The sequence below is a fragment of the Aulonocara sp. 'chitande type north' Nkhata Bay genome, linkage group LG17 (genome assembly GCF_057382095.1).
Source record: "Aulonocara sp. 'chitande type north' Nkhata Bay isolate Kocher_YH1m ecotype deep benthic linkage group LG17, A_spYH_male_GT1.1, whole genome shotgun sequence".
NCBI classification, from domain to species: Eukaryota; Metazoa; Chordata; class Actinopteri; order Cichliformes; family Cichlidae; genus Aulonocara; species Aulonocara sp. 'chitande type north' Nkhata Bay.
This window is the reverse complement of record NC_141360.1, coordinates 6335259-6394619: the sequence shown is the minus strand read 5'-3', so window position 1 is coordinate 6394619 and position 59361 is coordinate 6335259. Positions and strand designations below refer to the sequence as shown.

The window sequence follows — 59361 nt, the reverse complement described above, 5'->3', positions numbered from 1 at the left end:
ATATGTTTTTTTTTTCTTTTTTGTCTTGCCAAGGATATCAAAATGAGTCGAGTGTGAAGGTGAGTGATTGCAAAAGCAGCTGAAGCAGTTTCCACCTTTCTGTGGAAGCCAAAATGGATTTCCATTCCATTGTTACTCAAATATGTTCACGTAGCCTTGAGTTTGTCGTGACACATTTCAGACGCCTCTGCTGACTTCACTGCCACTACACTGGGGACTCATGAGATCTTGTTTACAGGATATAACATATTCTGAATATTCAGAAAATAACATATAACAGGATGGTCAGGACGGATTTCATTCAAAAGTATAAAACAGTGGAAAATTACATTGTAAATTTTTACATTTGACAACTTCTTTTGTTGAGCGCCGGTGCAGAAAGATAGAAACTTACATGAAGGACAAAAACCACGTGAAAAAAAGTTACAGAACTACACAAAGATTTCAAAAATGTTATTAATCTTTTTGTTCTATCAAATCATAAACAAGAAAACTGAAAGTCACAAAGTAAACCTAGACTGAATGCTGAATGAGCTAAGGCAAAGACAAACTTTAACTCTGCTTTCTTTAAAAGTTAGATTTATGATAATGATTTGAGTTACAATTTGTCTGATCCCCCATCGTAAGGCCTTTGACCGTTTCTTGTTTTATTTATTGCAAATGTGTTTGATGAGTCAGAGATCTTTAAAACAGGGATTAAATTAAAAATATGCATGAATAAAACATATTGTTCTTGTCTTTAGATCATCAAAGCAAACCTCTTACCAGCTCTTTAAAAAAAAAGTCAAAACCAAATACCAGTTCACTTAGTCACACCAAACATAGTTAAACTCAATCAAATGCCTTTTTAAAGACAGAGCACACCAATGAAAAGCAACCCTGGCATGAAGCCATAACAGACTCTCATCTTTGCCTGTGGACTTAACTGGTGCAGGCTGCATGTTGATGACACTTGTGCTTTTCTTGCGAATTTTTAACTCACGGTGCATCTCACACCAAGAGCACCACACACAGAAACAGGAACTCATGATGTCCTTACAGATAGAACCCTGTAGAGAAATATTTGGTAATTATACACTTTTACCACTTTATCCAGTCATTAGTTACAGCTATAGCTCCTTCCTCCCATCACCCCAATCGGTTGTGGCAGATAGCTGCCCCTGCCTGAGCATGGATTTCTTTCTGTTCAAAATGAGTTTTTCCTTTCCACTGTTGCCAAATGCTTGCTCAAAGTGGGTCATTTGATTGTTGGCATTTTCTCTCTATTATTATAGGGTCTTTACCTTAAAAAATAAAGTGCCTTTAAAAAGATTGGATTGAATTAACTATTACTGAACTGAACTATTACTAATACTTGATTCTCTTTATTTCTGACTGTGGGAATGTAAAAAACAGCAGAAATTTTTAACAAGAATTTCTTTGACAAATTTAACTTGATGCCGTATTTATATCGAATCCCAACCTTAATGGTCAAGGCAGCAGGAGGTATAACATTTGGTATCCCAATGGCTGAGATCAGTTGTGCTGAACATGTCGCATAATGGGACACAGCGGTGGTCTCCCATCTGTCCTACAACTGTGCAGGTAAGGCAAGGGCAGCACCAGAAACCATAGCAGCCTGAAAACAACTGCAGTTTTACGTCGTAATACATGAGACAACACATACTGTAGCTGAAGAATTGCATAGAGAGTTGTTCATGCTTACAAGGGTGGTACTCTAGTTTGTCGATGATTGTGTTTCCATTGTTGTTGAATGTTAGTCACAGAATAAATTCAAATTACCTGTTGATACATAGGAATCAGTACCAAGCAACAGCACCTAAATAGCAAAATTGTCACTTTCAGCAGCAAATATTTGTTGTTGATTCAAATGCGGAACATTGATTTGGATGCTGAAATGCATAGTAACAACATTAAAACAGAAAAAACCCAACCTGCTATCTTCTACAGTTGAAATACATAAATGTCAATGTTAAGTTTTAAAGACAAAAACACTAAATCTACACACAATGCCAATAGACATCAGTTACAGGCCCTAAGCATGTTTTAAAAACTACTTCATGCTTTATGCTAGTACTATATACTGCTTTATGTCTTTCAATAACAATCACAATACATAACATTTCCTATGAAGAAACACGAAAAAAACAAAAACAACCAACAACAAAAAAAACTGTACCTGTCAAAGCTGGGTATGTTGTTGTGAAGTCAGGTAAATATGAAAGAACATGCCTTCTGTGCCTTTTGTATTATACAATCACTTGGCAAAAACAATGTTGTAGAACCAGAATTATTGCCAGAAAAAGGGTTAAAACAATAATGTACATTAGGAATCATGTGTCCATGGGTTTATATTTCTGTAGGTGTGCCAAATGTGTTGTTGACTCCACATTAAACAAATATGTAAGACTGCTTTCTTCCATTTGCGCAACATCTCTAAAATTAGAAATATCCTGTCTCAGAGTGACGCTGAAAAACTAGTTCATGCATTTATTACTTCCAGGCTGGACTACTGTAATTCATTATTATCAGGATGTCCTAAAAGCTCCCTGAAAAGCCTTCAGCTAATCCAAAATGCTGCAGCAAGAGTCCTGATAGGGACTAGAAAGAGAGAGCATATTTCTCCTGTTTTGGCTTCCCTTCATTGGCTTCCTGTTAAATCCAGAATTGAATTCAAAATCCTGCTCCTCACATACAAGGTCTTAAATAATCAGGCCCCATCTTATCTTAATGACCTTGTAGTACCATATCACCCTATTAGAGCACTTCGCTCTCACACTGCAGGCCAACTTGTTCTTCCTGGAGTATTTATAAGTAGAATGAGAGGGAGAGCCTTCAGTTTTCAGGCCCCTCTTCTGTGGAACCAGCCAAGGGTCAACCATACAATATAAAGCTCCTTGAGGCGACTGATTTGGTGCCATGTAAATAAAAGTGAATTGAATTAAATAAATTGAATTGAAGACACAAATATGTTCACGTGGACAAATATGTGGCACTAAGCTCACAACTCACTGAGCCATCCAAACAGCCAGTTATGCACTCATTCAGATAACCTCCATCCATCCATTCGCTTCCGCTTATCCTTTTCAGGGTTGTGGGGGGCGCTGGAGCCTATCCCAGCTGTCATAGGGCGAGAGGCAGGGTACACCCTGGACAGGTCGCCAGTCTGTCGCAGGGCTAACACACAGAGACAGACAACCATTCGCACTCACATTCACTCCCGCACACAATGTGTTACATTTTGTGTTACATTTTATATTTTTTACACACAATGTTTGCACATTGTGTGTAAACACACCTGAAAAGGGAGCTCCTGGTATTAGAATAGCTTGCTACTTGCTTGTTGGGCTCCCACAGATCGGCACATTAAGTAGTATAAAGTGAGGAATTATTGGATGAATTAAGAAATTTATTAATCTATTACTGTAACATATAATTTGATTTAAAAGATGTTCAGAAACTTCATTTATTTGAACAATGTTTTGCCCGTTTTTGAAAACTCACTTTGTGTTCTTTGTGAGTGTAAGTTATCCATCTCAGAATACCATCAAACATTTACATGGAAGCATGGATGCAAAGATAAACATCTTGCATCTTATTTTTATTTCACTTTGTCTTTGGCTCACAAAGACAAAGTGAAATAAAAATAACTGTGCTATGTTCCAAGAAAGCATACCATCAGATGTATGACAGCTTAGTTAAAAAAAAAACAACTGCTCTTAACCCTTCAACAACCTGCTTTTCCATTGTTTGTTTCTTGGTGTGGAGCAGAAACAGAATGTTAATGTGTGCCATTTTAGTTTAAACTACCTAGCTAGGAAACAGACCATTGCTGGTTATGAATTGTAGGGTAAATTTGTTGGTAATTTGTGTTGTGTTATTTATTTAACTGTCATTTATTGTGACATTATTCATGGTTTGGATGGTTACAAAGGAAATAATCTTTCACAAGTGAAGAAATTAGATTTATCATATTATTTTCCAAGCCATAGTCAGCAATATGTTTTTACAGTTTAGCAGAAACACTATATGTTCTGTGATCCTCATGATAATGATAACTGTTTCAGCATATGGATCTCCTGTCATGAAAAAGTACATAACATGGAACAGACGTTTTTGATATTTTTAGTCAATCACAGCTGTTCTTAAATACGTTAGGAACTAATATCATTAAAGCGAAATGATTAAAGTAGAGCTATACTGGACATGGACAAGAAGATATTCAACCCAAATGACAATGTAGGCAGGAACAGAACGTTAACAAAAGGTGAGCTGTTTATTCAAAACAGTACAAAATAAGAAAACCGAACTGAAATGAGGAACTACACAGAAAAGCTAAACTGGGGAAAATGGGAGAACCTGAGAAACATTGGACACACACAACCTGAGAGACACAGAGGAAGACAAACACATGCTCTGACAAATAGCAAGAGATAATATATACTCTGAGGGAACACAGAGGGAACACAATTGGAGATTAACAAGGCACGGGAAGCAAAACTGAACAAAATGCACATGAGACTAGGACTAACAAAATAAAAGAAGAAGTAGCACGAACACTGAGACTCAGGTAAGGACATGCGAGCTTGAAGCTAAGATGGGGATAAACAAACATGGAAACACACGACAGACTGGGGAGACACAAAGGATGAAACACAGAGAAGAACGTGGGAACAGTGACGAGACAGACCAAGTCAAGCCATGAAGCACAGAAGTTCCAAAAACAGTTCTGGAGGTCTACCTGACCGCTGGGGGAGACTGAGGCCTGCTGCAGGGACAGAGGCATCCTAGGGACTGGCCCAAGTACACGTTACAATCACCCAGAAAAGCAACAGCAAACAGCAAAATAACAGACCAAAAGTCAATGATTGAATTTTTGTATTTTGGAGGCGTATTCTATAAACAATACATTTCTCAGCTGTCATTAAGAATGTTTAAATGGTTTAACACAGTTATACAATTGTATTGAGAAAGATTTGTGGTACACAGATGTCCATTCATTCACAAACCAAATACATCTTTGTGTTTGACATGTCTCCAAAGAGCCTAGGAGCAGAAACACAGCTGATTTCAAATGGATTACAACCAGTACGTCTCTGCTGAGGCCACCTGAGATAACAGACTAATGGCAGTGACCAGCTCCTTGCTTTGGGTTTTGGCTTTAAGCCTGGGCCTGCGGAAACTGGATCCCAGGCCCAGGCTTGAAAATAAGTCTTGGCATACACCAATACAATATTTGTATTGGTGTATGCCAAGAAAGCACTGCGCTGTTAGGGTTGTAAGAGGCCTTGGTAACACTTCATAAAACAGCCCCCAACTTATGGTGTTTGTCCCATAAATTTAGCATGTAATTTTCTGTAACAAAAAAACTCATGGGTGGGTACAGTAGAAGAAGAAAGGAAAATTTTGAGGTTACAGAGAAAATAAAGCAAACTATATAGCAAAAACTTTTTAGGAACCTTTTTTCTTTTTTTTACTATTTTGTGAAAGAAATTTGTTTTGTATAACAAAGATGCTACCAAAACAAAACTAAAAAATTTGCTGTGCAGGCCTGCTAAAGCAGAACCAGACCAGACTGATGCTCCTGTGAAGAATCTGTTTAAAATCAACAAAATATTATGTGACAGCAACCCAACAGAGTCACACTGCAAGGATGAAAGTAAATGTCTGTCATTTATTTATGCACCCAAGTATGGCTCAGCTGGTTGAACATACTTACCTTGTTCCATCCTCTGTCAAACTCCACAAGCACAGATGTCTGAAGCTCTTCTCAGGAGAAAGGTGAACTGGAGCATCCAATTTCCAACTTCTTTTATAAGCCATAATGTAAATGGTAAAATGGTAAATGGCCTGTATTTGTATAGCGCTTTACTTAATCCCTATGGACCCCAAAGCGCTATACACTACATTCAGTCATCCACCAATTCACACACTGGTGATAGCAAGCTACATTGTAGCCACAGGTGCCCACTGACAGAGGCGAAGCTATCGGACACTGGCACCACCAGGCCCTCTGACCACCACCAGTAGGCAACAGGTGAAGCGTCTTGCCCGAGGACACAACGACCTAGACTGTAGGAGCCAGGGCTCGAACTGGCAACCTTCCGATTACAAGATGAACTGTCAGCTCTTGAGCCACTATCACCCCATGGCGATGTATAACAGATTTTGGAATAGCAATAAATAAAAAGATAAATAATGAAAAATCTGTCCAAGTGTTTACTTTGGTAATGTAAAAAAATACTAGCCAAGCAAGCTAAAACTACACATATTTGCTAAACTGTGCTAAAATATTTTCCTTATAAAACTAAACTCAGGATAATGCTTGGAAATAGAAGCACCATGTTTTTGGTTACTGAAAAACATTTTCAGTAGTAACCATTCAACACTATAATCAATGACAATCTTCTGTTGCTGAGAAAAACTAACTTACACTGTTACAAAGGCACAGTTATACCTGTTTATTTTTAAAGGCAGTATTTGTTTTACTTCAGCAGTCATACACCTGAAAGACATTTTTGAAACATAACACTCCTGAAAATTATTTTTCATTTTATTGTCCTTGAACTCAGGTTTTGCAGCATATCTGTGTCACAGACAAGGAGAGACAACATCAAAAATAAACACAGATTAACTTCCAGTGTAATGTTGTTTGATTGCATTGAAAATATTTCTTCACCACAAAAAAGAATGCATTTAAAGCAGCTGCAGGAGGCCACGATATGTTTTATGCAACAGCATCAGTTCCATTGCAATGGAACCCATAGCATGAGTTCCATTGCATCACGCGCAAGATGCAATATCATATAGTTTTAGTTTCCTTATATGGAAGCAGTTATGAGCAGAGATGGGCAGTAACGCGTTACTGTAATCCGATTACTTTTTTCAAGTAACGAGTAAAGTAAGGGATTACTATCGCAAAAACGGTAATTAGATTACTGTTACTTTTCCGTAGGAACGCTGCATTACTGCGTTACTAAAACCGTGATTTTTTTTGCGAGAATGTCTCATGACAGTGACATAAGCAAATTCACAGAGAAACTCGCGGATTCTTCAACTGACCGCTGCGGCTCACCTGCACCAGGGCAAACCTCCGCCTACCCCCGCTCCTGCTTTACAGGTGAAAATAGAGCAACAGGACCGCTAGTCTTTGATTTTATTTATTTTCTGCTGTGTTTTACTTGCATCTATTTGAAAGACTGAGTGTAAACACAAAAAAATATTTTATTTTATGTGCTGGAATGTGCAGAAAATAGGTTTAAATGTTAAACAAATTTCTTCCAGTCAGAGAATGTTGCATATAATTTAATTTTTGCTTGATGCATAAAGTTAAAAGATTAAACAAGTTTTAAAAAGAGACTTTTCCATTTGATTACATTTTGTATGATGGATTATACAGAAACAGTAGAACTGGGCTGAAAATTGCTTTATCACCTAATCAGGTTGTAAATCGTGTTTTTAAAAAGTAACGAAGTAACTAAATAACTAAGTAATTAATTACCTTTGAAAATAAGTAATCAGTAAAGTAACAGGATTACTTTTTTGGGGGGAAGTAATCAGTAATTAGTTACTGATTACTTTTTTCAAGTAACTTGACCTAACACTGGTTATGAGCTACCATAATTCTGCAATCAGTGTAAATCGATGAACTTGACAGAAGCAGTGAGAGGTTAGCAGAGTTTATAACTGCAGTTTAAACACCAGGGTGTGGAACGAGGGGGTGATGTGATACACCCACTTCATGTTTATATATCATTCTCACAACTGCTTAAATCCTGTCTTTGGAGCGTGAGACAGATGTAAAGACTTTGTATCTCTTTTTTTGTCATGGAAAATTTGCACAGTCCTTTGTTGTGCATGCAACAACACAGAAGCAGGTCTTATTCTGAGTGGTTGAAAAATAGGCCTCAACACAAAAGGGACAAACAAGAGTTCACAACAAAGGGAAGAAGTGTGAAAAAAGCACAGAAACTGAGCAAGCAAGCGGCTACAGTGTGAATTTTCATTGTTTTTGGCTTCATGTCAGCTTATTCTGTGTTACAAATGTTGTGTGTTGATGGACAGTCTGCAAAGCTGTGCATAGGATCTGCACAACCACACCATCCCAGACAAAATAGTTACACAACAAAATTGTCCTCCGTATACGGTGGTCCCAAGAGTTCAAATGTACTGCAACTTAAGAAAACACCAGGGGGACATCTCAGGCCCTCCAAGGTTTGGACGGCTATCTCCCCCCACCACCACTTCCCCTGCCAGTGGCGGACTCCCTCAGACATCGGTGCGTTGGTGGTTCTTTGTGTCTGGGGATGGGCGTCCAGGTACACGCCGGCTCACTCCTTGGCGGCTGCTTATCGGGGCCTGGGGCCTGGGGCTCGCTCGGGCCACTTCGGAGGTGGGGTGCCCCCGGCCTCTCGGCCTGGGGCTCGGTCACTCAGGCACAGCTGGCTGCCGGCGGAGCTCACGGGCGCGTCACTGCAACCCCCCCTGGCTTCTGCTCCGCGGCTGCTGAGTGAGCCCTCATCTGGGACTCTCCTCAGCTCTTTCTGGGACAGTGGCGCAGCTGCCCCTCTGTTGGTCTTCCTTGGTCTCTTGTGTTCTGGGGGCCTCTGGATGTCTGGAGTTTTGATCCCCTCCATACCTGCTTCATGCCCTGGAGGACGGGGCTGTGGCCCCCCCACACCCTCTAGCAGATCATTACATGAAGGAACCTTTTAAAAAAACAAGCGTGTCCATGCTCACAGGTGTACACACGGGTGATCACACACACAAACTACACCCCTTTTGGCTCCTACCTCAAAGCACACTGTGTTCTGTTGATCTTATGTGCTGCACAATAATGTTTAATATTTAGTATTTACTGTCATATTCCCATATATCATTGTGATGTTGTTTATTCTATTACTCTTGTTCTCTTCTGCTTGTTTTCCTTTTTCTTTCTCAACAGGTGATCCAGGTGATCGATATATGCATTTTCTTTTTCTTTTTTTTTCCTGCCCATTCTGTTGGTTTTTGTTTTTTGCCCTTCTCCCCCGTCCCTCTTCTCAACTGTTTCTCTTTCCCTCTTTCTTTCTCCCCTTCTTTCCTCCAGTCAAGTCTGTCCCGTATTCAGCAAGTGAAAATAAAATAAACAATAAAAGGTGAATCAAATGGACCATTATGGCAAGGCTGGGATGGTCAGTTTGGTAAAGTAAATCCATTGGGCATCTTTCTTTGCCTTTAGACAACAATTCTGATGGCAAAAGAGCCAAACGGGACAGGCAAAAAAAAAGAAAAAAAAGAAAAAAAAGAAAACACCAGCACAGTTGCAGTGCATTTGACCTCTCAGGACCACTGCATCCACATTTAAACCAGTGCAGCAGTTTGCACACAGCCTGAGTCAATAAAGTGAGAAAATGTGAGGCTGAGGCTGCTAGAATCAGAATCAGAATCAGAATCAGAAAGGGTTTTATTGCCAAATGTTGAGCAGGTTTACAACATTAGGAAATTGCTGCCGTGCTTCAGTGCAAACATACTGTCATAAAAAATAAGAATAAGAATTAAAAGTGCTAAGTAGATAGATATATACATGATATATACATGAGTGCAGGTGGTGATCAGTGCTAGATATACAGTGCTAGATATACAGATGAACTTAATGTGACATTAATGTGGCACATTTTCCACATAAAGCCATTTAGCAAGAACTGGACTTTACAGATCTTATCAAACATGAAAAGTATGAGGATGGAAATCTATCGATCGGCTGCCCTGATCTCCAGTCTGCATGCCTGGGTATCATTGGGCAAGATTCCCAACATTTGTACTCTGATACATTCATCGGAGTGCAAATGTTGTATAAAGTGCTTTGAAGGCTCAGGTAGAGTAGAAAAACACTATATAATAAGCAGTCCACTTACCTTTACTGGGGATTAAACTCCATAATCATGTAAATCAGCATAATGTCTTATTTTTTCAGATTTCTTAACCTTTATTATTTTCATCTTTTTGGTCTTTATGCTTTCAAACCATTGCACTGTAGGTTAGGAAAGCTGAGTAAGTAATATAAAACCAAGACTGCATATTTAAGCTTTACACTAAGTACTCTAATAAAATTGAAGAAAAATAATGCACCCTTAAAGTTAATCATTCAATCAAAAGTTATTTAAGCATAAAGTAATTGCATGTTGAAAATGTAGGGAGATTTCAAACTGTGCAGAGTTATGGATGCGTAAAAGATTTTTAATAAGTGTGGTATATACATGAATGTTCATTATTTTGAAGTATAATTAGGAACATATTTCTTATCTTTTTTTCTCTTTTTAAAAGACCTGCTCTACTACTGTAACTGTAGTAGAGCATAACAAGTCATCTAACAGCTACTCATTATTTCATTTTGTCTTTGGATTCGGGTTTTGCAGCATGTCTGTGTAACTGATAACACTTTAGTGTTTTCACAGCTGTGGAGATTAACACAAGGCTTCCAGCTTAATGGTGTTTGATGACATTTTAGAGAATGGATGTGTTCATATCAACTGAAAGAGAAACGCATCTGTCAGGTAACCACAAGAAGTATGTGTGTATATTCATGTAACATCTACGTTGTGTCAAGCCAGTATTTTGGATTTTTTTGCAAGTTATGCATAACTTTAAAGTATACAACAATTCCCCCTGGTACAGTTTTTGCAAAAGCACATGCACACTGCCCCCAGTATTGGGACCATCATGGTTCTGAGCACTGCAGCAGCGGTCTCTCACTGTCTTGTGTGCTCACGGACAGACTTTGGCAACACAACAGTAACACATTTTTACAGGTGTGTAAGGTGAGAACAAAATTAATGATCCAACTTCATTTGTTTCAGTTCCGTAGAAATATTTTTGACAGCTTTTTGTTTCACTCTATATTGACTTATGGCAACATTTTTGTGGGCCTACAAAAAAATGTTGATGATAGTTGATAACTGAGGAAATTTGCTTTAAGTGCCGCTCCTCAGAGTACACTGTTTAATTCTCTCACAGCCTAAAAGGTGACAACAGCACTTCCATCTACATCAGGTAAGACAAATTAAAATTTAACATGGCAACTTATATCTTGTTTAAGTATATACGTTTAAATATTATAAGTAATGATAGATATTTATCCAAAAAGTGTGATTTAATAAGGAAAAAAAGTTCTTTTTTAATTTATTATTTTTCAGTTTCAAAGTTATTGAAATTGCTATAGTTTGGATTGGAGGATAAAGAAGTATACTGAAGGGATTTATCCCTATTAAAATATTAATAAATGCACACATATGAATCAGAATGCACTACAACAAATTTTGTCCCTGCCTTTTTAAAAACTTATATATTTGTACCTTTAAAATGAAGGACTTGGAATGTAGCTGACTAAATTTTTACTGGCCATTGTGGAACATCATGTTCTTATCAAGTTGACTCTTTCTGTGCACAGCGCTTAATAAATGAATTTTACTTACCAACAAAGAATTTCCGTATGGATGCATTCACAGTAAACTGATTTCATTTTGTACAATGTTATATCTTCTTGAAGGATCCACAGTGGCAATCCTGATTTACATGAAACCATATTTATGATATTTAGAAACATGGAGCATAGAGGGTGTTTTATATTTGTGTGTTTGTTCTTTATTCCAATTTTTTTTAAAACATATACAGCACATATTCAGATCCAATCAGGTCATCATCTGCAGCCCAATGACAGAGCCGTCGTCAGCAGAGTGGGGCTCTGGCCTCTTTGACTGCATGGAAGACAAGTTGTCTTGTAAGAATCAATACTGGACTTTAACTTGTATTTTTGATATGTGTAAAAAATGCCAATATTTTACTATTTGTGTCATGATTTTCAGGTTGCTATGCTTTTTGGTGCTGGCCATGCTATGCGATCACCATTTCAAAATCACTTGGAGAGAACCCTTTCCTCCCGATTTTGGACATGTGCTCCCCTGGGGCACTATCGATCCTCGGGATACCATTGTTTGTTGCTCCCGTAGCCTTGTCATTCAGGATTACCATGAGAAAGAAATATGGAATTGAGGTATGACACCAATAAAACAATTTTCAATTTTTTTTAACAGATACCATTTATAAGATGCATTTCTTCATCTAGAAATGCAGATTTATAAAAATCTTTACACAAAATAATTTTAATAAACAACCAAGAATGTGAAAAAACACATTTAATGTAACATTGCAAACCTAAGTGCAGTTATCTATAATCCAAATATTATGTTATAATTAAAGGATAGAAATAACAAACAGCTATTTCCTCCATAGGGGACTCTCCAGAGAGACATCGTACACACTTGTTTCTGCAACCTGTGTCTGGTGTCAGATTGATCGTGAGCTAAAACGTCGTAAGAATAGCTCTACTGTGCTATCTCAAAATCCTGTGACTGCACAACCTGGAGCCACTGGAAAGTAATTGTAACCAAAAAGTACAAAATTAAAATACATGCACCTCATGTACTTACGTATTTCCCTTTCTCTTACTTTCTGTTACAATAAAGAGTTTTAGCGAATTTCTGTTGTCCAAACAAACATTTTTATTGAAAACAATAACAATGCGATGTAATGTAATTATGATTCAACTATTTGAAAATTGTACTGCACTGCTGAATTATGTTTGGGTACAAAGTTAATATTATAACTGTTATTCATCTACCTGGCTATAAATCTAAAGGCTACTAATGTGTGCATGTAAGTATCTCTCAATCAGACACAATAAACAAATAAATCAAAGTAACATCTTTTTTTTTGTCTCTAATGATGAAGAACTTTAAAGGAAAGTAAATATTAAGCTCCAATTATTGGCAAGCTCGATGTTTTTTTTTGTTTGTTTGGGTTTTTTTTGTGTATTTATTTTATTTTATTTTCAGTTGTTACAGACGGGACAGACATGACTGGGGGATAGAACAGGGAAAAAGAAAGAATGAAAGAAACAGAGGCAGAGAAAGACAAAATAGAGGGGAGAGAGAAAAAAAAGCAAAGCAAACAAACAAACAAACAAAAAAGACAAAAAAAAACACCTTGAACACCTGTATGAAGAAAAAAGAAAAGAAGAGAAAACAAAAAAGAGCAACATAATAAATACAACACCATCACAATAAACTAGCTAACAGTAGATACTAAATATTAAATGTTATTGTGCAGTACGCAAGATCGACAGCGCACAATGTGCTCTGAGGTAGCAGCCACAAAGGTGTAGTTTGTGTGTGTGAACAACCGTGTGTACACCTGTGTGGATCCACACGCTTGTATTCAAAAGGTTTCTCCATGTAACGATCTTCTAGGGAGTGTGGGGAGCCATAGCCCCGTCTCCCAGGGCATGAAGCAGGTATGGAGGAGATCCAGGCCCCAGACATCCAGAGGGCCCAGAGTACGAGGACCCAAGGAGGACCACCAAAGGGGCAACCGTGCCACCCTCCTGGGAAGAGCTGAGGAGAACCCCAGATGAGGGGTCACCCAGCAGCCACGGAGCAGAGGCCAGAGGGGGTTGCAGTGATGTGCCCACGGCAGCCCCCCCCGACCCCACCGCAGAGAAAACTGCACCCACCCCATCATCTGCTCATCTTCCAGACTACACAAGACAATAAACACCCAGGTTGAATTCATTCTCCACCTCTCCTATATCTTGCCCCCACCAGCAGAGTGAGCTCCTGGAGAGAGGTGACCTCCTGCAAAGATGTAACATCCTGCCCACCAGTTGGAGAGCCCTCCAGGTGGGCCGATGCACTAGAGGTCCACTGCACCAGGGCTGAGCCCCCATGCACCCACCCGCCCACAAACCTGGCGACTCAATAACCAGGATCCAAGCCCCCAAGGCCCAGCCAGAGCCCCAGCCAGGGGCCGGAGCACCCCCAGACCCCCAAGCCCCCACGCCTGTCCCGGCAAGCTCGATGTTAGAATAGCATCACTGTCACCGATGGTGAGAAGAAGCCTGTGCTGTGTGTTATTTGAGGTTTCTGTGGTGTTTGTTACTTGTGTTTAGTTACACCAGTGTTCCCATCATATTACGTTCAGTATTTATCTCTTATCTTTTGGGTTATGTCCTGTTTTCTTAGCTCGTTTTCTGTTGAGTTCGGGTTCCACCTTGTCATTGTCTTAACTGTCTACACCTGTGTCCTGTTCTGCCAGCTGTATCCACTTCCCCGATTATCTTTCATGGCGTGTGTGTGTGTGTGTGTGTGTGTTCAGTCTGTTCGATGTGTGTGTGTGTGTGTGTGAGAGAGAGCCTGTCTGACTCAGATCACACAGCTGTACTATGCTTGATAAAAGGAAAATATGATATGTTAGCTATCCAGGAAGTAAATACAGAAAATTTCACTTGAAAAAGTTTTACTTTAAAAACTAAAATACAATTTTATACCTAATTATGAATGAGTAAATCTGAGAAAGGAACACACTTCTGGAGCGATAAATTTATCCCATGAATGAATTTACTGCAGTACAGTCACTCTGTGGTTACCACTGTTGGCTCACAGCAACAAGTTCTTGGGTAGAGACATATAGTCAGTATGGTTAGGTTAACTGGTGATTCTAAGTTGCCCATAGTTGTGAATGTGAGTGTGAATGGTCATCAGTCTGTCTTAGCCCTGTGACAGATTTGCAGTCTAACCAGTGTGTACCCTACCTGTTGGGCTGCTGGCAGGGCTGGGATAGGCTCCAGGCCCCCTCCCACCCTGAACTGGACAAACAGAAGAGAATGGACGGATAAATTTACAGCTGAAGCTTATGAATTGAGGTTTAAATGTTAAGATCTGACAAGTTTTGTGACCTGTTGACTACATAATCTAAGGTGATTCAAATATGTAATTTTTATTGATAAAATGATCTACTTATCCATCAGAATGAGCAGGCAATCCAGCACTGCATGTTTTTGAAACTGTTAACTGGAAATGTTGTTGTAATTTTTGTCATGGATCAATAAAAGCTGGACACAGTTGTGACTAATCGGACATTACAAGACAGGAAGCAAAACAGAATACACTGACACTGAACACCAGGGCTGGACTGAGACATAAAATCGGTCCGGGCATTTTGACTAGAGACCGGCCCACCAGGTATTATAGGAAAAGCCATAAAGCCTTTATAATAAACTTAAACTATACCATCCTGCGTATTCTGGTATTCCTATCAGTACTTAGCAAAAATATAAAACAACCTAATCAATAATTACATATAACTAAAAAAAAAAAAAAAAAAAAAAATAGTAAACCACTCCCCCACCCTCCGCCTCAAGATGGTTAATTGACATAGCCGACTTTAATTTAATTCATGTATAAAACAAATTCACAGAAATCTATTATTTTTCTCCAGTAATTAAATAGATTCAACATCTTTCTAAAACAGAATTGCAGACTGCACAGATGGTACCTTCCCAGAGGAAAAAGTTCTATAACTTACTAGGGTACATACTAGACTTAATATTTACTACATACAATAATAGATTTCTATACATTTTACATCAGATGAAAACTTTCGTTGTAAGATTCAGATAATTACTTATTACAGTTTTTCTCGATTGCTAAAACACATTTCTTGAAACTACGCCTCATATCCTCACAACAGTAAACACAAATCCATAACATCTCACTCAATTTCCCAAACATCCTATTTCCAGGTCAAAATGAAGCTCTACACCCAAAACTATTCACTCCTGCTGAAAAACCAAACTTTGCCCTCAGACATCAAACACAAGCCCTCAAAAACACACACACTACAACAGAGTTTTGCACACTGGTACAATTAATTCAAAACAATAGTTCCAAAACAAATAGGTTGCTTATGGTTCTCCCCTTCAAAACCCTTGTCACATGATAAACACAAAAGACGCAACCAATGTATGTACAGTGGCACATTGTCATTCATGTACTATACAGTACAACACACACCAGAAACATTATCCCACCTCAGCATCTTGTCTTTGGTCTGGGTCAGGCCAGAGAATCTCATCCACATCACAGGCTATATTGGCCCCAGCCAGGCAGCGGGGGTAAAATCCTCTTGCATGCCTGATCCACCCCTGTCATGCATCTACTGATATGTCTAGGCAGGCCTCTTCCATGGCCTGAAGGAGGTGAACACGGACATAAGGTTCTCGGTCATACACTTTCCACCGCCATGCCGAAAATAACTCCTCTATCGGGTTTAGAAAGGGAGAGTATGCAGGCAGAAAGATATTAGAAAACCTTGGGTAAACCAGTCACGAACCAGAGCAGCGCGATGGAAGCTGACGTTATCCCACACAACAACGTAGTGAGGCTGCTCTGGCTGTGCTGGTTCCCTGTAGTCCAGCTGGAACATATGTTGTCTTAAACCATCAAGAAAAGCAAGGAGAAGCATAGTGTTATAGGGTCCTAGTACGCCATGGCGGTGGAGTACCCCTCGTTGGCTGATGGCTGCGCACATAGTGACATTCCCCCCACGCTGACCAGGGACATTTACAATAGCCCGATGGCCAATTATGTTCCTCCCCCTTTTCCTTCTTTTGGTCAGGTTAAAACCTGCCTGATCCACAAAGATTATTTCATGGGGAACAGGCCGTCCTTCAATCTCAAAGATTCTCTGCAAAACACATAACACAGTAGAGTCAATCGGTACCCTGAACCACAGTTCAAGAGTGCTGAAATGGCAGCATAAACTGCCATGCTGTGATGGTACACAATACTTTATACAGTATCCAAACTCATACCTGAACATATTCCACACGTTGGTTTTTCACTCTGTCAGAGTTTCGTTCGAAAGGGACTCGGTATGCCTGTTTCATCCGGAATTGATACTTTCGGAGGATGCGGTCAATTGTGGAGAGGCTGATGGCATTTATGCCTCGAAAAAGATGATCATCCTCAATCACTCTCCTTTGAATCTCTTGCAGGCGGATTACATTATTTGCAATTACCATGTTTACAAGTTCCCTCTCTTGCTCCTCCGACAAAAGCCTTAACCTGCCTCCACCAGGTGGTCATCTCTGTGTCCTACAAAAATAGAAGCACTCATTACTGTAACTGTCACACATTCATTTTACAGGCAAATAATGGAAACATACTGAAACTCAAGACACATAAGTTCAGTAACTTAAACGTTACTGTACAAAGCAGTCTTACTGCAAGTACACCTACCTGTTTTCCTCCCTGAAGGTTCTGATGATGGAGGCAACAGTGAAGTGACTCAAATTTGGTTGTACTCGTTGCCCAGCCTCCCTCATAGTCATCCCATGGACAAGGACATGGTCAACTAAAGTGGCTCGAATTTCATCCGAGACTGACTGTCTTCTTGCCCTTGCTCTTCCCCTTCCTTGTCGCCGTCGTTCTCCACCTCCACCTCCTTCACCACGTCCTCCTCCTCCACCACCTTCCTGTTGTCCTAGACCACCTCCTCCTCCTCTTCCACCACGTCCTCCTCTTTCACCACACCCTCCTCTTTCACCATGTCCTCTTCCTCCACCACGTCCTCCTCCACCACACCCTCCTCTTTCACCATGTCCTCTTTCTCCACCACGTCCTCTTCCTTTGCATCTCTTTGGATCCATTGTTTCAAACCTGAATGAGCTGACTTTGGCCCTTTTATCTATCCATCGCAGGTTCTGATTGGTGTGTGCTAAATTTTGACTCCTAGTGTTTCCACCTGGTTAATTGTGTGCTAATTGAGCTCAAGCTATGCTGACTTAAGTTAACATTATTGCATGCTAGTGCTTTCTAAATGACTACATGGTGTAAGCACTGTAAAATGTAGGGATTTGTGTGTAGAGTTTTGCAGTAACAGTTCACCAAATTTGAGTCATGTGTCAAAGCAGGGAATAGTGTTTATAGTTCAGGGAAATGGGTGAGCTTTTTGAACAATAGCGTTACGGTTTTGAAATTTTAGTTTAGAGGCCTGGTTATAGTGTTTAAGCAATCGAGAAAAACTGTAAAAGCTAGACATTTGAAATGAGAATAAGAAAAAAAAGTATTTCTTTGTGCCCCCCTCTCCCTGTTAATGCCCTACCTGGCCCCCTGGCAACACTTTGCTAGATCCGCCCCTGCACAGCTATCAGCTGTCAGCTACTTAGAAAAGGATCCTGGTGTTATTTGTCTGTCAGAAACAGTTCATAACTTCCCTTCAACTCATTCATGTCACCTAAAAGGTAAACCTGTTTCTCCATCACCAGTTCAGCTCTGATGATTCAGTAAGGACATCTCCTGGTTTCATCTTCATGTTTCCCTCTCACCAGATATACAAATCGATATCATGACCAGCAGCTTTTACAGCTGTGGCTCCAGCAAACATCAGCTGATACTAGAAAGTAATATTAAATCAATTCTAACAACAGCTGATCAAGCTTAAACATGCTGCTGTTGTTTAGCGCGACATCCGCTGGTTTCCTCTTTCTGGCGCAGAGAGAAAAGCATCAGCTGATCATTGATCAGTTTCATGATTGAATTAGCAACTTTATAGCTGAAGAGAAACGGGACAAATTGTATTCCTTTTCACCTCAACTTTAAAGTTTGACCTCCTCGGCTGCAATTGGTCCAGCCCAGAGTCGATCATGACCAACTGGCACATCCACCACAATTCATTTATACCGTTAAAAATAAATAAATAAATAAAACCCCATCGTTCCATAAAAACGAAAACTCACAAGCGGCCCACCGGGTATGCCCGATGGCCAGTCCAGCTGTGCTGAACACAGACTGTCAAAGTAAAACAGGAAACTAACACACAGACGCAGACATGACAAGGGGCACAGCAAACCTGGAACACAGAGACAGAAACAGAAGGACTCTAAATAACACTGAAACCAAAGACTAGAGATTCTAAATAAGACAAAAGCAAAGACTATTAATAATAAACAACACAAAACGCTGGGTCACCGATGCAGGACCATGACAGAAATATGGAAACTGTAAACGAAAAAGAACAAACATATAGATGAAAATAATGCAGCTAAGAATAAACAAAGAAGATTAGACAAATAAATGCTTCAACAACCACTGACTTATTGCAATGCTCTTACTCTGTGGAAACTATATGAAAAAAAATCTAATTTTAAACAAAGAAAGAAAAACTACTTAAACTTCAACCTACATATTATAAATTTTGAAAAGCAACACAAAGTTTTAATGTATATTTGATTATTTGTGTTTCCTTGCTTCTCTCTGATGTCTCTATTTGATGTGTTAATGAAGACTGCATTCAATAAAGTTCCTCATCCTGCTCCAACAGAGAAGACTCTGTTGAATGGATTTGAATATGCAAACAAGAACTCTAAGCTGGCCAAACACCAGGCAATATAATAACAATATTTACATATTTCCATCATCAATAATAATTTAAAATTATTGTAAAACATTTCTTTCCAGGAATTTTATTGAGAATATACAGAAAAATAAAAATGTGTGGACGGTTAAATTATGGCTGACAGCTGCTGCTGGAAATTTTTAAGAGGTAAATATTTTTAACCCAATAATATCACAGTGGTCACTTTTTTCTACTCAGAAGAGGCACCATTTACACAAATGTTCAGTCAGTCCATAGAAAAACATGTCAGTGTGGTTTAACTCAGAAACTCTGATGAGCGCACAGAGACACTCATGATGTGTCTCTGTGTGCACGTCTTCAGGTATTCCTGTCAGTTCACCGTGTTTAAGGGTTTTTCATGTTTTAGTTTTAGATCACCCAGTTTAGGTTATTGTTTCGTTTCACCCATGCCCTTCATTTGTATTTATTTTACCAGCCTTAGTAAACTGCTCGTTTTCTGTTACTCCACGTCACGTTTCACTTTCTGTTTTGGTCTGCATTTGAGTCCTTTTTTGCTACACATACAGTCTGCCACTGCCAGCATAGCACACAGTGTGTCTCTGTGTGCTTTGCTAATGAAGTCTGCACTCAGTAAAATATTCCATTCTGCTCCAGTAAAGAGGATTTTATTGTGTGCATTTGGATATCCTCATACAATACAATACATATACTATTATAATATTTGCATCATATCATTAAATGGAGAGCAAACACAATGGTGAACTTTGGATCAACCAGCCCCCCCAAAACCAGTCATTTCTGATGGGACTACATATAATGAAACTAAAATAGGCGAATGGGGGTTATTTTTTACTTTTTGAGATGTATTTTGAAAAAAACAACAACATTAAAACTTCAGATTTTTAAGAAACATAAACAATTTCTTATTCCTTCAGAAAAAAAAACAATGATCTTTGCTAATTTATTTTCAAATGATACCTAACGTTCATCCGACAGCTTTCATTACTAGTAAAAATCTTCATTTTTTGACTCTCTGCTGTGTTAATATTAAAGTGGTGCAAACACATTAGTCACGTTTTTGCACATTTATTTTATGCTGGCTTTAAAGGCTGAGTTAAGAATTTGGCAGCAGTGAATGTATCCAATGAATTAACTCATTGTTCTTGCTTATTTTTTCTCACATTTCACACAGTTGGCAGTTTCAATAAAGTAGCATAATTCAGCAAATATCAAGTTTCCAGAGTATTGTTGTAGTTTATGTGGAGCACTTTCAATTAGAGTTCAAAAGTATCACAAAATAGATACATTTAAATAAGGACACAACGGCGTATAAGAGAAAGGAACACACTTCTGGAGCGATAAATTTATCCCATGAATGAATTTACTGCAGTACAGTCACTCTGTGGTTACCACTGTTGGCTCACAGCAACAAATTCTTGGGTAGAGACATATAGTCAGTATGGTTAGGTTAACTGGTGATTCTAAGTTGCCCATAGTTGTGAATGTGAATGTGAATGGTCATCAGTCTGTCTTAGCCCTGTGACAGATTTGCAGTCTAACCAGTGTGTACCCTACCTGTTGGGCCGCTGGCAGGGCTGGGATAGGCTCCAGGCCCCCTCCCACCCTGAACTGGACAAACAGAAGAGAATGGACGGATAAATTTACAGCTGAAGCTTATGAATTGAGGTTTAAATGTTAAGATCTGACAAGTTTTTATTTTATTTTATTTTTTTTACTGCACTACAAACATCTTAGTACATTTAAAAAGAGAAAAAAAAAACCCAAAATGATTACATGCAAAATCCAGTGTTATTCTATTAAACAAAAATCCTGTCCAGAGTGGAGGTTTGCACTCAGAGTGCTTCTTGTTGTTATATCCCATCAATCTCTAGCCTGGATAAAGGAAAAATATAGTAAGTGTGATTACAACACTTACTAGAAATATAAGATTTAAAACAATTAATTTAGCATGGTTCCAAAGCCTATGATAAAGAACAGATGAAGCTAAACATCTCTGCATCATTTTTCTTGAACCATTTATGTTCTCCTCTTGTCTCCATGGCTACAGCCAGGTTACAGTCCCCAGTGTCTGTGTCATCGGCCCAGTTCTCATAGCAGACAAGCTGGTCATTGACCCAGAACCACAGATCAAGAGCACAGCTGTAGCGCAGTCCCAGCCAGATGTGGGGTGTGCTGGCATTCTTGGCTTTCTCTTGCACCAGTTCCTGCTGTTCAAGGTTTGTGATGGAGACCAGGTCACGATGGTGCTTTCTGCAGTAATTTACAGCCTCATCCCAGTTTTTCCTTTCATTGATCAGGATCAACTTTTCTGCCATGAACAAACAGATGTTCAGTTCAAATTAAATGAAATCAGGTTTCTAGATTTTCTACCTCAAATACAAAAATACATGAGGAACAAACAAAAGAATACAAAAAACTAAACAAATTTCATAAAAATAAGTGTTGGACAGTTTGTCATATTTTTTACTTTCCTGCTGTAAGTTTTTCCAGCTTAGAATTTTCAATTTACTTTATTAAAGTCTTATTATTTAAATTTAAGTGAGCCTTTTTTATATTTAATTTTCTTTTAATCAGGAGGATTTAGAAACAAGAATTATTTCTCATTATAGCTGTAAATCTAGAACCTATTAGAAACAGTAGCGATACCCACACTCAGAAACTAATATGACCCCTGTGACTCAGGTTCCTGATGAAAGGAGGCTGCATTATGTGTCTGGGGTGTAGCTCTATCTCCATAACAGCTTGCATTATTTAGCTTTATGATGAAACATATAACAACCTCTTCGTGTAAAGCTTTTCCATGAGACGAAGAAAGATTAGTTTAGCTTTAACATTTATTCCTCAGTAAGAAAACTGACAGAAACCAGATGTGAAAAATGAATCTTTGTAAATCTCACCATCGTAGCAGAAGAAAGGCTTTCTGGTGTTACAATCATCAGCTTTCCATTTTCTTTCTTTGTTTAATTCAGTCATCGCACATTTCCTGGTGCCGTTGTCAGTTTCAGACAGCTCTTCAGGTAACTCACCAACATCTCTCCAGTGTCTGTAAGAATAATTACTCCCATCTGACCACCTCCAGGTGTCTCTGAACAGGCCGATCCATGATCGTGGTTCATCAGAACTCTTAAATGTACTGACTGCTTTGTTTAACTGTTCTGCTCCACTGGCCAGGTCTGTGTGGTTCTCTCTGCAGTAGCTCTGAGCCTCACGCCACTTTTTTTTATTGTCAATGAAATGTAGTGATTTGTTTTGTTCTGTGTAATAAAGAGAAAGACAAGACTCATAAGAAATGTGCATTTCTATCTTTAAATGTATCTTTAAATTGATTTTCTAAAGACACAACTTAAAATAGCTCGAAACCTTCAAAACTAAACTATCAACATTATGGGAATAACCACAGCTGTGACATTATGCTCAGGATGACTTTGCTCTGTGTGGCAGAGAAACAGTTTTCTGATCAAAGGTCTGGTATGAAATTTTGTGTAATGACATTTGGCACCACGAGATGGTTCAGCAAAGCAAAGAACAGTGTCCTGGTGTAACATGAGAGGCAGAGAAAGCACCGTGGGAGGACGGGTATTCAAATGAGCAGGATAGCACACAGGGGCTAAAACACCAGCAGCCAATTATCGCATCTTCTCATTTTCATTAGAGATGAGCTGTAGATATGTTTAAATATAAACACTTTGTTTAATTAATACAATTATTGTCAAATATTCTCACCATTATAGCAGATAAAGGGGTAACCATGAGAAGAACCAATATCCAACAACCCACCAGAGCTGTCAATCACTACACAGTTCTCAAGATATCCGCCTCCATCATTAGGTTCATTTCCACTCCAATTCATCTCCTTAGCATTGAACTCGACTCCTGGCAGAGACCAGTGCCACCTCCTGTTTTCTTTTCCTGAGATGCTGTACAGCCCAATCCAGGCGTTTTCTTGATTCTCTGTAGAATCTGTGTACAGTGTCTTCATATATGTTATGTTAGGCACTGTGGCCAGGTCTTTATATCCTTCTCTACAGTAGCGCTGAGCTTCGTCCCAAGTTTTAGGCTCTTTAATAAAATAGTACTCATAGCGCTGGCATAAAATCAAGGAACACTGACCTAAAAACACACAAAAAAAAAAAAAAAAAAACACAGGTCATTCAGAAATCTACTGATGGCAAGTTTTGTGAGCAGTTCACAGAAACCCTGCACTAATCTGAAGTGATGCAAATCTGCTGTTTTTACTGTTAAACTGATCGACTTACCCATCAGCATGAGCAGAAAAAGCCTCCGGTGCATATTTCCTCTGTTTGATAAAACTAAGATTTAAAAGACAGATAAACAACCATCAAAGTTAATATAACTGCACCACTCTCACAGATAATAGGGTAATATAGGTAAGGTAATATATGAGTAAGAAAACATGCAGTTTATTTTGCACTGTAAAAAATACATTACACATGAGGGGAATAGCTACTTTAAAAATGTTTTTGAGTCTTTTAAAAATCAGCAGAAATACAGAATAAATACTGTAAGTTTAATGTAAAGCCAGTGCTGAGCTAACAATGTAAATTGAGACTGAAGTTTGAACTTACATCTGATTATTCTTCTTTCCTTGCTTCAGTCCGATGCCTCTGCGTGTTGTGTTAAAGAAACCTGCAGTCAGTAACATGTCTCTGCTTCAACAAAGATCATTCTATGGGACTCATTTAAATATTCCAACAAGATGGTCATAACAGAGGTAATATAATACTAATATTTACATAATGTCAAACAAAGAGAGGGTGTTATTTAAAATAATTTACTTTAACAACATGCTTCCTTCTCTCAGAGGTATTTATATATAATAAAACTTATAATAAAACTCAACTAACTGCATGTCTTTACTGTTTGCATTTTGAAGGTTCTTTGGAAGGTTCATAAATAAAATTAGACTACTGAAACAGAACTTAACGAGCTACACAAATCAATATGAGCTATGATGTAAGGTATGCACGTATGCTGAGATGTATGCAAGTGTTGTAAATGCAACAAACAACAAAGAGTAAAGAAAAAGCAGTACAGGAAGATTTATAGTCTGGGAACCAAAGGCCCAGTTGGCACTGATGAACCCTGCTGCACCCACCAGATCTGAAACACTTTAGAGAAGGTTTAAAACAATGAGCAGGGTTCATCACACCTCTCCCAAAAAAGAAAGGTCCCACAGGAACCCCCACAAAATCCAATTCAGCAGCACATTTTAAGTTTACTCATTACCTGATTGATAGTGCGCACGTTTGAGATGTCTAATAGCCAGAAATTCTTAATTGGCTGAATCTTACTGAATGTGTGTGTATATGTGCAAATGTGCATGAACACAGTTTGGCAAACTGGCAAAAGTCCTTTTCAGCTACTACAACGAGTCTGCTATGATACAGCATTAGATCCTCTGAAGAGAGCTGTGTTTAGCCTCATAATAGTGTTTAGCTATGGCATACTCCTTGTTTGTTTAAGTGCTCTCTATGTGGTTCCAGTACAAGCTTGACCACCGGTGTATTTGAGCACACAGATAACTGATGTTGTGTTGCAGTTTGTGAACTGTTTAACAGACGACGTCTTTCCACTGTGTGGATGAGTAAAAAACATCTGAAGCATCGTTCAGTTTATTTGAACAATATTGACAAGATGATCCCTAACTGTCTGAGCTCCTTAAAATAATAAGACGGGAAGTTGCTCCAGTATCAGCACTCAGCAATGCTTCAGTCTCTAGAGTGTGCCAGTGTCTGCAATGCGTATTGTTAAGCTGCTGATAACAGTGGTTGAACTCAGAGATGAAGGTTAGTCTTTCTGTTTTTCCAGTTGGAGTTCAGATCTGGACGATATTAAAGCTTGTAGGCTCTCCCAATTAAAGAAACCTGCACCTCCCAGTTCTTTGTCTGTCAGCATTAAATCCGAACTTTGATCAGACAATATCTTCTACATCAGTCACAGAACTTCTTAGAATGGCTAAAAAGGGCTGACATCACGTGGGCCTATGGTGGGCCTGCCTCAACAGGGGGCATCAAAAGGGTAAAACATAACATTAGTTTTTCTGGTTGACTGATACAGCTGTCTCAGGGCCTCATGGGGACTGTGCAGTTAAGCTCATGGTAGTGAAACTAAAAGGAGGAATGAAAGAATAGGAAAAAAAAGTTCTGCTCTTCTCCCCTCTGCTCTTCTTCCCTTTTCTGGGAGGCAATGGGGAGGTAGAGCGTACAGTCCAATCCGGCGGGGAGGTGTGGGAAGCCAGATCGGGCGCCCCCCTTCCGGCTCTCCTCTCTCCTATCTTATCTTACTTACTTGTCTTACATCTCTCTATCACCTTTTCTGTCCCTTTTGAAGAAATGAGGCTCCATAAATTTTAAAGAGGTAAGTATTTCTCAGTTGCATTGAATAGATAGAATAAACTGTAGAAAATTAAACATTAGAAAGAAGAAGAGAAATAAAAATTTTACATAAACCAGTGACAACCCTGATCAACCCTGGCAGGGCCTCCTTGGATGAGGGTGTCTAGTGATAATGGCCGAAACACCCGATGAATCAAAGGTCCACTACCGACGATGTGTCCCAAATTGTAAAATTATAATATAGATCAGATCTCTAAACCTAACCAAGTAAAAATGGCAGATTAGCTTAGGCCAAAGAACGAAAGTTGAGGCACACAACGATGTGTGCAGCTGGTAAAGTTTCTGGGCTGCTTTTCCTCATAACTGTAACATCTGGTCCTTTTACTGAATAAATCTATTTACTCACTCAGTATTTCCGATTGCTCACCACAGTATCCAGACCGTTGATCCACAGATTCCTGCACAGCAAGAAAGAGCGGGTAAGTGTTGTGGCAGGTCAATTAAGTAGTGGCTCTTAACAAGGTGATCACAGACATTTGTGTGATTAAAAGCTCTCATAATGAAGTTTATTCACTGAGGAGGAACGTTAAGAGCACAAATAATGTTGAAAGTTTTCCATGGTTTTATTTAAATTTTGTTTATATCTGTGTAAATGATTGTATGAATATTTTCATAAATCCTTCAGGGATGCCAGCCCGAGCTTAAAGCCACTCTGCCTCAGTAATTATTACAAAGAGTAAGGCCAGACTTACTGAACAGAATAGATATTTTCACAGTTTTGAACCGTTTGCCCTCCAAATTTGTGAGTCTTGAGTCAGTTCTGGGGAACTGATTTTGGAATCAAATCAAACACTTTCATGAAAATGATGAAAACTTTAATTGTGTTTGTGTATTTGTGACTGTAACATGTCATTTCACACCAAAAAGTGCAAGTGACGGGCCTTTAGTTTCCCGTCACTTGCATTTAGGATACAAATGGTAAATGGTAAATGGCCTGTATTTATATAGCGCTTTACTAGTCCCTAAGGACCCCAAAGCGCTTTACATATCCAGTCATCCACCCATTCACACACACATTCACACACTGGTGATGGCAAGCTACATTGTAGCCACAGCCACCCTGGGGCGCACTGACAGAGGCGAAAAGTCTTTCTGAACCAGGAGTCAGTGTCGTGCGTGACACAACCTGGCAGTGTCCGTGTGCACACACTGGCTCTGTTTCTTATGAGAGTTTGGCACTATAACTTAGTATTTTGCAATAAGGGTTTTAAGCCCACAGCCTGTTTGCACAAGAATGTGCACACATTGTGTGGGCAAGAGCAAACATAGAGAGGGGTTGTTAACATCGGAATAACTGTCAAGAATACGTCTTAACTTGCTGATTGTTTAGGAATCCTGTTCTTGCTCAGTATTACTATTTGAAGAGTCTCTGTTATCATTTCCACTTGAGAAAGTTGTAATCTCCACAACTTTCTGTGCAATTATTCATTAAACTGTTCAAGGATGCAAAGAATAATCTGTGTAACTGATAACATTTAAGTGTTTTCACAGCTGTGGAGATTAACACAAGGCTTCCAGCTTAATGGTGTTTGATGACATTTTAGAGAATGGAAGTATTCATATCAGCTGAAAGAGAAACACATCTATCAGGTAACCACAAGAAGTATGTGTGTATATTCATGTAACATCTACGTTGTGTCAAGCCAGTATTTTGGATTTTTTTGCAAGTTATGCATAACTTTAAAGTATACAACAATTCCCCCTGGTACAGTTTTTGCAAAAGCACATGCACACTGCCCCCAGCATTGGGACCATCATGGTTCTGAGCACTGCAGCAGCGGTCTCTCACTGTCTTGTGTGCTCACGGACAGACTTTGGCAACACAACAGTAACACATTTTTACAGGTGTGTAAGGTTGAGAACAAAATGAATGATCCAACTTCATTTGTTTCAGTTCCGTAGAAATATTTTTGACAGCTTTTTGTTTCACTCTATATTGACTTATGTCAACATTTTTGTGGGCCTACAAAAAAATGTTGATGATAGTTGATAACTGAGGAAATTTGCTTTAAGTGCCGCTCCTCAGAGTACACTGTTTAATTCTCTCACAGCCTAAAAGGTGACAACAGCACTTCCATCTACATCAGGTAAGACAAATTAAAATTTAACATGGCAACTTATATGTTGTTTAAGTATATAAGTTTAAATATTATAAGTAATGATAGATATTTATCCAAAAAGTGTGATTTAATAAGGAAAAAAAGTTCTTTTTTAATTTATTATTTTTCAGTTTCAAAGTTATTGAAATTGCTATAGTTTGGATTGGAGGATAAAGAAGTATACTGAAGGGATTTATCCCTATTAAAATATTAATAAATGCACACATATGAATCAGAATGCACTACAACAAATTTTGTCCCTGCCTTTTTAAAAACTTATATATTTGTACCTTTAAAATGAAGGACTTGGAATGTAGCTGACTAAATTTTTACTGGCCATTGTGGAACATCATGTTCTTATCAAGTTGACTCTTTCTGTGCACAGCGCTTAATAAATGAATTTTACTTACCAACAAAGAATTTCCATATGGATGCATTCACAGTAAACTGATTTCATTTTGTACAATGTTATATCTTCTTGAAGGATCCACAGTGGCAATCCTGATTTACATGAAACCATATTTATGATATTTAGAAACATGGAGCATAGAGGGTGTTTTATATTTGTGTGTTTGTTCTTTATTCCAATTTTTTTTTAAACATATACAGCACATATTCAGATCCAATCAGGTCATCATCTGCAGCCCAATGACAGAGCCGTCGTCAGCAGAGTGGGGCTCTGGCCTCTTTGACTGCATGGAAGACAAGTTGTCTTGTAAGAATCAATACTGGACTTTAACTTGTATTTTTGATATGTGTAAAAAATGCCAATATTTTACTATTTGTGTCATGATTTTCAGGTTGCTATGCTTTTTGGTGCTGGCCATGCTATGCGATCACCATTTCAAAATCACTTGGAGAGAACCCTTTCCTCCCGATTTTGGACATGTGCTCCCCTGGGGCACTATCGATCCTCGGGATACCATTGTTTGTTGCTCCCGTAGCCTTGTCATTCAGGATTGCCATGAGAAAGAAATATGGAATTGAGGTATGACACCAATAAAACAATTTTCAATTTTTTTTAACAGATACCATTTATAAGATGCATTTCTTCATCTAGAAATGCAGATTTATAAAAATCTTTACACAAAATAATTTTAATAAACAACCAAGAATGTAAAAAAACACATTTAATGTAACATTGCAAACCTAAGTGCAGTTATCTATAATGCAAATATTATGTTATAATTAAAAGATAGAAATAACAAACAGCTATTTCCTCCATAGGGGACTCTCCAGAGAGACATCGTACACACTTGTTTCTGCAACCTATGTGTCTGGTGTCAGATTGATCGTGAGCTAAAACGTCGTAAGAATAGCTCTACTGTGCTATCTCAAAATCCTGTGACTGCACAACCTGGAGCCACTGGAAAGTAATTGTAACCAAAAAGTACAAAATTAAAATACATGCACCTCATGTACTTACGTATTTCCCTTTCTCTTACTTTCTGCTACAATAAAGAGTTTTAGCGAATTTCTGTTGTCCAAACAAACATTTTTATTGAAAACAATAACAATGCGATGTAATGTAATTATGATTCAACTATTTGAAAATTGTACTGCACTGCTGAATTATGTTTGGGTACAAAGTTAATATTATAACTGTTATTCATCTACCTGGCTATAAATCTAAAGGCTACTAATGTGTGCATGTAAGTATCTCTCAATTAGACACAATAAACAAATAAATCAAAGTAACATCTTTTTTTTTGTCTCTAATGATGAAGAACTTTAAAGCAAAGTAAATATTAAGCTCCAATTATTGGCAAGCTCAATGTTAGAATAGCATCACTCTCACTGATGGTGAGAAGAAGCCTGTGCTGTGTGTTATTTGAACTTTCTGTGGTGTTTGTGACTGGTGTTTAGTTACACCAGTGTTCCCATCATATTATGTTCAGTATTTATCTCTTATATTTTGGGTAATTTCCTATTTTATTAGCTGGTTTTCTGTTGTGTTCTGGTTCCACCTTTTCATTGTCTTAATTGTCTACACCTGTCCTGTTCTGCCAGCTGTATCCACTTCCCCGATTATCTTTCATGGCGTGTGTGTGTGTGTGTGTGTGTGTGTGTGTGTGTGTGTGTGTGTGTGTGAGAGAGAGAGAGAGAGAGAGAGAGAGAGAGAGAGAGAGAGCCTGTCTGACTCAGATCACACAGCTGTCCTATTTTTGAAAAGCCGTCTTTCCTTTGTTGCATCATCTGTTTTTATCTCTCTGTGTTTTTGGTTTATCATTTGGGCTGAAACTATGGACTACTAAATGTTCTAGAAACTGAGCATAACCTGAGTTTTGTAGGAATCTCTGCCTGCCATATCAGCATTTGTGGTCCTTATAATCACTTAACAATGCACTCAATCAATCTAAGATGATTCAAATATGTAATTTTTATTGGTAAAATGATCTACTTACCCACCAGAATGAGCAGGCAAACCAGCACTGCATGTTTTTTGAAACTAATATGTTAACTGTAAATGTTGCTGTCATTTTTGTCATGGATCAATAAAAACTGGACAAAGTTGTGACTAATTGAACATTACAAGACAGGAAGAAAAACAGAATACACTGACACAGGACACAGACTGTCAAAGTAAAACAGGAAACTAACACAGAGACGCAGACATGACAAGGGGCACAGCAAACCTGGAACACAGAGACAGAAACAGAAGGACTCTAAATAACACTGAAACCAAAGACTAGAGATTCTAAATAAGACAAAAGCAAAGACTATTAATAATAAACAACACAAAACGCTGGGTCACCGATGCAGGACCATGACAGAAATATGGAAACTGTAAACAAAAAAGAACAAACATATAGATGAAAATAATGCAGCTAAGTATAAACAAAGAAGATTAGACAAATAAATGCTTCAACAACCACTGACTTATTGCAATGCTCTTACTCTGTGGAAACTATATGAAAAAAAATCTAATTTTAAACAAAGAAAGAAAAACTACTTTAAACTTCAACCTACATATTATAAATTTTGAAAAGCACCACAAAGTTTTAATGTATATTTGATTATTTGTGTTTCCTTGCTTCTCTCTGATGTCTCTATTTGATGTGTTAATGAAGGCTGCATTCAATAAAGTTCCTCATCCTGCTCCAACAGAGAAGACTCTGTTGAATGGATTTGAATATGCAAACAAGAACTCTAAGCTGGCCAAACACCAGGCAATATAATAACAATATTTACATAATGTAATGGAAAACAGGACAGACAAGAAGCCAAACCTGCTGTTTGACATGCTGAAAGACACAACTAAAAACATCCTTTCTGTTAGAGCAATGGTAAAAGACTAAATTAAATGAATGTTTTTAATAATTGAGATTTGTTTTTCTTTGTAGTTGTGGTCATTCTGAAAACTGACCAACAAGTTAAACAACAAGAAAGTATTTGTGTAGAAGATAAACTAAATTCATGCTGATAATCAAGTTTATAATCTTAAATCTAGAACACTTTTCTGTGTTCTAGATGTGTTCATATCTATTTTAACTACAACTTCTTAATGATGCTGCTGACATAGTTTGAATACTAGTAGTAGCAGAAAGTAGCATGTAACTAAAGACGTATGGAAAGTTTACAATCCAACACGCTGGACAGAGTTTATTTGTGTCGTCAATAATCATTTAAAATTATTGTAAAACATTTCTTTCCAGGAATTTTATTGAGAATATACAGAAAAATAAAAATGTGTGGACGGTTAAATTATGGCTGACAGCTGCTGCTGGAAATTTTTAAGAGGTAAATATTTTTAACCCAATAATATCATAGTGGTCACTTTTTTTCTACTCAGAAGAGGCACCATTTACACAAATGTTCAGTCAGTCCATAGAAAAACATGTCAGTGTGGTTTAACTCAGAAACTCTGATGAGCGCACAGAGACACTCATGATGTGTCTCTGTGTGCACGTCTTCAGGTATTCCTGTCAGTTCACCGTGTTTAAGGGTTTTTCATGTTTTAGTTTTAGATCACCCAGTTTAGGTTATTGTTTCGTTTCACCCATGCCCTTCATTTGTATTTATTTTACCAGCCTTAGTAAACTGCTCGTTTTCTGTTACTCCACGTCACGTTTCACTTTCTGTTTTGGTCTGCATTTGAGTCCTTTTTTGCTACACATACAGTCTGCCACTGCCAGCATAGCACACAGTGTGTCTCTGTGTGCTTTGCTAATGAAGTCTGCACTCAGTAAAATATTCCATTCTGCTCCAGTAAAGAGGATTTTATTGTGTGCATTTGGATATCATCATACAAACAGTGCTACAATAACAATATTTGCATCATATCATTAAATGGAGAGCAAACACGATGTTGAACTTTGGATCAACCACCCCCCCAAAACCAGTCATTTCTGATGGGACTACATTTAATGAAAAATAGGCGAATGAGTTGTTTTTTTTTACTTTTTGAGATGTATTTTGGAAAAAAATAAATAAAACTTCAGATTTCTAAGAAACATTAACAATTTCTTATTCCTTCAGAATAAACAATGATCTTTGTTAATTTATTTTCAAATGATACCTAACGTTCATCCGACAGCTTTCATTACTAGTAAAAATCTTCATTTTTTTTGACTCTCTGCTGTGTTAATATTAAAGTGGTGCAAACACATTAGTCACTTTTCTGCACATTTATTTTATGCTGGCTTTAAAATCCGAGTGAGGAATTTGGCAACAGTGAATGTATCCAATGCATTAACTCATTATTCTTGCTTATTATTATTTCACATTTTTTTCTCACATTTCACACTTTCAATAAAGTAGCATAATTCAGCCAATATTGAGAGTTTACAGTCCAGTGTATTGTTGTAGTTTATGTGGAGCACTCTCAATCAGAGTTCAAAAGTATCACAAAATAGATACATTTGAAATCCACAATGGTGTGGATTTATTTAGTTATTTTTATTTTTTTTACTGCACTACAAACATCTTAGTACATTTAAAAAGAGAAAAAAACGAAAATGATTACATGCAAAATCCAGCGTTATTGTATTAAACAAAAATCCTGTCCAGAGTGGAGGTTTGCACTCAGAGTGCTTCTTGTTGTTATATCCCATCAATCTCTAGCCTGGATAAAGGAAAAATATAGTAAGTGTGATTACAACACTTACTAGAAATATAAGATTTAAAACAATTAATTTAGCATGGTTCCAAAGCCTATGATAAAGAACAGATGAAGCTAAACATCTCTGCATCATTTTTCTTGAACCATTTATGTTCTCCTCTTGTCTCCATGGCTACAGCCAGGTTACAGTCCCCAGTGTCTGTGTCATCGGCCCAGTTCTCATAGCAGACAAGCTGGTCATTGACCCAGAACCACAGATCAAGAGCACAGCTGTAGCGCAGTCCCAGCCAGATGTGGGGTGTGCTGGCATTCTTGGCTTTCTCTTGCACCAGTTCCTGCTGTTCAAGGTTTGTGATGGAGACCAGGTCACGATGGTGCTTTCTGCAGTAATTTACAGCCTCATCCCAGTTTTTCCTTTCATTGATCAGGATCAACTTTTCTGCCATGAACAAACAGATGTTCAGTTCAAATTAAATGAAATCAGGTTTCTAGATTTTCTACCTCAAATACAAAAATACATGAGGAACAAACAAAAGAATACAAAAAACTAAACAAATTTCATAAAAATAAGTGTTGGACAGTTTGTCATATTTTTTACTTTCCTGCTGTAAGTTTTTCCAGCTTAGAATTTTCAATTTACTTTATTAAAGTCTTATTATTTAAATTTAAGTGAGCCTTTTTTATATTTAATTTTCTTTTAATCAGGAGGATTTAGAAACAAGAATTATTTCTCATTATAGCTGTAAATCTAGAACCTATTAGAAACAGTAGCGATACCCACACTCAGAAACTAATATGACCCCTGTGACTCAGGTTCCTGATGAAAGGAGGCTGCATTATGTGTCTGGGGTGTAGCTCTATCTCCATAACAGCTTGCATTATTTAGCTTTATGATGAAACATATAACAACCTCTTCGTGTAAAGCTTTTCCATGAGACGAAGAAAGATTAGTTTAGCTTTAACATTTATTCCTCAGTAAGAAAACTGACAGAAACCAGATGTGAAAAATGAATCTTTGTAAATCTCACCATCGTAGCAGAAGAAAGGCTTTCTGGTGTTACAATCATCAGCTTTCCATTTTCTTTCTTTGTTTAATTCAGTCATCGCACATTTCCTGGTGCCGTTGTCAGTTTCAGACAGCTCTTCAGGTAACTCACCAACATCTCTCCAGTGTCTGTAAGAATAATTACTCCCATCTGACCACCTCCAGGTGTCTCTGAACAGGCCGATCCATGATCGTGGTTCATCAGAACTCTTAAATGTACTGACTGCTTTGTTTAACTGTTCTGCTCCACTGGCCAGGTCTGTGTGGTTCTCTCTGCAGTAGCTCTGAGCCTCACGCCACTTTTTTTTATTGTCAATGAAATGTAGTGATTTGTTTTGTTCTGTGTAATAAAGAGAAAGACAAGACTCATAAGAAATGTGCATTTCTATCTTTAAATGTATCTTTAAATTGATTTTCTAAAGACACAACTTAAAATAGCTCGAAACCTTCAAAACTAAACTATCAACATTATGGGAATAACCACAGCTGTGACATTATGCTCAGGATGACTTTGCTCTGTGTGGCAGAGAAACAGTTTTCTGATCAAAGGTCTGGTATGAAATTTTGTGTAATGACATTTGGCACCACGAGATGGTTCAGCAAAGCAAAGAACAGTGTCCTGGTGTAACATGAGAGGCAGAGAAAGCACCGTGGGAGGACGGGTATTCAAATGAGCAGGATAGCACACAGGGGCTAAAACACCAGCAGCCAATTATCGCATCTTCTCATTTTCATTAGAGATGAGCTGTAGATATGTTTAAATATAAACACTTTGTTTAATTAATACAATTATTGTCAAATATTCTCACCATTATAGCAGATAAAGGGGTAACCATGAGAAGAACCAATATCCAACAACCCACCAGAGCTGTCAATCACTACACAGTTCTCAAGATATCCGCCTCCATCATTAGGTTCATTTCCACTCCAATTCATCTCCTTAGCATTGAACTCGACTCCTGGCAGAGACCAGTGCCACCTCCTGTTTTCTTTTCCTGAGATGCTGTACAGCCCAATCCAGGCGTTTTCTTGATTCTCTGTAGAATCTGTGTACAGTGTCTTCATATATGTTATGTTAGGCACTGTGGCCAGGTCTTTATATCCTTCTCTACAGTAGCGCTGAGCTTCGTCCCAAGTTTTAGGCTCTTTAATAAAATAGTACTCATAGCGCTGGCATAAAATCAAGGAACACTGACCTAAAAACACACAAAAAAAAAAAAAAAAAAACACAGGTCATTCAGAAATCTACTGATGGCAAGTTTTGTGAGCAGTTCACAGAAACCCTGCACTAATCTGAAGTGATGCAAATCTGCTGTTTTTACTGTTAAACTGATCGACTTACCCATCAGCATGAGCAGAAAAAGCCTCCGGTGCATATTTCCTCTGTTTGATAAAACTAAGATTTAAAAGACAGATAAACAACCATCAAAGTTAATATAACTGCACCACTCTCACAGATAATAGGGTAATATAGGTAAGGTAATATATGAGTAAGAAAACATGCAGTTTATTTTGCACTGTAAAAAATACATTACACATGAGGGGAATAGCTACTTTAAAAATGTTTTTGAGTCTTTTAAAAATCAGCAGAAATACAGAATAAATACTGTAAGTTTAATGTAAAGCCAGTGCTGAGCTAACAATGTAAATTGAGACTGAAGTTTGAACTTACATCTGATTATTCTTCTTTCCTTGCTTCAGTCCGATGCCTCTGCGTGTTGTGTTAAAGAAACCTGCAGTCAGTAACATGTCTCTGCTTCAACAAAGATCATTCTATGGGACTCATTTAAATATTCCAACAAGATGGTCATAACAGAGGTAATATAATACTAATATTTACATAATGTCAAACAAAGAGAGGGTGTTATTTAAAATAATTTACTTTAACAACATGCTTCCTTCTCTCAGAGGTATTTATATATAATAAAACTTATAATAAAACTCAACTAACTGCATGTCTTTACTGTTTGCATTTTGAAGGTTCTTTGGAAGGTTCATAAATAAAATTAGACTACTGAAACAGAACTTAACGAGCTACACAAATCAATATGAGCTATGATGTAAGGTATGCACGTATGCTGAGATGTATGCAAGTGTTGTAAATGCAACAAACAACAAAGAGTAAAGAAAAAGCAGTACAGGAAGATTTATAGTCTGGGAACCAAAGGCCCAGTTGGCACTGATGAACCCTGCTGCACCCACCAGATCTGAAACACTTTAGAGAAGGTTTAAAACAATGAGCAGGGTTCATCACACCTCTCCCAAAAAAGAAAGGTCCCACAGGAACCCCCACAAAATCCAATTCAGCAGCACATTTTAAGTTTACTCATTACCTGATTGATAGTGCGCACGTTTGAGATGTCTAATAGCCAGAAATTCTTAATTGGCTGAATCTTACTGAATGTGTGTGTATATGTGCAAATGTGCATGAACACAGTTTGGCAAACTGGCAAAAGTCCTTTTCAGCTACTACAACGAGTCTGCTATGATACAGCATTAGATCCTCTGAAGAGAGCTGTGTTTAGCCTCATAATAGTGTTTAGCTATGGCATACTCCTTGTTTGTTTAAGTGCTCTCTATGTGGTTCCAGTACAAGCTTGACCACCGGTGTATTTGAGCACACAGATAACTGATGTTGTGTTGCAGTTTGTGAACTGTTTAACAGACGACGTCTTTCCACTGTGTGGATGAGTAAAAAACATCTGAAGCATCGTTCAGTTTATTTGAACAATATTGACAAGATGATCCCTAACTGTCTGAGCTCCTTAAAATAATAAGACGGGAAGTTGCTCCAGTATCAGCACTCAGCAATGCTTCAGTCTCTAGAGTGTGCCAGTGTCTGCAATGCGTATTGTTAAGCTGCTGATAACAGTGGTTGAACTCAGAGATGAAGGTTAGTCTTTCTGTTTTTCCAGTTGGAGTTCAGATCTGGACGATATTAAAGCTTGTAGGCTCTCCCAATTAAAGAAACCTGCACCTCCCAGTTCTTTGTCTGTCAGCATTAAATCCGAACTTTGATCAGACAATATCTTCTACATCAGTCACAGAACTTCTTAGAATGGCTAAAAAGGGCTGACATCACGTGGGCCTATGGTGGGCCTGCCTCAACAGGGGGCATCAAAAGGGTAAAACATAACATTAGTTTTTCTGGTTGACTGATACAGCTGTCTCAGGGCCTCATGGGGACTGTGCAGTTAAGCTCATGGTAGTGAAACTAAAAGGAGGAATGAAAGAATAGGAAAAAAAAGTTCTGCTCTTCTCCCCTCTGCTCTTCTTCCCTTTTCTGGGAGGCAATGGGGAGGTAGAGCGTACAGTCCAATCCGGCGGGGAGGTGTGGGAAGCCAGATCGGGCGCCCCCCTTCCGGCTCTCCTCTCTCCTATCTTATCTTACTTACTTGTCTTACATCTCTCTATCACCTTTTCTGTCCCTTTTGAAGAAATGAGGCTCCATAAATTTTAAAGAGGTAAGTATTTCTCAGTTGCATTGAATAGATAGAATAAACTGTAGAAAATTAAACATTAGAAAGAAGAAGAGAAATAAAAATTTTACATAAACCAGTGACAACCCTGATCAACCCTGGCAGGGCCTCCTTGGATGAGGGTGTCTAGTGATAATGGCCGAAACACCCGATGAATCAAAGGTCCACTACCGACGATGTGTCCCAAATTGTAAAATTATAATATAGATCAGATCTCTAAACCTAACCAAGTAAAAATGGCAGATTAGCTTAGGCCAAAGAACGAAAGTTGAGGCACACAACGATGTGTGCAGCTGGTAAAGTTTCTGGGCTGCTTTTCCTCATAACTGTAACATCTGGTCCTTTTACTGAATAAATCTATTTACTCACTCAGTATTTCCGATTGCTCACCACAGTATCCAGACCGTTGATCCACAGATTCCTGCACAGCAAGAAAGAGCGGGTAAGTGTTGTGGCAGGTCAATTAAGTAGTGGCTCTTAACAAGGTGATCACAGACATTTGTGTGATTAAAAGCTCTCATAATGAAGTTTATTCACTGAGGAGGAACGTTAAGAGCACAAATAATGTTGAAAGTTTTCCATGGTTTTATTTAAATTTTGTTTATATCTGTGTAAATGATTGTATGAATATTTTCATAAATCCTTCAGGGATGCCAGCCCGAGCTTAAAGCCACTCTGCCTCAGTAATTATTACAAAGAGTAAGGCCAGACTTACTGAACAGAATAGATATTTTCACAGTTTTGAACCGTTTGCCCTCCAAATTTGTGAGTCTTGAGTCAGTTCTGGGGAACTGATTTTGGAATCAAATCAAACACTTTCATGAAAATGATGAAAACTTTAATTGTGTTTGTGTATTTGTGACTGTAACATGTCATTTCACACCAAAAAGTGCAAGTGACGGGCCTTTAGTTTCCCGTCACTTGCATTTAGGATACAAATGGTAAATGGTAAATGGCCTGTATTTATATAGCGCTTTACTAGTCCCTAAGGACCCCAAAGCGCTTTACATATCCAGTCATCCACCCATTCACACACACATTCACACACTGGTGATGGCAAGCTACATTGTAGCCACAGCCACCCTGGGGCGCACTGACAGAGGCGAAAAGTCTTTCTGAACCAGGAGTCAGTGTCGTGCGTGACACAACCTGGCAGTGTCCGTGTGCACACACTGGCTCTGTTTCTTATGAGAGTTTGGCACTATAACTTAGTATTTTGCAATAAGGGTTTTAAGCCCACAGCCTGTTTGCACAAGAATGTGCACACATTGTGTGGGCAAGAGCAAACATAGAGAGGGGTTGTTAACATCGGAATAACTGTCAAGAATACGTCTTAACTTGCTGATTGTTTAGGAATCCTGTTCTTGCTCAGTATTACTATTTGAAGAGTCTCTGTTATCATTTCCACTTGAGAAAGTTGTAATCTCCACAACTTTCTGTGCAATTATTCATTAAACTGTTCAAGGATGCAAAGAATAATCTGTGTAACTGATAACATTTAAGTGTTTTCACAGCTGTGGAGATTAACACAAGGCTTCCAGCTTAATGGTGTTTGATGACATTTTAGAGAATGGAAGTATTCATATCAGCTGAAAGAGAAACACATCTATCAGGTAACCACAAGAAGTATGTGTGTATATTCATGTAACATCTACGTTGTGTCAAGCCAGTATTTTGGATTTTTTTGCAAGTTATGCATAACTTTAAAGTATACAACAATTCCCCCTGGTACAGTTTTTGCAAAAGCACATGCACACTGCCCCCAGCATTGGGACCATCATGGTTCTGAGCACTGCAGCAGCGGTCTCTCACTGTCTTGTGTGCTCACGGACAGACTTTGGCAACACAACAGTAACACATTTTTACAGGTGTGTAAGGTTGAGAACAAAATGAATGATCCAACTTCATTTGTTTCAGTTCCGTAGAAATATTTTTGACAGCTTTTTGTTTCACTCTATATTGACTTATGTCAACATTTTTGTGGGCCTACAAAAAAATGTTGATGATAGTTGATAACTGAGGAAATTTGCTTTAAGTGCCGCTCCTCAGAGTACACTGTTTAATTCTCTCACAGCCTAAAAGGTGACAACAGCACTTCCATCTACATCAGGTAAGACAAATTAAAATTTAACATGGCAACTTATATGTTGTTTAAGTATATAAGTTTAAATATTATAAGTAATGATAGATATTTATCCAAAAAGTGTGATTTAATAAGGAAAAAAAGTTCTTTTTTAATTTATTATTTTTCAGTTTCAAAGTTATTGAAATTGCTATAGTTTGGATTGGAGGATAAAGAAGTATACTGAAGGGATTTATCCCTATTAAAATATTAATAAATGCACACATATGAATCAGAATGCACTACAACAAATTTTGTCCCTGCCTTTTTAAAAACTTATATATTTGTACCTTTAAAATGAAGGACTTGGAATGTAGCTGACTAAATTTTTACTGGCCATTGTGGAACATCATGTTCTTATCAAGTTGACTCTTTCTGTGCACAGCGCTTAATAAATGAATTTTACTTACCAACAAAGAATTTCCATATGGATGCATTCACAGTAAACTGATTTCATTTTGTACAATGTTATATCTTCTTGAAGGATCCACAGTGGCAATCCTGATTTACATGAAACCATATTTATGATATTTAGAAACATGGAGCATAGAGGGTGTTTTATATTTGTGTGTTTGTTCTTTATTCCAATTTTTTTTTAAACATATACAGCACATATTCAGATCCAATCAGGTCATCATCTGCAGCCCAATGACAGAGCCGTCGTCAGCAGAGTGGGGCTCTGGCCTCTTTGACTGCATGGAAGACAAGTTGTCTTGTAAGAATCAATACTGGACTTTAACTTGTATTTTTGATATGTGTAAAAAATGCCAATATTTTACTATTTGTGTCATGATTTTCAGGTTGCTATGCTTTTTGGTGCTGGCCATGCTATGCGATCACCATTTCAAAATCACTTGGAGAGAACCCTTTCCTCCCGATTTTGGACATGTGCTCCCCTGGGGCACTATCGATCCTCGGGATACCATTGTTTGTTGCTCCCGTAGCCTTGTCATTCAGGATTGCCATGAGAAAGAAATATGGAATTGAGGTATGACACCAATAAAACAATTTTCAATTTTTTTTAACAGATACCATTTATAAGATGCATTTCTTCATCTAGAAATGCAGATTTATAAAAATCTTTACACAAAATAATTTTAATAAACAACCAAGAATGTAAAAAAACACATTTAATGTAACATTGCAAACCTAAGTGCAGTTATCTATAATGCAAATATTATGTTATAATTAAAAGATAGAAATAACAAACAGCTATTTCCTCCATAGGGGACTCTCCAGAGAGACATCGTACACACTTGTTTCTGCAACCTATGTGTCTGGTGTCAGATTGATCGTGAGCTAAAACGTCGTAAGAATAGCTCTACTGTGCTATCTCAAAATCCTGTGACTGCACAACCTGGAGCCACTGGAAAGTAATTGTAACCAAAAAGTACAAAATTAAAATACATGCACCTCATGTACTTACGTATTTCCCTTTCTCTTACTTTCTGCTACAATAAAGAGTTTTAGCGAATTTCTGTTGTCCAAACAAACATTTTTATTGAAAACAATAACAATGCGATGTAATGTAATTATGATTCAACTATTTGAAAATTGTACTGCACTGCTGAATTATGTTTGGGTACAAAGTTAATATTATAACTGTTATTCATCTACCTGGCTATAAATCTAAAGGCTACTAATGTGTGCATGTAAGTATCTCTCAATTAGACACAATAAACAAATAAATCAAAGTAACATCTTTTTTTTTGTCTCTAATGATGAAGAACTTTAAAGCAAAGTAAATATTAAGCTCCAATTATTGGCAAGCTCAATGTTAGAATAGCATCACTCTCACTGATGGTGAGAAGAAGCCTGTGCTGTGTGTTATTTGAACTTTCTGTGGTGTTTGTGACTGGTGTTTAGTTACACCAGTGTTCCCATCATATTATGTTCAGTATTTATCTCTTATATTTTGGGTAATTTCCTATTTTATTAGCTGGTTTTCTGTTGTGTTCTGGTTCCACCTTTTCATTGTCTTAATTGTCTACACCTGTCCTGTTCTGCCAGCTGTATCCACTTCCCCGATTATCTTTCATGGCGTGTGTGTGTGTGTGTGTGTGTGTGTGTGTGTGTGTGTGTGTGAGAGAGAGAGAGAGAGAGAGAGAGAGAGAGAGAGAGAGAGCCTGTCTGACTCAGATCACACAGCTGTCCTATTTTTGAAAAGCCGTCTTTCCTTTGTTGCATCATCTGTTTTTATCTCTCTGTGTTTTTGGTTTATCATTTGGGCTGAAACTATGGACTACTAAATGTTCTAGAAACTGAGCATAACCTGAGTTTTGTAGGAATCTCTGCCTGCCATATCAGCATTTGTGGTCCTTATAATCACTTAACAATGCACTCAATCAATCTAAGATGATTCAAATATGTAATTTTTATTGGTAAAATGATCTACTTACCCACCAGAATGAGCAGGCAAACCAGCACTGCATGTTTTTTGAAACTAATATGTTAACTGTAAATGTTGCTGTCATTTTTGTCATGGATCAATAAAAACTGGACAAAGTTGTGACTAATTGAACATTACAAGACAGGAAGAAAAACAGAATACACTGACACAGGACACAGACTGTCAAAGTAAAACAGGAAACTAACACAGAGACGCAGACATGACAAGGGGCACAGCAAACCTGGAACACAGAGACAGAAACAGAAGGACTCTAAATAACACTGAAACCAAAGACTAGAGATTCTAAATAAGACAAAAGCAAAGACTATTAATAATAAACAACACAAAACGCTGGGTCACCGATGCAGGACCATGACAGAAATATGGAAACTGTAAACAAAAAAGAACAAACATATAGATGAAAATAATGCAGCTAAGTATAAACAAAGAAGATTAGACAAATAAATGCTTCAACAACCACTGACTTATTGCAATGCTCTTACTCTGTGGAAACTATATGAAAAAAAATCTAATTTTAAACAAAGAAAGAAAAACTACTTTAAACTTCAACCTACATATTATAAATTTTGAAAAGCACCACAAAGTTTTAATGTATATTTGATTATTTGTGTTTCCTTGCTTCTCTCTGATGTCTCTATTTGATGTGTTAATGAAGGCTGCATTCAATAAAGTTCCTCATCCTGCTCCAACAGAGAAGACTCTGTTGAATGGATTTGAATATGCAAACAAGAACTCTAAGCTGGCCAAACACCAGGCAATATAATAACAATATTTACATAATGTAATGGAAAACAGGACAGACAAGAAGCCAAACCTGCTGTTTGACATGCTGAAAGACACAACTAAAAACATCCTTTCTGTTAGAGCAATGGTAAAAGACTAAATTAAATGAATGTTTTTAATAATTGAGATTTGTTTTTCTTTGTAGTTGTGGTCATTCTGAAAACTGACCAACAAGTTAAACAACAAGAAAGTATTTGTGTAGAAGATAAACTAAATTCATGCTGATAATCAAGTTTATAATCTTAAATCTAGAACACTTTTCTGTGTTCTAGATGTGTTCATATCTATTTTAACTACAACTTCTTAATGATGCTGCTGACATAGTTTGAATACTAGTAGTAGCAGAAAGTAGCATGTAACTAAAGACGTATGGAAAGTTTACAATCCAACACGCTGGACAGAGTTTATTTGTGTCGTCAATAATCATTTAAAATTATTGTAAAACATTTCTTTCCAGGAATTTTATTGAGAATATACAGAAAAATAAAAATGTGTGGACGGTTAAATTATGGCTGACAGCTGCTGCTGGAAATTTTTAAGAGGTAAATATTTTTAACCCAATAATATCATAGTGGTCACTTTTTTTCTACTCAGAAGAGGCACCATTTACACAAATGTTCAGTCAGTCCATAGAAAAACATGTCAGTGTGGTTTAACTCAGAAACTCTGATGAGCGCACAGAGACACTCATGATGTGTCTCTGTGTGCACGTCTTCAGGTATTCCTGTCAGTTCACCGTGTTTAAGGGTTTTTCATGTTTTAGTTTTAGATCACCCAGTTTAGGTTATTGTTTCGTTTCACCCATGCCCTTCATTTGTATTTATTTTACCAGCCTTAGTAAACTGCTCGTTTTCTGTTACTCCACGTCACGTTTCACTTTCTGTTTTGGTCTGCATTTGAGTCCTTTTTTGCTACACATACAGTCTGCCACTGCCAGCATAGCACACAGTGTGTCTCTGTGTGCTTTGCTAATGAAGTCTGCACTCAGTAAAATATTCCATTCTGCTCCAGTAAAGAGGATTTTATTGTGTGCATTTGGATATCATCATACAAACAGTGCTACAATAACAATATTTGCATCATATCATTAAATGGAGAGCAAACACGATGTTGAACTTTGGATCAACCACCCCCCCAAAACCAGTCATTTCTGATGGGACTACATTTAATGAAAAATAGGCGAATGAGTTGTTTTTTTTTACTTTTTGAGATGTATTTTGGAAAAAAATTAATAAAACTTCAGATTTCTAAGAAACATTAACAATTTCTTATTCCTTCAGAATAAACAATGATCTTTGTTAATTTATTTTCAAATGATACCTAACGTTCATCCGACAGCTTTCATTACTAGTAAAAATCTTCATTTTTTTTGACTCTCTGCTGTGTTAATATTAAAGTGGTGCAAACACATTAGTCACTTTTCTGCACATTTATTTTATGCTGGCTTTAAAATCCGAGTGAGGAATTTGGCAACAGTGAATGTATCCAATGCATTAACTCATTATTCTTGCTTATTATTATTTCACATTTTTTTCTCACATTTCACACTTTCAATAAAGTAGCATAATTCAGCCAATATTGAGAGTTTACAGTCCAGTGTATTGTTGTAGTTTATGTGGAGCACTCTCAATCAGAGTTCAAAAGTATCACAAAATAGATACATTTGAAATCCACAATGGTGTGGATTTATTTAGTTATTTTTATTTTTTTTACTGCACTACAAACATCTTAGTACATTTAAAAAGAGAAAAAAACGAAAATGATTACATGCAAAATCCAGCGTTATTGTATTAAACAAAAATCCTGTCCAGAGTGGAGGTTTGCACTCAGAGTGCTTCTTGTTGTTATATCCCATCAATCTCTAGCCTGGATAAAGGAAAAATATAGTAAGTGTGATTACAACACTTACTAGAAATATAAGATTTAAAACAATTAAGTTAGCATGGTTTCAAAGCCTATGATAAAGAACAGATGAAGCTAAACATCTCTGCATCATTTTTCTTGAACCATTTATGTTCTCCTCTTGTCTCCATGGCTACAGCCAGGTTACAGTCCCCAGTGTCTGTGTCATTGGCCCAGTTCTCATAGCAGACAAGCTGGTCATTGACCCAGAACCACAGATCAAGAGCACAGCTGTAGCGCAGTCCCAGCCAGATGTGGGGTGTGCTGGCATTCTTGGCTTTCTCTTGCACCAGTTCCTGCTGTTCAAGGTTTGTGATGGAGACGAGGTCACGATGGTGCTTTCTGCAGTAATTTACAGCCTCATCCCAGTTTTTCCTTTCATTGATCAGGATCAACTTTTCTGCCATGAACAAACAGATGTTCAGTTCAAATTAAATGAAATCAGGTTTCTAGATTTTCTACCTCAAATACAAAAATACATGAGGAACAAACAAAAGAATACAAAAAACTAAACAAATTTCATAAAAATAAGTGTTGGACAGTTTGTCATATTTTTTACTTTCCTGCTGTAAGTTTTTCCAGCTTAGAATTTTCAATTTACTTTATTAAAGTCTTATTATTTAAATTTAAGTGAGCCTTTTTATATTTAATTTTCTTTTAATCAGGAGGATTTAGAAACAAGAATTATGTCTCATTATAGCTGTAAATCTAGAACCTATTAGAAACAGTAGCGATACCCACACTCAGAAACTAATATGACCCCTGTGACTCAGGTTCCTAATGAAAGGAGGCTGCATTATGTGCCTGGGGTGTAGCTCTATCTCCATAACAGCTTGCATTATTTAGCTTTATGATGAAACATATACCAACCTCTTCGTGTACAGATTTTCCATGAGACTAAGAAATATTAGTTTAGCTTTAACATTTATTCCTCAGTAAGAAAACTGACAGAAACCAGATGTGAAAAATGAATCTTTGTAAATCTCACCATCGTAGTAGAAGAAAGATTTTCTGGTGTTACAATCATCAGCTTTCCATTTTCCTTCTTTGTTTAATTCAGTCATCGCACATTTCCTGGTGCCGCGGTCAGTTTTAGACAGCTCTTCAGGTAACTCACCAACATCTCTCCAGTGTCTGTAAGAATAATTACTCCCATCTGACCACCTCCAGGTGTCTCTGAACAGGCCGATCCATGATCGTCGTTCATCAGAACTCTTAAATGTACTGACTGCTTCCTTTAACTGTTCTGCTCCACTGGCCAGGTCTGTGTGGTTCTCTCTGCAGTAGCTCTGAGCCTCACGCCACTTTTTTTTATTGTCAATGAAATGTAGTGATTTGTTTTGTTCTGTGTAATAAAGAGAAAGACAAGACTCATAAGAAATGTACATTTCTATCTTTAAATGTATCTTTAACTTGATTTTCTAAAGACACAACTTAAAATAGCTCGAAACCTTCAAAACTAAACTACCAACATTATGGGAATAACCACAGCTGTGACATTATGCTCAGGATGACTTTGCTCTGTGTGGCAGAGAAACAGTTTTCTGATCAAAGGTCTGGTATGAAATTTTGTGTAATGACATTTGGCACCACGAGATGGTTCAGCAAAGCAAATGAACAGTGTCCTGGTGTAACATGAGAGGCAGAGAAAGCACCGTGGGAGGACGGGTATTCAAATGAGCAGGATAGCACACAGGGGCTAAAACACCAGCAGCCAATTATCGCATCTTCTCATTTTCATTAGAGATGAGCTGTAGATATGTTTAAATATAAACACTTTGTTTAATTAATACAATTATTGTCAAATATTCTCACCATTATAGCAGATAAAGCGGTGAACATGAGAACAACCAAAATCCAACAACCCACCAGAGCTGTCAATCACTACACAGTTCTCAAGATGTCCGCCTTTATCATTAGGTTCATTTCCACTCCATTTCACGTCTTTATCATTGAACTCCACTCCTGGCAGAGACCAGTGCCACCTCCTGTTTTCTTTTCCTGAGATGCTGTACAGCCCAATCCAGGCGTTTCCTTGATTCTCTGTAGAATCTGTGTACAGTGTCTTCATATATGTCATGTTAGGCACTGTGGCCAGGTCTTTATATCCTTCTCTACAGTAGCGCTGAGCTTCGTCCCAAGTTTTAGGCTCTTTAATAAAATAGTATTTATAGCCTTGGCATAAAATCAAGGAACACTGACCTAAAAACAACAACAACAAGTTATTCAGAAATCTACTGATGGCAAAAATGTTGTTAACAAAATTATATCCGGAGGGCAGAGGTCCCATAGAGACTGCTCACACATGGTTGTTGACAGAAATTGTGTTTTGGATGTTGTTATCTGACAGGTTTTGTAAGCAGTTCACAGAAACCTTCATTAATCTCAAGTGATGCAGTAAATCTGTGGTTTTTAATGCTAAATTGATCGACTTACCGATCAGGATGAGCAGAAAAAGCCTCCCGTGCATATTTCCTCTGTTTGATGAAACTAAGATTTTAATTGTGTCGATTTTGAGTTAATATAGTTAGATGTTTGAGTTAGATGAGTTCTAAGGAAGACCAGTGAAAGATGGATGAAAAAATCAAGCTGTAAACAGGAACCACAACAAGCAGGACAATTTCAAATAATATGAATAAGAAATTAAAGGTTGGATCCAGTTTCTTTTACATAAAAAAGATTATTATTACAAACCAAGAGAATTCCTACTTTAAAAATTCTTAAAATGTTCATTCTAAAACTAAAAATGCTTTTCATTTTAAAAGTGCAAATCATTTTAATATTAAGCAGAAAATGAGGAAGAAATAAATATTGTAGGTAAAAATGTTAATTTCAACTACAAAGTTTTAACTTACATCTGGTTATTCTTCTGTGCTTCGCTCCGATGCGTCTGCGTGTTGCTGTAAAGAAGACTGCACTTAATAAAATATTCCACTCTGCTTCAACAAAGAGAATTCTGTGGTGCGCATTTAAATATTCCTACTTTTGGTTTAACAGTGGGACTTTGTGTTTACTGGAAGCATATCCGGTTTGTTCTTTTTAAACTTGTTTTTTGTTGCTGTCTCTTCCTCCTGCGTGTGCAGTCCTCCCCATTGACAGTGAACTGTGACAGCTCGCGTCACGTCTTAAGAAACTAAATGATAGAAAAGAGGAAGAAGTGAAATATGCACTGTTGGCTGTCCAGCAAATAAATACAGAAAGTGTCACTTCACAGAAAGACACTTCTGTGGGAGATAAACTAAAATAGTTGTTCATACCGAATTTTTATATTTAAAAATCAGACTTAGGGAAAAACAAAATGTTCTGTGTCATGAAACTTGCTCTTATTACCTGGTTAAATCACCATGGCAACTTATGGTGAACACACAACCTGGTTGAGAGCAGGTTGTAAAATTACAACAGTCTTGCATTTTACTATTTTATATTTCATGTTCTTAGATTTTTATCACAAATTTAACCACCATCAACATTGAAAAGAAAGAAAAAGACCTTCTAGTGTTTAACATGGACATTAATTGAAAATAACTAAAAGGAAACAATAAGATGGGAGCTCAGTCACAAAGCCCTCCTGGTGTTTTACTATATGATTGTAAATATTGGTCTATTTCTTTCTGAAAAGCATAAAAATGAAGTTTAAACTGTCTAAGAATACAAAACTTTATGAGAAATATATTTATTAGTTTTTCATATTCTTTTACTTTGTTAAAACAAAAGCATAGTCCAACATAATTTCAGAGCTACTGTTTAATGTTGATTTACACAAAAAGACCAAACTGGGTAACATGAATCATTTAAAGTACAAGCACACGACTTTTCAGACATTTTTCAGTGGCTTGGCTGACTCGAATGCACCATCTAGTGTTCAAGAAAAAAATTGAAAAAAGAGAAATAAAAGTAGACGGAAACAGAATAATAAACATTTTATGTTAGACACCAAACTAATAATTACATATATGTGGTTTTGAGACACATTAGCTATTATAAGCATATAAATGCTGTGGTGTACTTTGCTGTAAACACCCAGAAAGCTGTAACCTGACCGTTTTTCAACAAATAAAACATTTTTAAGTTTGAAATAACAAAACAAAAAAGGGATTCTTATTCTGTAGTAGGTAGTAGTAAACAATATGCAAAAAACAAAACAAAAAAACAAAAAACCCTTAAGAATAAACACAAAGAGAAATTATCACTGTTAGATGTCATCTGCTTCTAGTTTTGATTTTGATTTTTTGACTTCATAATTACGAGAAATATCAACTCTATAAGCAGTCATTTAGACTGGTTTAAAAGCCTATCGCAGCGAACAGATGAAGTTAAACATCTCTGAATCATTTTTCTTGAACCATTTATGCTCTCCTCCTGTCTCCATGGCTACAGACATGCCACACCGTCCAGCGTGATCCTCATTGGCCCAGTTCTCATAACAGACAACCCGGTCACTGACCCACAGCCACAGTTGAAAAACACAGCTGAAGCGCAGTCCCAGCCACACATACGGTGTGGTGGCGTTCTTCACTTTCTCCTTCACTAATTCTTCCTCTTTGGGATTTGTGATAGAGACCAGATCATGATGGTGCCGCTGGCAGTAAGTTAAGGCCTCATCCCATTTTTTGTTTTCTTTGATCAGAATGAAGTTTTCTGGCATGAACAAACACAGGATGGTCGGTTAAAAGGAAACAAATCAGGACAAAAACAAAAGAAAAAGAATTTAAGCATTTTCTGTTTCAAATCTTTACTCCTCTTGATTTACCCGTGGTAAAATCATTAATGTCATATGACTTGTTACCCAGAGTATACCTCGACCACCCCAAGTTATCGAGAAGATTTCTTTCTTTCTTAAGAATTATTTACATGTAAGTTGCATTACAGGCCCTCACTGACAGAAACTAATGTGACTAATGTGTCTTAAGTTCCTTACAAAAGAAGTCTGCATTAAGCGTCTGGGGTATACCTTTATCTCCATAAAAGCTTGCATTATTTCACTTTGATGATGACTTCTTTTCAATAAGAATAAGAAAGATTAGTTTAGTTTGAATATGTATTCCTCGAGTAAGAAACATGAAAGATACCAGATGTGAAAGATGCATTTTTGCAAATCTCACCGTCATCATAGCAGAAGAAAGGTTTACTGGTGTTATAAGTAATAATAAGAGTTGGAAATATTTTTTACTTTCCTGATGTAAGTTTTTCCAATTTAGAATTTTAACTTTTCCTAATTTGCTTTATTAAAGTCCTATTAACTAAAATCTTTCATGTATGAGTGAGCCTTTAAAAAAAAGGGAAAAAAACTGGAGAATTCATAAACAAGTATTATTATAAACTAATATGACCCCTGGTTCTTATAAGGTTCCTATAGGGAGGCTGCATTATGTGTCTGGGGTGTAGCTCTATCTCCATAACAGCTTGCATTATTAAGCTTTATGATGAAACATATACCAGCCCTTCATGTACACTTTTTCAGTGAGAGAAGAAATATTAGTTTAGCTTTAACCTTTATTCCTCAGTAAGAAAACTGACAGAAACCAGATGTGAAAAATGAATCTTTATAAATCTCACCATCACCGTAGCAGAAGAAAGATTTTCTGGTGTTACAATCATCAGCTTTCCATTTTCCTTCTTTGTTTAATTCAGTCATCGCACATTTCCTGGTGCCGCTGTCAGTTTCAGACAGCTCTTCAGGTAACTCACCAACATCTCTCCAGTGTCTGTAAGAGTCATTACTCCCATCTGACCACCTCCAGGTGTCTCTGAACAGGCCGATCCACGATCGTGTTTCATCAGAACTCTTAAATGTACTGACTGCTTCCTTTAACTGTTCTGCTCCACTGGCCAGGTCTGTGTGGTTCTCTCTGCAGTAGCTCTGAGCCTCACGCCACATTTTTTTATTGTCAATGAAATGTAGTGATTTGTTTTGTTCTGTGGAATAAAGAGAAAGACAAAACTCATAAGAAATGTACATTTCTATCTTTAAATGTATCTTTAAATTGATTCTTCTTCTACTGGTGGGGGGGATGGTCACATCTTGCAGGAGCTTTCTTCTCTTCAGGAACTCTCTGCAGGAGGGGGAGATACAGGAGAGGTGGAGGAAGATCTCAGCCTGGGCGTTTACCGTCTTATGTAGTCTGGAAGATGTGTGGATGGTGGGGTGGGTGCAGTTTTCTCTGTGGTGGGGTTGGGTGGACTGTCCAGGGCTCTGTGGAGCCGGAGGGCGCTACTGCACTGGGCCCCGGTCTGATGGGCCTGGGCCCCCCTTCCCTGGCGGGTCGCGAAGGGTGGGAGTGCCTGCTGGGGTCAGCGGGGGAGCTGGCCCCAGGGAGGGGTTACCTGCCCCTCCCTTCCTTCCCTCCCCATCTCCAGCTGCCTCCCTCTTCCCGCTCCTCCACAACCACCCACACATGCAGGGCCTTGGAGTGGGGGTATGTCACCAGGGTGCAGAGGAGGCTACCCCCCCCCCCCCCCCCCCCGTCCCCTTCTGGCTGCCTCTGCCTCAATTTTATCCCACAACTTAGACATTCACATTATTCACACTCTCATTACACATACATATAGGATCTTGGGGGTGGGCACAATCACGGAGTCCAAATTACCATCAGGGTGTACACCCCACCCCTGACGTCGTTGCCCACCTCTCAATTTTAAATACACTTAGTCATTGAGGGCTAGCAGGAGGGACTATGCGCTTACCTGCTGCTCCTTGGCAGGTAGCTCCATGCCCTCCTGGGTTTTAATTGCACCTTAGAACACATATGCATCAACACTACAATGAGCGGGTGGAGGGAGGTTTGGAGTCTTCTCCCACCCCCATTCTCTGCGGCCTGCTGGAGCGGGAGGGCTAGTAGGAGGAGTTGGCCGTCCGACTGCGGTCTGGGGTGTGGGGCCTCCCTGCTGCTGCGGAGTCGGGGTGGTCTGCCTCTCCCCACCGCAGGGAAAAGGGTAACACCACCTGGGTCTGGGTGCAATTCCCCCCTCCAGGGGCAAGGGTACCTAGACCCGGTTTGTAGATTACGCTTGGGGAGTGTGATTGTGTGTACAGCGTCTCTTTATGTCTGTCTCCACGTTGGTTGAGTGTGGAGTGAGTGCATATGAGAGCATGAGGGTGGGAATGGATGTTTGTGTCTGTGTGTGCCTGTATGTCTGTGTCTATATGTCAGGTTGGGTATCAGACGCCACCTCTCTGGGGACACCTCAGGCCCTCCAAGGTTTGGAGGCCTATCTCCACCCACCACCACTTCCCCTGCCGGTGGCGGACTCCCTCAGGTGTCGGTGTGTTGGTGGTTCTTTGTGTCTGGGGGTGGGCGTCCGGGTACACACCGGCTCACTCCTTGGCGGCCGCTTGTCGGGGCCTGGGGCCTGGGGCTCGCTCGGGCCCCTTTGGAGGTGGGGTGCCCCCGGCCTCTCGGCCTGGGGCTCGGTCACTCAGGCACAGCTGGGGGCCGGCGGAGCTCACGGGCGCGTCACTGCAACTCCCCCTGACTTCTGCTCTGTGGCTGCTGGGCGAGCCCTCATCTGGGACTCTCCTCAGCTCTTACTGGAACAGTGGCGCGGCTGCCCCTCTGTTGGTCTTCCATGGTCTCTTGTGTTCTGGGGGCCTCTGGATGTCTGGAGTTTTGATCTCCTCCATACCCGCTTCACACCCTGGAGGACGGGGCTGTGGCCCCCCCACACTCCCTAGCAGATCATTACATGGAGAAACCTTTGGAATGCAAGCATGCTGATCCACACAGGTATGCACACATGGGTATTCACAGACGCGGACTAAAGCTTTCTTGGCTGCTGCCTCAAAGCACACTGTGCGCTGTCTATCTTGCGTGCTGCACAATATCGTTTATTATTTAGTAAATATTGATATCTATGACTAGCTAGTTTATTGTGATGGTGCTTTGTTTTCTCTATTATTATGTTGCTCTTTGTTGTTTGCTGTCTCCTCTGTTTGTTTTTTTTGTTTTTTTTTTCTCCATACAGGTGACCCAGGAGTTCTTTTTTTTTTTTCTCTCTCTTCCCCCCCCCTTCTCACCGTCTCTTCTCCCCTTTGGTTTTCTTTCTTTCTCTCCCCCTCTTTCTCTCATTCATTCCCCCTGTCCTATTTATTTAAAAAAAAAAAAAAAAAAAAAAAAAAAAAAATGACAAAGGATGAACTGAAGCTCTGCCATCACGTAATGTCGCATACTGCTGTTTCTGATGTCATTTAGTAAAAAAAAAAAAAAAAAAAAAAAAAAAAAAAAAATTGATTTTCTAAAGACACAACTTAAAATAGCTCGAAACCTTCAAAACTAAACTACCAACATTATGGGAATAACCACAGCTGTGACATTATGCTCAGGATGACTTTGCTCTGTGTGGCAGAGAAACAGTTTTCTGATCAAAGGTCTGGTATGAAATTTTGTGTAATGACATTTGGCACCACGAGATGGTTCAGCAAAGCAAAAGAACAGTGTCCTGGTGTAACATGAGAGGCAGAGAAAGCACCGTGGGAGGACGGGTATTCAAATGAGCAGGATAGCACACAGGGGCTAAAACACCAGCAGCCAATTATCGCATCTTCTCATTTTCATTAGAGATGAGCTGTAGATATGTTTAAATATAAACACTTTGTTTAATTAATACAATTATTGTCAAATATTCTCACCATTATAGCAGATAAAGGAGTAACCATTAGAACAACTAAGATCCATCAACCGACTGGAGCTGTCAATCAGTGCACAGTTCTCAAGATATCCGCCTCCATCATTAGGTTCACCTGCACTCCATTTCATCTCCTCAGCATTGAACTCCACTCCTGGCAGAGACCAGTGCCACCTCCTGTTTTCTTTTACTAAGATGCTGTACAGCCCAATCCAGGCGTTTCCTTGATTCTCTGTAGAATCTGTGTACAGTGTCTTCATATATGTCATGTTAGGCACTGTGGCCAGGTCTTTATATCCTTCTCTACAGTAGCGCTGAGCTTCGTCCCACGTTTTAGGCTCTTTAATAAAATAGTATTTATAGCCTTGGCATAAAATCAAGGAACACTGACCTAAAAACACAACAACAACAAAAAAAAACCCAGGTCATTCAGAAAGGTTTTGTGAGCAGTTCACAGAAACCCTGCACTAATCTGAAGTGATGCAAATCTGCTGTTTTTACTGTTAAAATGATCGACTTACCCATCAGCATGAGCAGAAAAAGCCTCCGGTGCATATTTCCTCTGTTTGATGAAACTAAGATTTAAAAGACAGATAAACAACCATCAAAGTTAATATAACTGCACCACTTTCACAGATAATAGGGTAATATAGGTAAGGTAATATATGAGTAAGAAAACATGCAGTTTATTTTGCACTGTAAAAAATACATTACACATGAGGGGAATAGCTACTTTAAAAATGTTTTTGAGTCTTTTAAAAATCAGCAGAAATACAGAATAAATACTGTAAGTTTAATGTAAAGCCAGTGCTGAGCTAACAATGTAAATTGAGACTGAAGTTTGAACTTACATCTGATTATTCTTCTTTCCTTGCTTCAGTCCGATGCCTCTGCGTGTTGTGTTAAAGAAACCTGCACTCAGTAAAATGTCTCTGCTTCAACAAAGATCATTCTATGGACTCATTTAAATATTCCAACAAGATGGTCATAACAGAGGTAATATAATACTAATATTTACATAATGTCAAACAAAGAGAGGGTGTTATTTAAAATAATTTACTTTAACAACATGCTTCCTTCTCTCAGGAGTATTTATATATAATAAAACTTATAATAAAACTAAACTAACTGCATGTCTTTACTGTTTGCATTTTGAAGGTTCTTTGGAAGGTTCATAAACAAAATTAGACTACTGAAACAGAACTTAATGAGCTACACAAATCAATAGGAGCTATGATGTAAGGTATGCACGTATGCTGAGATGTATGCAAGTGTTGTAAATGCAACAAACAACAAAGAGTAAAGAAAAAGCAGTACAGGAAGATTTATAGTCTGGGAACCAAAGGCCCAGTTGGCACTGATGAACCCTGCTGCACCCACCAGATCTGAAACACTTTAGAGAAGGTTTAAAACAATGAGCAGGGTTCATCACACCTCTCCCAAAAAAGAAAGGTCCCACAGGAACCCCCACAAAATCCAACTCAGCAGTTTTTCATATCCAAAATCAGGGAATCTCCATTAACACTCACACTGTCTCATCACTCCCATACCTCAGCAGCTGGATCCTGGAGGCAAATTATTGGAGGCAAAGACCCACTTCAGTTTGCCTACCAGCCTGGCATTGGAGCGGATGATGCCGTCATTCACCTCCTACATCGTTCCCTCGCTCACCTGGAGACCGCTGGAAGCACTGTGAGAATCATATTCTTTGATTTCTCCAGTGCCTTCAACACTATTCTTCCCTCGGTTCTGAAGGACAAGCTGGAGAACTCTGGAGTGGACCATCACCTCACTACCTGGATTTTGGACTACCTCACCGACCGACCACAGTATGTGAGGACTCAGGGCTGTGTGTCGGACAGGGTCGTCTGCAGTACGGGGGCCCCACAGGGAACGGTTCTGGCTCCGTTCCTCTTCACCATCTACACTGCAGACTTCTCCCACAATTCCACCCAGTGCTTCCTGCAGAAGTTCTCTGATGACTCTGCAATAGTCGGCCTCATCACTGATGGGGACGACAAGGAGTACAGAGGACTGACTCAAGACTTTGTGGACTGGTGCCAGCTGAACTACCTCCAGATCAACGCCAGTAAAACCAAGGAGCTGGTGGTAGACTTCCGCAGGCACAAGCATTCTCCACTGCAACCACTGAACATCCAGGGTATGGACATTGAGGCTGTGGACAGCTACAGGTACCTTGGTGTTCATCTGAACAACAGACTGGACTGGACTCATAACTCAGACGCCCTCTACAGGAAAGGGCAGAGCAGGCTGTACCTGCTGCGGAGACTCAGGTCGTTTGGGGTGGAGGGCCCACTCCTGAAGAAATTCTATGACTCTGTGGTGGCTTCTGCTATCTTTTATGGCGTGGTCTGCTGGGGCGGCAGCATCTCTGCTGGGGACAGGAAGAGACTGAACAGGGTGATCCGAAGGGCCAGCTCTGTTCTAGGATGCCCTCTGGACCCAGTGGAGGTGGTGAGTGACAGGAGAACGGCGGCTAAGCTGTCATCCCTGTTGGACAACGTCTCCCACCCCATGCAGCAGACTGTGACAGCACTGAGCAGCTCCTTCAGTGGGAGACTGCGGCACCCACGGTGTGGGACGGAGAGATTTCGCAGGTCTTTCCTCCCCACTGCTGTCAGACTCCACAACAAAGACTTTAACTGAACAAACACACACATCCACACATGTGCAATAACACTAAGCGCAATAATCTTTTGTGGCATCGTTGTATTTTTACTCAGTTGTATATAGCATTCGTATTCTATTTTTATCTTATTGTATATTTTTATTCTATTTTATTCTACTGTATATAGTATATTATTTTATTCTATTCTGTACAGCTGTGTACTATATTTATTCTTATTGTATTCTAATTTTTGCGTCATAACTTTTGCACTGTCCACTTCCTGCTGTGACAAAACAAATTTCCCACGTGTGGGACTAATAAAGGTTATCTTATCTTATCTTATCTTATCTTATTAAAAGAGTGTAAGAGCGTAACACAGTAAAACATGAATGGGAAATGACCATATGCATCATATTCCTAAGTCCAGAATTGATTGTGTAATTATTCAGCCCTCATGGAACAACAAATACAGAGATTCCACATGCACACAAAGAGAGCAGAACCTCCGAATACCCTTTCAATAAAAATCGAATTTACTCACAAATGTAGCTGGACCCACTCGACCTATTGTCGACAAATTCTAAGCAGTCATTCGATTTCACATTAACCACTACCTTTGTAAGTCTGAGCAGACACACCATGATTCAGAGGTTGCTCAGCAGAGGAGGAAGAAACTTTCCTTAAATTGATATCCTCTGTATTTGCATGATGTTTGCCTCAGTTTGAGTCTGAGGGTTTGACTGAAAATGAAAATATATTCATGTTTAAGTTAAATCAGTGATATATAATGTTTTAAAATTTGAACATTACAGTATATACAAGTCACATATCAAACTCAAAACATCCAAAACAAATTTTTGTCATTAACAAACTACAACATTTTATTGAGTAAAAGTTCATCATTCAGTCTTTAAGGTGACAAATATCCAGAATTAGCAAATATCCAGAAGGCCTCTCTTCTCTTCAATAATAAGTTGTGGTTTTAACACCTTGGGGGTCATTGAACATGTTCAATGCAACCAAATCGTAAATACACAAAATCCTGTTTCATATCATTAAACTGAGCAGACCCTGTATAATTGCACTTTTGTGTTCATGTATTTTCTGTTTCAGTGATAAACTGAAACTGTTCCACATGTATGTGAAATGTACATGATAGACAGACAGACAGACAGACAGACAGACAGACAGATAGGTATATATGGTTAATGAGGTTTACTTCCTGGAGTGAGAAGCTACTTGAGCTGGAGTCTGATATTCCATTACAGGTGTGTGATTGTACTACTGAGTGTGGGGTTTTCTACAGCAGCAGAAATATCCTGCACATTACTTTGATTTAGATCTCATCCAGTGTCTGTTTCAGATGCTGCTGATCCACACTCTACCATCGGTCTCACCTCCTTCATGGACCTCCTGCTTCAGAGAGGCATGCCTGGTGTCTAATAAGCTAAAGGAGTATTACATGGTGGCAAAAGTCCTCTTCAGCTACTACAACTAGTCTGCTATGCTACAGCATTAGATCCTCTGAAACACAAAAATATTCTCATTTCAGCCGTGTGGCCTTCGTCACGCCATGAACCAATCTATGATTGGTTTAAAGGAATCACATGGTAAAAGTCTCTCACTAATCTCATATCCATCATCTTAATGATGAGAAAAATTATGAATCTTACAACAGAGTAGTGTGCTGAGGGTGTCAGTTTTATCATAAACATTCTGTATTTTCATGTATATCATACAAGCTTGTTCACAAAAACTGTTTTCAGGCAAAATCCTCATTCACACCAGAAGGTGTCATTGTGCTCAGCACTGAAGTCGCACACGTCTCTCTCTGAGAAAACGCCTTAGATAGACTTCCCCTAAGAGTGGGAAGTCTAATGCTCAATACCAGTAAAATGTAGGGTGGGAGGAGAGCTGTGTTTAGCCTCATAATAGTGTTTGGCTATCTAATTCTTCTTGTTTGTTTAAGTGCTCTCTTTGTGTGTCCAGTAAAGCTTGACCACCGGTGTATTTAATCACACAAATAACTCATGTTGTGTTGAAGTTTGTGAACTGTTTAACAGGCGACGTCTTTCCACTGTGTGGATGAGTAAAATACATCTGAAACATCGTTCAGTTTATTTGAACAATATTGACAAGATGATCCCTAACTGTCTGAGCTCCTTAAAATAATAAGACGGGAAGTTGCTCCAGTATCAGCACTCAGCAATGCTTCAGTCTCTAGAGTGTGCCAGTGTCTGCAATGCGTATTGTTAAGCTGCTGATAACAGTGGTTGAACTCAGAGATGAAGGTTAGTCTTTCTGTTTTTCCAGTTGGAGTTCAGATCTGGACAATATTAAAGCTTGTAGGCTCTCCCAGTTATGGAGGGATGGTACTTTCTTTCATTAAATCTTGATCTCACTACTTTTGCTCTGTTTTAAATCCAAGTGTGATAAACAAGAATTGTTTTAAGCTGTGAATCATGCAAAGCTACTTTAGAGAGTCCAAGAATAAGAACATATGAAACAGGAAATGAACAGAAGAGGTCCAATTTAAATAAAAAAAATCTCTCTAAAACCAGTGTATCAGTAACTTATGACGAGAGGACGCGAAGCAGTATTGCTACATCCAATAAATGCGCAGTTAAACTGAGGAGTTCTTTGTCTGTCAGCATTAAATCCGAACTTTGAAATTTTTTAGCAAATTTGTTGATTTGAGACATCAAACCAGACAATATATTTACACTCACTCAGTATTTCTGATTGCTCACCACAGTATCCAGACCGCTGATCCACAGATTCCTGCACAACAAGAAAGAGCAGGTAAGTGTTGTGGCAGGTAATAAACGAAGCCGTGATTTTACTCACTGCAGTAATGCAGCAACCCAGCACTGACTGAAGCTCAGCTGCTCAATTAAGTAGTGGCTCTTAACAAGGTGATCACAGACATTTGTGTGATTAAAAGCTCTCATAATGAAGTTTATTCACTGGGGAGGAACGTTAAGAGCACAAATAATGTTGAAAGTTTTCCATGGTTTTATTTAAATTTTGTTTTTATCTGTGTAAATGATTGTATGAATATTTTCATAAATCCTTCAGGGATGCCAGCCCGAGCTTAAAGCCACTCTGCCTCAGTAATTACAGTGGCTTGAACTTTTCCACATTTTGTCACATTACAGCCACAAACATGAATCAGTTTTATTGGAATTCCACGTGAAAGACCAACACAGTGGTGTACACGTGAGAAGTGGAATGAAAATCATACATGATTCCAAACATTTTTTACAAATAACTGCAAAGTGGGGTGTGCGTAATTATTCAGCCCGCTGAGTCAATACTTTGTAGAACCACCTTTTGCTGCAATTCCAGCTGCCAGTCTTTTAGGGTCTGTCTCTACCAGCTTTGCACATCTAGAGACTGAAATCTTTGCCCATTCTTCTTTGCAAAACAGCTCCAGCTCAGTCAGATTAGATGGGCAGCGTTTGTGAACAGCAGTTTTCAGATTTTGCCACAGATTCTCAATTGGATTTAGATCTGGACTTTGACTGGGCCATTCTAA

General features: G+C 38.5%; 4 protein-coding genes and 3 long non-coding RNA genes across 11 annotated transcripts; 3 read left to right on the top strand and 4 right to left on the bottom strand.

The window, feature by feature from the left end:
- The first annotated feature begins 10938 nt into the window (after positions 1 to 10938).
- Positions 10939 to 11997, top strand: LOC147309549 (uncharacterized). The gene is made up of 3 exons (XR_015125690.1): positions 10939 to 11031; positions 11653 to 11758; positions 11844 to 11997. It is a non-coding gene; the product is annotated as an uncharacterized LOC147309549 (long non-coding RNA).
- An 8943-nt stretch (positions 11998 to 20940) lies between these two features.
- On the bottom strand, positions 20941 to 24145 carry LOC147309548 (macrophage mannose receptor 1-like). Its single transcript, XM_086268786.1, has 5 exons — positions 23841 to 24145; positions 23511 to 23564; positions 22978 to 23364; positions 22152 to 22508; positions 20941 to 21562 (listed from the first exon to the last, which is right to left on the bottom strand). The coding sequence occupies exons 2-5, from the start codon at positions 23542 to 23544 to the stop codon at positions 21216 to 21218; spliced, it is 1125 nt and encodes a 374-aa protein (XP_086124912.1). The 5' UTR covers positions 23545 to 23564; positions 23841 to 24145; the 3' UTR covers positions 20941 to 21215.
- Positions 24146 to 27499: 3354 nt separating this feature from the next.
- Positions 27500 to 29437, top strand: LOC147309547 (uncharacterized). Its single transcript, XR_015125896.1, has 4 exons — positions 27500 to 27757; positions 28379 to 28484; positions 28570 to 28757; positions 28997 to 29437. It is a non-coding gene; the product is annotated as an uncharacterized LOC147309547 (long non-coding RNA).
- Positions 29438 to 32029: 2592 nt separating this feature from the next.
- On the bottom strand, positions 32030 to 35853 carry LOC147309546 (macrophage mannose receptor 1-like). The gene is made up of 5 exons (XM_086268740.1): positions 35549 to 35853; positions 35219 to 35272; positions 34686 to 35072; positions 33860 to 34216; positions 32030 to 33270 (listed from the first exon to the last, which is right to left on the bottom strand). Exons 2-5 carry the CDS (start codon positions 35250 to 35252, stop codon positions 32924 to 32926), a joined length of 1125 nt encoding a protein of 374 aa, XP_086124866.1. The 5' UTR covers positions 35253 to 35272; positions 35549 to 35853; the 3' UTR covers positions 32030 to 32923.
- A 3354-nt stretch (positions 35854 to 39207) lies between these two features.
- Positions 39208 to 41145, top strand: LOC147309545 (uncharacterized). Its single transcript, XR_015125897.1, has 4 exons — positions 39208 to 39465; positions 40087 to 40192; positions 40278 to 40465; positions 40705 to 41145. It is a non-coding gene; the product is annotated as an uncharacterized LOC147309545 (long non-coding RNA).
- A 2859-nt stretch (positions 41146 to 44004) lies between these two features.
- LOC147309544 (macrophage mannose receptor 1-like) lies at positions 44005 to 58603 on the bottom strand. 3 transcript variants are annotated; one of them, XM_086269313.1, is made up of 6 exons: positions 58553 to 58603; positions 54046 to 54106; positions 47009 to 47062; positions 46388 to 46774; positions 45561 to 45917; positions 44005 to 44972 (listed from the first exon to the last, which is right to left on the bottom strand). In XM_086269313.1, exons 3-6 carry the CDS (start codon positions 47040 to 47042, stop codon positions 44626 to 44628), a joined length of 1125 nt encoding a protein of 374 aa, XP_086125439.1. In that variant the 5' UTR covers positions 47043 to 47062; positions 54046 to 54106; positions 58553 to 58603; the 3' UTR covers positions 44005 to 44625. The 3 variants fall into 3 exon arrangements, with proteins under 3 accessions (XP_086125439.1, XP_086125437.1, XP_086125438.1); XM_086269311.1 differs by lacking the exons at positions 54046 to 54106; positions 58553 to 58603 and adding exons at positions 47428 to 47472; positions 47556 to 47652 and having other exon boundaries at positions 47009 to 47123; XM_086269312.1 differs by lacking the exons at positions 54046 to 54106; positions 58553 to 58603 and adding an exon at positions 47428 to 47567 and having other exon boundaries at positions 47009 to 47123.
- Positions 48327 to 58603, bottom strand: LOC147309543 (macrophage mannose receptor 1-like). Of its 3 annotated transcripts, XM_086269308.1 has the most exons (6): positions 58553 to 58603; positions 54046 to 54106; positions 53716 to 53769; positions 53199 to 53585; positions 50129 to 50488; positions 48327 to 49210 (listed from the first exon to the last, which is right to left on the bottom strand). In XM_086269308.1, exons 3-6 carry the CDS (start codon positions 53747 to 53749, stop codon positions 48864 to 48866), a joined length of 1128 nt encoding a protein of 375 aa, XP_086125434.1. In that variant the 5' UTR covers positions 53750 to 53769; positions 54046 to 54106; positions 58553 to 58603; the 3' UTR covers positions 48327 to 48863. The 3 variants fall into 3 exon arrangements, with proteins under 3 accessions (XP_086125434.1, XP_086125435.1, XP_086125436.1); XM_086269309.1 differs by lacking the exon at positions 58553 to 58603 and having other exon boundaries at positions 54046 to 56597; XM_086269310.1 differs by lacking the exons at positions 53199 to 53585; positions 58553 to 58603 and having other exon boundaries at positions 54046 to 56597.
- Positions 58604 to 59361: the final 758 nt, after the last annotated feature.

Bases quoted from the DNA above. Each gene is read 5' to 3' on its own strand.
- LOC147309548 (XM_086268786.1), bottom strand. From the start codon at position 23,544: ATGCACCGGAGGCTTTTTCTGCTCATGCTGATGG. The intron at 22,509-22,977 runs GTGAGAATATTT...TTTATTACACAG, and splicing joins CCCCTTTATCTGCTATAATG to AACAAAACAAATCACTACAT. The intron at 21,563-22,151 runs GTGAGATTTACA...TGTTCATGGCAG, and splicing joins GCCTTTCTTCTGCTACGATG to AAAAGTTGATCCTGATCAAT.
- LOC147309546 (XM_086268740.1), bottom strand. From the start codon at position 35,252: ATGCACCGGAGGCTTTTTCTGCTCATGCTGATGG. The intron at 34,217-34,685 runs GTGAGAATATTT...TTTATTACACAG, and splicing joins CCCCTTTATCTGCTATAATG to AACAAAACAAATCACTACAT. The intron at 33,271-33,859 runs GTGAGATTTACA...TGTTCATGGCAG, and splicing joins GCCTTTCTTCTGCTACGATG to AAAAGTTGATCCTGATCAAT.
- LOC147309544 (XM_086269313.1), bottom strand. From the start codon at position 47,042: ATGCACGGGAGGCTTTTTCTGCTCATCCTGATCG. The intron at 46,775-47,008 runs GTAAGTCGATCA...TGTTGTTTTTAG, and splicing joins TTTTCTGCTCATCCTGATCG to GTCAGTGTTCCTTGATTTTA. The intron at 45,918-46,387 runs GTGAGAATATTT...TTTATTACACAG, and splicing joins CCGCTTTATCTGCTATAATG to AACAAAACAAATCACTACAT.
- LOC147309543 (XM_086269308.1), bottom strand. From the start codon at position 53,749: ATGCACCGGAGGCTTTTTCTGCTCATGCTGATGG. The intron at 53,586-53,715 runs GTAAGTCGATCA...TTGTGTTTTTAG, and splicing joins TTTTCTGCTCATGCTGATGG to GTCAGTGTTCCTTGATTTTA. The intron at 49,211-50,128 runs GTGAGATTTATA...TGTTCATGCCAG, and splicing joins TTTCTTCTGCTACGGTGATG to AAAACTTCATTCTGATCAAA.